Here is a 68,841-nt window from a genome sequence, read left to right as displayed (position 1 = left end):
TTCCCGGCTGAGGATGGTGGAGTTACTGTAGACAGAAAACATATGGAGGGTCATTGGGTCAAGATTTATATTCTGTTACAGTTTTATTTTACCTTGGGGACTGACATCTTTCATTCTCCAATACCATCATTGTGTCCCATCTGTTATCTTTGGAAAATTGTGGGGTATGACAGCATTTGCTGAATTTTCATATTGGTTGTTATGTTTACTCATTCTAGTATAACTGGAGGTTGAAGTTGCTTGTGATAATTTATTTGCTTGTTTTAAAAAAGAAAGTGTTTCCAACTCAAGTAAGTCAATATCTTTACAACTATGACTAATGAGTTAAACAGGATGCTTCCGATGTGGTATGTGATAACATGCAAATATCGGATTAGAGGTGGCACATAAAATACTTATGCTCAAGTTTATTTTGAAATCAGCATATATATCACCTGAAATACATTTATACTCCATCATTTTGTTCATTGAACTGTTCACTGTGGGAACATGATTTCAGTTTTAATGATTAAGGTTTTTGCTAATAGGGAAACACTGTCTGAATTGTATAAGCCATTGCAAGACTCACTAATTAAACGATGTGTTGAGATCATCGATTTGGACAAAAAACATGATTCTCAAAGCAGTGCAATACTAAAAGCAAAAAGTGTTTGGTCTAAAGTCTTTCCAAAGCCTCAAAGATGTTGGCTGCCAACTGGTTGCTTGGTGAGGAAATGTTTGGTAATTCATTTTATTTATTTTATTTTCTAACAAATTCGAGCAATAATGTTGCCTTTGAACATCCAGAAACTGCTTGAAGTTTTGCATGAGGTGCTACCAAAGATGTCTTTAATCGCTTCAGACTTTAGTTACCTACCTGACGTAAGAATACTTGGTGAAAGAGCTCCATTGGTTTCAACCAAGGTATAAAGACTGACTATTATCATTATTATTATGTTGTTTGACACTTTCACGTAACATTCTATATTATTTGGGTGCATCCAGTTTTTCCTTTGTGATTGGAAATTATACTTTGAGTATTTATATGTGTGCCTCTTTGGTGCAACACTCACCTAATTTTAGGTCCACACTCCCCAGCTCTGCAAAGGAACAGGGAAGGTCACTCTTGAAATGCCCTGTCATCCTTGAAACTATCAATTCTACTGTAATTTAGGCTACAGTAAAACATTCATGATCATTTCAAAATTCCAACTACTGCATTTGTAATGGTATGATTGACACAAAATTCCTAGTAAAAGAAATATAATAAACAGATCAGAATAGGAGCATAAAACACAGCATGTAGTCACCTAGGAACCTGATGAGCTAAATTATCTAGAAAGATGTTAGGATTCGTGCAGAGGCCGTTTTCTTTTAGTCTATATTCCAGGATTGTGTGAAATGCCCACCCATCCACCTGCTTTTACCACCCCTCACAAACTGTAGCAGCCCCAGTTTTCATGTTCTCCTCTTTTTTTATTTAATTTTTTTAAACTATAATGTTAACCATGTCATTTGAGGAAATTGTTGGAGGATAAACTTCTAATTAGCGCACACACACACACACACACATACAGTGGGAGGGCTTAGTATTTTGGGGGTGGCCATGGTGCTGCTCTGGTTGAAAATTCCTATTTCCGTGTTTCTCTTATTGTATGTGCTAGTTTAAATCTGGTAAACGACAGCCTTTCAAATGCATTTAGTAACAATTTGGTAATCCTGGTTTGATCCTTTCTATCTGCAGAAAGATGGCAGCAGCTCAGATTATAGCAGTTATCTAGATGCAAGGGTACGCTCTTGTTTTGATTTCATTTTAATATGACATGGTTGTGCGAATTTCCATAAATGGCCTCAGATATACTGCTTCTGTTTTGTGCTGATTTTTCTGCAATTTGATACATCACTAGAAGTATGGCAATGTGGCTAGGAATGTTGTATGGATGTATCTAGTTGTAGCACTTGTACAGAGAGATATATATATAACCCTATGAAATTTTTTTTCAACGATCCAAACCATCTATTTTTTAAATCTACATTCATAGATCATCCTTGCAAAAAGTCAGACAAATCGGAAACCGTTTCGACATCCAATTGTGTCCTACAAAATCAATGAACACGGTGCTTCAAAAAAGTACTAAAATTTCAATAACTCAATTGAGTGGTCAAATGATATCGGGTTCAAGAGATTTTTTGTAGAGACGATCTTTGAATGATTATCTAAAAAATAGATGGTTTGGATTAGTGAAATACAATGCGGAGTGGGCCCTACAAGGATGTCCCTCAAATAAGCTTATTTGAGGGATCCCTCAATAGAAGCTCTTTGTATGCATATATTTAAGAATTTGGATTGCTTGAAAGCATGACTTGCTTTGGTATTAGATTCAAGGCTTGGTTGTTTTGTCCCCTAGTTTGTTTCCCCTTGTTTTTCACAGCACATATGGTTAGAGGTTGGGTCAATGAGTGGTTGAACTTGATTACGTAATTCTCGTTCCATTTTGCTTAAAACCTGTAGACTTAAGGATGTATGACATTTAGTGGTGGACCTTGAAAATCCTCTGATTGTTTAGTATTTTGAAAGTAGGGCTGAATCTTTGTAGTGATATTCCTAATAACCCCCCTCGGCCCTTAATGCTATGACTGCTAGAATCAAAATCCTAAGAGCTTTTTGGTTTTTAAACTTACTTCCTTCACAGAATTAACTTCTCTTTTTTATGTCTGCCCTAGCAATTTTTATGGCATTAGGCTGGATCCTGAACAAGAATTGGTCAAGGCATTAGGTCATCATTTCTGTAGCATGTGGTTTGAAGCATTGTGCAATCATTTCTATTGCTATCTGATATCCAGATTGCTCAACCGTGCAAACCTGACAATGTAAACCTTCTTCCTCAGGGGAGAAGAAAGAAACGACAGTTTTGATGGGGGATATTACTGTAGAATGATCATTAGCCTGTGAGAGAATTTGGGTTTTTAAAAATTCCATTGTTTGTTATGACCACAATCAAGTTGTATTGTAAAAAATTCTGCTGATTGCTATAGTTCAGAATAACCTCCTTAAGTGCAATGTTTACGTAGTCACTGCTTCTTAGTGATAAACTCTCTGTATGGTCAACTTTCTTCTGCTTTCAAGGTCACTGTGTACTGTCTTTCAAAGTTATTGTTGTTGTTGTTGTTGTTGTTGTTGTTGTTGTTGTTGTTGTTGTTATTGTTGTTGTTGTTGTTAGAATTATTATTACTATCATTACTACTAGTACTGCTAAGTTTTAAAGGTGACCAGCTTTTTATGAAACTAAAGTTTATGATTTTGGTTTTTGGTTGTTATAATAGTTATAATCATTACTACTACTACTGCTAACTTTTAAAGGTGACCAGCTTTTTATGAAACTAAAGTTTATGATTTTGGTTTGTTTTCAGGGGGATGCTGACATATTTTTCCCCACTGAATTTTGGCTTTTGGAATGTATTGACCATTACTGTTCTGGATGGCTGAAACTGCAGAAAGATTTGTCGTCCAAGGAAGGGAAGAAGAGGCGAACAATTACAGTGAGTTCAATTCTATTGTCATGTAGCGGTTTTTGTTTCTGGAAGCTATAAGATAGATTACAATTCACGCGGACACAAATTCATTTGGTCCTAGGTAGCTTGCTTGAAAAATATATGGTTTAGATATCAGGGCAATCAAGTTGCCCTTCACATATCCATGTTCAATGTGGAGAAAGTGCATGCGGTTGCCTAAATCTTGGCAGGGGTTTTAGGTGGATGAGGTGGACACTGGGTAGACCTTAGGTCCAAACTTCCCTAATCATGTATGATAAAGAATAAAGATAAAGAGAAAGTACAGGAAAAGGATAACTACTTCTGAGGGATTGTGCTATGAATCCTACTGCTGGATTTATAGTTCCTCAGGGGGCCTTAAAAACTGTTGCCCAGGAGAGCAGTTCTCTGCGCACATAAACCTCAACAATCACACTATTTTTCTTAATCAAATTTATATAATGATGTAGCTTGATACGTCGTCATTCATGGACGAGTTTGGCTTGCCCTCGAAGACAAGAACCAAGGACGGATACAATCCACTTTTGGACGATTTCAAGAATACGAAATTTTATCTAAGTGTTCCAACACATAATACTGTATAGATGGAACTGGCAGCGATTTTGTTTCCAAGAAAGCATATGGCTCCGAATATCTGGAGTTGGTATTGTTGTTGAAGTGATTTGTGGGCTTCTGAGCAGTATGGTAAGTGAACCAGCAGTTCCTTTTTAACAAGCTTGAACTCAGATTTGATGCTGTATCAAACAATAAAGTTGAATGGCTGTCTGTAATGCTCATAATAGAGATACATATATCTTTGGGAACATTGGGTAAAACGATGATATTGCTAACTCTGAAGATGGATGAAATGCAACGTGGCTTTGCTATGAATGCTCAAGATCAGAAGAAATTCAAAGATTAGGACCCAGCGAATAAGAGGTTGCCATGAAAGCTGAACCATTCCCTTCCCAGTTTTGTCCTGTTTTTACTTTTCTTTTCCTGTTTATTCGTTTTAATCATTTGTTTCAGTTCTGAGAGGAAGAGCTCATATGGTTATGTCTCACCATGCATTTGAAGTTTTAAACAGCTTATGAAAAAAATTTGTTACTAGAATCAATCCAAAATTGTCAGCTTTCAGATTATGAAATAACTTATTACTCCAAAGTTACCACATTTGTTCTATTATTAGTTGACAGACTGCTGTCAAAACAACAGCATTATAAGAAGGAAATGACCAACTATTTATTTACGTTTTAATTTCGTAATATTGTATGGCTATTATTGCATGAATCCTTCGAGAATTACAGAAATATTTTCTTTTTAACTTTTCTAACGGAATTTTTATTAGTATATAAGACTATTTGTTTTGAAAATATATGAGTGATAGGTTTGGGTTGTAACAAGAGCAAGTCATCTTAAATTTCCTTCTTCCTTTTTTTGTTTTGTTTTGTTTTGAGACGAGATATTGGGGAAATGAAGATTTGAACATAGGACCTCGGGTGCAAGGATAGCTACTCTTAACCACTTAAGCTCTTAAATTTCTAGTTTACAAGTATATGTGGCTGGATCCAAACGCAGCAAAGTTACTAAACAGATGGAGTTAGTGTGAAATCACTTGACATGATTATGTGTTAAACTAAGTGCCAATTTGACGAAAAGATTCCAAATTTGTGAATTTACTGACATTAAGAGGTGAAATTGTGTGTTTATACTACTGCAATAATTTATGCCAAGATTTGAATGAAAATGATATAAAGAAAACAAATGAATTTCACATTACGTTCAATCTAATGCAGTGTGCACTTCACTGGCATCTACGGCTGAGAAATGGACGAGGCACCCGTGTTAAGTACTTCTCAAACATATTTGTTCAAGTTCAATATGAAAAAGGCGAGTGAAACTTATATTTCCGTAATCAGATTAAACAAATCACTTCTAAATTGGGTAAAGTGAAAATTCTTTGGACGTTACAAATTCATGAGTTAATATCTTGCAGAAGTAATGTAATGGGGAAGTGAAAAAGTATCACAAGATTTGCAGAACAACTGCTTGAAATGAATGGAAGTTAATAAAATAATTAGAAAGGCTGGTCATTGAGCCATCCATCAGTATCAATAAAATTCAAGCTAGTCAACTCCCGCACCGTATCAGCATTAAGCTTCTTTTCCCATTCCACACGCTTGACAGTGTCGGCTCCTGGCCCATAGCAACCATGCTCTGCATACGTTAATTGGTGCCTGCATTATATCACAACATTTATTTTCATTTAGGGTCCAAATCAAGTGTTACATATGAATTCCATAAAACAGAAACAAAAATGTTATGTCAATTTCTCTCTACAAACTTTGTTAAATGCCACACACCCAACAAAGCGTTTGATTTCTTCATTTTGTACTCACTTTACACTTTATTTATTTCTAGGAAATCGAACACCCATTTAATCTCTGTCACATCATTAACGAACTAAAATTTGAGAAAAAGTTCGGTAACTCTTGAAATGATTGTGAATTAGAAAATAAAAAGGATTATATTCTTCGTTGTCATAGTATTTGGCGACTAAAAGTTGGAAAAATAGCCAAAATGAAAAGGAAAAGGAAATCATTGTGGATATGGGAAATTGGTAACACCTATCACATTATTGACAGACTAAAATTCAAGAAAAAGTTAGGTAACTCTTGAAATTATGGTCTAGAAAAGGAAAATTATTGTATTTTAGTTGATATATTATTTGGGGACTAAAAGTTACAAAACTAGCCAAAATGAAAAGGAAAATGAAATTGTTATGGATATGGGAAATTGGTAACACCTAAGGATAGTATTTTTGAAAAGGAAAAAAGGGTTGGTGCAATATTAAGTTTAATTAAGATTAGTGTGTTAATTATAATTAGGAGTGAGAGATCTTACTCATTGCCTTGGAAATGCCAAGCATCCCAGCCTTGAGGCACAACAATTTTTGAAAAATTGGAGTTGTAGAAAATGACTCTAGAGTAACCTCTCCATGCCCTGCCCAAGTAGGTGGAACCTGTTCCAGACACCTTGCAATCCTTGAACACAAACCCACTTGCATCATTTGGATTGTCTCTTCCCTGTGCTGTGATGTAACCAGCCGACCCAGGATCCAGAGCTCCTCCAAGAACTTGTATCGAACATTTCTGCAAATATATATATATATGGCAAAAAAATTAAAACATCATCATTCCTTTTTATGATATTTGTTTTGAGAATTTGTAATGTATATCAATAAAATATCAACAATGTAAAATGTATTACAAATTGGTACCCGATAACAACCAATCACTGTCAATATAAATTTTCAGAAGAAGATGCTACGCAACCCAATTTCTTTCCACCACTACCAAAAAAAACCTACACTGTTCACAGATCATCTGTCTTTGCAGGTGGTTTCCATGGGGTGTTTTCCGTGACCGTGGTCATTGATACTAGTAATTTCATTTTGTTATTTAGATAATTTCAAGTTTTTTTTAATCAATAAATATCATTCATAAGATTTGAACTCATGACCGATCCTCTAATAAAATAGAGACACAGCTAGTCATGACCTAGAGGTTGATTGATGGATTAAGTTCAAATATGTAAAGGAATTGAAGATGAAATGGAAACAAGAAGAAACCTCAAAAATAGACTGGGCACTGCCGAAGATGAAATCAACGGCACCCTGGATGGTGCAAAGGTGATAGTAGTGCCGTCCTTGACCATCCCACAAAGTGTCTTGCAAACCAAAGAAACCGCATCGATGGAATGAAGATTTGTCCCCGTAAATCATTGCCGCCACTGCTGCCACTCTTGGATTTTTGTTATTCACAGGGTTGTTGTATGAATTCTGCATAACATTCATAAATTAAAAGAAGCATATAATATTAATAAATGGAAGAAATTGAAGAGTATTTGAACCAAAAGTTTTTTTTATTTAAACACAAACGATAGTCTAAATTACTCTAAATTAATCTAATCGTACGGAAAGAAGAATTCAAACTTGGGTGGAAGGGGGGTGGCACTGTCCTGACCAACTGGTGTAACACGTATCCTATATGAACCAAAAGTTAATAATGATTGTTGCAATTACCACAAAGCTGATGGATTTGACAATGATACTGTCCGCATAAGAGGCAAAAGTAGGGCTTTGTGCAACTGAGTCGTGATCATCCCAAACAATCAGTGTTTTATGCCTATTTTCTCCTTTGAGAATTATGTATGGCTTGTCAATGGGGATGATCACCTTTTCCCTGCAATATTCACGCAGAAAAGGAAAAAAAACACAAAAACAAGTATTAATAATTCATTTTCCCATAAGAAATTAAATAGATTCATGATTTATACAATCACAACACAAAGATCAAGCTTACTTATAGGTGCCTGCCTTGATCTTGATAGAAACCCAGTTCCTGTTGTTTATAGGAACAGCATCAATGGCTGATTGAATGGAGGTGAAATTGCCATGGCCAGATTGATCAACAGTGATGGTGTAATATGCCAGCTTCTTATTATTGCTATCAACTCTATACATTTGGGCATTGGCTTGCCCTAATAATCCAAAGGCCTAGTAAGATTAAAGCTACACATGAATAATAACAATGAGCATCAAGATGAAGAAATGATGACATCTTTGAGCCTAAAGAAAATTATTGCAGAGAGAGAGAGAGAGAGAGAGAGAGAGAGAGAGTATGAAGCTTTGCTTTACTACAAGGTATGAGGATTGGAGCAGAAGAGAGGAGGGGAGAAGCACAGAAATAATTTTATTTTTAATTTAATTCATTGCTGCTCTGTGTGTGTATTTAAAGCATGCCAATGAGACTCTGGGATTTGGAGGGAAATTGGGAAAGTCAAAGGTCTACCTAAAAGAATGTCTTGTAATAATAAACTCATTGATTTTTTTAAAAGGGGTATCAATTTTTTATTTGTTGTTGTTTTCTTTATTTATATTTTTTCAATTTTGAGCCTTGATTTATTTCCTTTCCTATATATTTTTCTTTTCCAAACCTGTAAAAATAATTTAAAAGGAAAAAAAATGTAGGTGCAGTTGACAAGTTAAGTGTACGGAAGTAGGAACAGCTCTTATTGCAAAAAATGAGAAGATAGAGTAGATCGACAGAAAAAGGAAAAACTGTGAAAACAAATATTACAAAATATAAAATAATCAGAAAAATCTACAAAATTGAGAAGAAATTGAAAACTAAAGTCGGCTATATACAGAAAGACAATATAAATTTACAGACATTCAGGAGGGAAAAGGAAAATTATTTCATGATTTTCGAGATTCAATTGATTCCAAATATGTTCAGTGTGATCAAGCCTCGTCTGAACCTCACTACAAGGTGCTGATTATAGGAAGCTTTTTTGGATGGTGATGTCTGTCACCAAATTTATTTATTAAAAAAAAAATAGTATATACATAATTGACACAGATTTTAGTAGCTAGCCTTCTAACCATAGCATATTGTGTTCCCCTAAATTGCTCAACTTGATTATATTCTCTACCCCTAATTCAAAAAAAATTATTGTCAATAACAAATTCATCTTGTGGTATATCGAATACTCTCCATTTTATTGGAAGATGCCGTGAATTATTCAAATTCGGTGCAACAATTGAATATTTTTTATAAAAATATGGTAAGACCAGTATATATGCAAGAGAAAAATTTCTATTGACTTCAAAAAATAATTAATGAAAGACTTAATTGCTTAAAACCTTCATAAATTAATTATCAAATTAGAGATTGACTACGTTTTATTTTTTATTATTTTATTATTTCTTTGTTCATTCTTTTCTCTTGCACATTCAGAGGGATTTGCTAACCCCAATTTTTTAGTACTAAAAAAGTCTTTGTGGACATCAAACTTTGGGTGAAATCAATTTGCCGCTAATTGAGCACAAGACATTTGTTAAGCAAAAACATCTGAAGGAATTTGGCCACAATCCAATTTGGGAAAGTTTCTTCCTCAAGCAGTCAAAATAATTAGAGAGGAAGAATGGACATATTTTGTAGGAGGAAACCGCACTATCAAAGTTAGGTTTTGAAGAAATTTACTGACAATCACAAACGTGAGAATAATTAAACCTTTAAATGCCGCCTTTGTGGCCATGAAATGAACGCCAACCTTTGACCTCGTAATTATAGACTCTGTAACGTTACCTACTCTCCGTGCTTAATCGATTTGCTAACTTTCTAGAAGAAAAAACAAAATGGTACCTTGTGCCATGACACATGCTAAAATACTAGTGTTGTTTAAAATTGAGCACTGCTGCAATGTACTTGTAGTTTATGTGGTTAAGAACAGCTACTTCCGTATCTGAAATTTGTGTTTGAATCCGCCCAAACTTAGCTTTCCCCCGAAACCTTTTGTTTGACTTTTTCTAAATGAGATAAAATATTATTGTTTTTGGTAAACCACATTCTGTTATTTATCCACAAAAGATGACTTGAAAATTGTCAACCGTTGCCCTTCACGTATTTAGGCCTCCAAACACATGTTATAAAACTAAATTAATAAATCATTTATTTGTGAAGAGACTTTGTTATAACTCCTTCTCAAAGCTTTACTTCATTCGCACCGCCTGCTCCACTTGGGTGTTGTTATATATTTGTTTAGGAAAACCCAAGAAATCAGATGTGTCCGTACTAATTTTATGCTCTAATAATTAGGGGTTAAACCAAAGTTTCCCAACAAACCACAACAACGTTTATGAGAGAGAGAGAGAGAGAGAGAGAGAAAGAGAGATATTATTGTCCTGTTAATTGATTTTAAGACTAATCATAAGGCATCAAGTTGTTTGCTTATGGTTCGAGTGGACTTGTGATGACAACCGAATGTCGTTCTCTCTCTCATTACAAGCTTCTGCTTCTACTCTCTTAATTCCTTCAACCTGTGGTGATTTTGGTAGGGCAGAAAGAGACCATATACATAAACACACTAATATATATTATAAATTAATTACTAACTTAACAACCTTTTGTCATCCTTAGAGATCATTACAAATACATGGGAGGTGGTCTTCTCCCAATCTTTAGATGATCTTCTCAACCTTCCTAATCCTAATGGCTAGATTCCATGTAGAAGAGTGTTTCATATAAGACGAGAGTCCTCCATGTTCGATTTCTCTGGAGAGTAATTTAGACTATCAATTCAATTGTACTAGAAGAAAAAAATCGCTATTGTAGCTCTTTTAAGCAAATTTAACGTTGTTTCAAGTCCAAACCTCCTGGAATTTTGGTTCTCACCTGATATGGCTCAGGGGCAAAAATAGATAATCATTCCTCAAATTGAATTTATCATCTAGAAAAAGCAATCGAACTGAATTGAGAAAACAGTGATTTAGCTCATTCGTAAATACCAAACAGCATACAAGTGTACGACTATCTATCAGAAATAACTACTGCCAAAATACTTAAAACCATCATCACAAGGAACAACCAAGTATCTTAAACACAAAACAAAATTTAATTCTCAGCTCAATCCTCAACAACATTTTCTTCTTTAAAGGCAAATCTCTACTGATCAATATTTAATTGGAGCAATGATCTCTAGCTGAGGACCTAGTTTCTCCTCAGCAACCTTTTCTGCCTTCACCCTCAGCTTGTTCAACTGTTTCTTCCTCTCATATGCAAGCTGGGCCCTCTCCTTCCTCTTGTTCTCAAGCTCCTGCACAGCCACAGATAAATTCATTAGTGACTATTTGTAAGGACAGTTATCAATGGCAACAAACTAATTCCAAGAAGGAAATAGAATCCACATGCCTCAAGCTCAAAACTCACAACAAAATTAAATATAGATGTCGAAAGCAAAGTTGTAAACTGATTGACACGAGGGCACGTATGAATTGTCATCCATGTAACTCAATGTTAACTAGCCAACGAGTGTAAGTACTTTTAGGTAAAAGTACAAAGCAAACTAATGTGATGATTTTTAAGAACATAGTTCTTAGCTGTTAGTCATTTGTGCCATACTATGCAGAATTCCAGGCATTTATGCACTTACAGGGGATGCACTAATGCAAGCTCCAAAAGTTCTAGACACTGACATACAAATGCATACCCAATCTACTGTAAAAGACTAATGTGCTAACATGCAGAGTTAGACACCATTTAAAGCCAGGTACGCACACACAAAAATAAAGTCTTGCAACCAGCTTTTGCAAATAAAAATAAAAATTATCAAATCCACCACTGTAACACGGATGAAGCATTGTTCAAAACATGCCATCACAACCACTAAATTCACTATGCATTTAAGTGTGAGAACACCCCTATAACATGTACACAACCACATTGTGGAAACTAAAATCCAATGCAACCTGATCCAATTGAAAACAACCATAAAATGGGTGTATTACTCTGAACTAAAAAGAGAAAATAATATGCTTTACTCAAACACAAGGACACAAAAAACTCAGTAAGCGCAAACAAGAAAAGCATGTGATTATCACCTTGATGGTCTCATAGTGATTCCATCCAACCTCAGATGAAAGCTTGCCCAACAAGCAGTACTTGTGTCCTGCTTGAAGCCTCAAGACCCTGATAATTTCCAAAAACAATAACCTTTCAGTTCACGAAAACAGAACCAAACAAAAATAACAAAACTACGTAATCAAAATCAACAAACTAATGTGAAAAGCTCACTTGAGAGCATCAGGAATGACCATCCTCTTTATCTTATCATAAGGAGGTGGAACACCCTCGTATGCCTTCAAACGGGCAAGTGCGGCTGCACCACGCTTGGTCTTGTGAGGAATCATTCTGCAAACCAAAGACACAAGTACAAAATCACTGTAAAATAATTTATACAAAGAAATCCCCTATTGAGTGAAATAAAGCAGAGAACGCAACTACCGTTCCAACTAAAAACATAGATCACCTTTTGAATCAATAAAATAAACATAAAATAACAAAATAGGTCTATAACATATAATGAGTTGGAGATCATTTTCTTCAAAATCAGCAAATTTACCAGAAAAATAAAAAAGTCCAATACTTTTCAACTCCTATTCTATTCCGACATTCAACATATTAGAATAAAAAACACAAATTAATAGAATCAATCTCGTCCAGTTCCCAGATTAAACTAAATAATGGGCACCAGGCATTCTGTTCGGTTACTAAGAAACTGAAACAAAATCCAGCAAACCCAGAAAACCCTAGCTCAAACTGAAGAAAACGTACATAAATCTAGAAATCAGCAATGAAAGAGAGTGAGAGTGAAACGACGACGTACCCACGGATGGTGCGCCAGAGGATCTTAGCTGGGGCACGGAAGTGAATGGGACCATGAGAGGGCTTGGTGTTCATGCGCTTGCGCAAGAACCTCATGTACTTCATCTTCTGCCTGACGAGCCCACCGGAGATGCAGATCTCCTCGCATCGAACCACCACGACCTTCTGCCCATTGAGAAGCTCTTTGGCGAGTATCGACGCCAGGCGACCCAGCATGTGGTGGCGGGCATCCACCACGACGCGCTTAGCGCAGATTCCTGAGCCAGACACCATTGTTTTCAAGCTCTCTAACCCTAAGCGGCTGTGAAGTGAAAAATGGGTGCGTAAGGGTTAGGGTTTTGGAATGCCGTGGTTTATAAAGAAGGCGTTTATAAGGTTGGAAGATTTGGTTGGCTGCTGGCTGGTGTAGCTTTGTATGTGGTGGGGATTGATGGGTTGTGTGGCATCTGGGCTTAGATGGTGGCCACGTAGCCCACAGGTATGCCAGGTCAAAGGCCCAAATAAAATATATGGGCTGGGAGGGTTAGTTTTCTTTCTTGGGTTTAAAGAAAAACAAAACAATTAGCCCATAGGGCCCCTTACAAACGTCTCTAGGCTGCGCACTAGCCAAGGCCCAAAGTGAGGAGCTAACGTTAATCTTTTAGAAACGGAAAAGTTCTAACATACCTCATGAAAAAAAATGTTACCAAAAGGAGGAAGACCTCATAGTGACAAAGAAGATGGCAGGGTCGGACCGGCTTTGTCCGAAACCCTTGCCACCAAATGTGATCGAAGAGAGAGAAAAGATGGAGCCCTAGACTTTTTTTTTTATTGTGGATCACCAAATATTTTACTTGTAATTCTTGGTTACAAACTTTTTTTTTCATATATATATATATATACAAATGATATTCTATTTTAATCTAATTTAAATTATAGAAAGAAGGATTCGAACTACTGGTGCAAAGTTTGGAAAGACATCCGCTTCTAAAACTAAGACTATGGCAGCAAGTTACAAACTTATTTAACAATGAGTGGTAACAAAATTAAATTGAGCAACTCTTCTTCGAAAGTGAGCAATAATAGTGTTATGTGGTGCCAGAATCTTTACCCATTATTTGGAAAAAAAAAGAAAATATCATATCCATTGACTTTTGATTGGAGCGATTATATATACATCATATCTGCACAAGTACAATCGCCCCAGTTAATTGATGAGAAAGGGTCTCCCAATCGTTTTCAGTGATAAGTTCGAAATTTCAAGCTGTAAGATAGTGGAAGAAAGAGAATAAAGCCAATTGAAGCCACATGGGTCAACTCTTTTAAGACAAATGCGACCAAGCAAGCATGATTGAACGTAACACACAACAAAAGTGAGGTGGTGATGGATGAACCTTCACATTTAAATCCAAATGCTTAAGGGACCCTCTGAGAATGGCAACGTCTCAGGGCAGTCGAATAAAACCAAAAGAGTCATTTCTGGCAAGTCAACGACCCACGGCAACAAGGTACGGGACCCGTTGACTTTCTAACTCATATATGACCAAAATCATTTTCATTCAATCAAAGTAAACAACATATATGACAGAAGTTGTCTCCACACTCCCTCTGCTGCCATAACAGATACTATTCTCCTTCCCCACAAGATAGAGAGAGAGAGAGAGAGCATGTGGGGGTGAGCAGCTTCATCAGTATCTATTTTAAATATACATATGGGGAGAGATATTTGATACTACTATGTAATTATCAATTAATCACATCTTTTGTAAGATGTTACATATATGATATTAAGATTTCGAAATGACGGATGAGTGAACCACTATAATACTAACATCGATACTTTCAACGACTTAAACACAAATATCCTAGTAAATATGTAGTTTTATCGCAAAGCGTATTTGTTAGGTAATGAAACCACACACTTGGATTTTTTTGTATCTTATTTTCTTAGGTAACAATTAATAGCTAAGTTGTTCCACTTCTATAAACTAGACATTCAAACAAGAAACTGAAAAGGCATTCGTATACAAACAACTTCATCAATTTTGTAGAGAGATGACCACTATATATAAGAATTAATTTGTTCAATGATGAGAATTTGAAGAGATTTCAGAACCACTACATGCCTTTAATATCAATCTGGAAGAGGAAATACATGTAATGTTACTTATTTAGGACAAAGGAATCTAGCTAGTAATCTGCAGGTTCAACTGCTGTTATACCAGAGACCACACTGCTAGCTCATTAATTTCTTTTTCTCTTTTTCATAAACAATAAATATAAATAGATCAGAATCCAAAAGAAAAGGCTGTGGTCATAAGATTCAAGTTCCACCATCATCGTCACATGCTGGCGGTGTTTGCATGAATGAAACTGAATATCTGCTGAACTGAGGTTGCTATATCTTCAGCCGTGAACCTCGATTCACTCTCAACCTGCCCATCATTTATATATATATATATATATATATATATATATATATATAAAACCCAGATTAATTAATTGCATATGCTAAAATAATGTTTTATATTCTCAACTATATGTATACGTACCTTGACATTAAAGGAATATAGAACAGTTTGTTCGATGGTGGTGATGTTAGTGTGAAGAATGTTAAGCTGCAAATCCTCAAGCGCAGCAATGGCCTTAATGAGCTGCCCTGGTCTCCTTTGAGACAAAATCTTGATCATCGCATCAAACCCTAAAACCTTCACCTCAACATCAGCAAAGCACGACTTGTTCTCAGCCGTTTCTTCTCGAAGCCCCGTTTCGAAGTCCACGAACTTGATTGGATCATTTGGATTCACGGGGAGATTAGCAGCCGGAAAGATCAATGGTCCCCCGCTGCCGCCTTGAGCTGCCTGCACTGCAGGCATCACCGCCATAGCCATCGCTCCGGCAGATTCTCCCACCTCATGTCTTGGAGCTTCGCCTAACAGCCTTCTCCGCTTTTGTGATTCCAAGCACTGAAGCAACTGCTCTAATTCTCTCACAAACTCTATGGCTCCTCCAATGATAGAAGCTTGATCCCCCTGCATACATTCAATTAAAAAATATTTCAGTGGTGATGGAGGTCGTGAGTTCAAATTTCATGGACGAAAGTTGTTGAATTGAAAGAAAACAGTTAAACAATATATACTTACTCGTTGTACATATGAGCCAGGCATGAGGGACCGGAGCACACGAAGATGCTCATTCATTTGCTTCCTGCGGTTTCTTTCCACGGCGATGTGAGTCATCCGCTGGCTTTCGACTTCTTGAGTCGTCTTGGTAGTTCTTGGTCTTTTTCTTTTGTTCTTGGCTGCAGGCTCCGGTTCTACTCCTCCTCTAGGGTTGTTTTCAAGATCTTCTCCAAGAAATTGGAGCTGCTGCACCGAATTACTACCCGAAACCCGAGCCTCCTCATCTTGATCTTCTTCCATTGACTTTGTCTTGCCTTCTTCACCCAACCCTGTAAATCTCTCTTCAGCTTGTGGAACCATGACATCGTTGTCGAACTTGTCGTTCAACACCGGAAACTTGAGGAAGTAAACAGGGTCCACTCCGGAGGGTTCTTCTTCTGAAATCTTGGTTTGGTTTAAGCCCAACTTGGGTCCAAAATCCGCAAACTGCATCACGTCGGCGAAGCTCAGCTTATCAAAAGAAGTACTTGTTGAACCACAAAACCCAGCTGGAGCTAGTTGTGTGCTCATTTGTTGTTGCTGTTGTTGTAGTTGATGGTGATTGTTCATCAAGTAATTGACCATTCCGTTGTTGTTCTCACTTGGAGTCTCGTCGACGCGAGACTTCATCATCTGCTGATCTTCATCATGATGATGATCTAGGGTGTAATCCAGGTTGTTAAAGTTACCAGGCGGCATAAAAGCCTGCAATATTTCATAATCAGAGCAAAAGAACAACATGGTGATTGATGACAATATTTGTCAACAGAAAATAAACAAAAAGTAAAAGGGAAGTGAAATAAGCAGTGTGAGATGGAGAGAAAGCTGAATTTTGTACCGAGTAGTTGTTCTCTTCCTTCTCCATATGTACAGAATATATAGTATATGATGAAGAGGAGGACAACGAGTACAACTTTAGTGGAAAACCCTAGGCCCGGGGGTGGAGCTAAATTGAAGCAAGGACAAATTACCCTAGTGGAAACTAGGACAGCTTTGGTCCTATACCTGAAACAATGTTAAAATGCATGAAATTACGGACTGTAGATAAATTAATTTCTTGAAGATTGATAAAACAGAAAATATAGACAAGTTAGGTAACAATAATCATCAAGGTTAGAAACAATACAAATTTATCTAAGACAAAGGCCAACAGAAACTGCACCAAACCCCACCTTTTGTTAGAGATTGGAGGAAAGGATCTTGCAATTTTAGAAGAGATTTGGCTACGTGGTTCAGTTATGTCTATATATCTGTAATGGGCCAGCCAGAGTTGCCGTGAGAGAGAGAGAGAGAGAGAGAGAGAGAGAGAGAGAGAGAGGAGCCTGTGGGATTAATTTGGTTGTCACAGTTTCACCTCACTGTCACGGCCTCCTTTAATTTATGTGTGTCACAGGACAAAAGAGCGCCACAAATACTCTCCCCCATGACCATTATTAAGGCTTAGCCGCTTGTGAACATTTTATAATTTCCACTTTCAACTTTTCAACTTTTCAAAGAGATTACCTACCAACAAGATTCATGACCTTATTCTTCTTTTTCTAACTTTTCTCTTCTTTTTTCTTCTAAAAATTACAAATCAATCGGGAAGCTAGATAACTCAACTGCATGTGATTCCTTAATAATTCGTGGCATAGATAAGATCTATCTACCTAGCTTGATGAATTTTCAACAATTGACTCAATTTCGTAACGCATTTCTTTTGTTACATTAATCGAAAGGCAGCCGAAGTGGGTTTTCCAAATCAAACGTTGGCACATGGCCATTGATCCCGAATAGTTACGGATGGTAATGGCCGGGTTTGGGAATGGTGATCACAATACCATTATTTATGTACTTGATCTTCATTTCCACTCATGTCTTTGTCTTATCCTCTTAAAGGATTTTCAGAAAATTTCTATAGTCAGAGGCGGAGCTAGAATTGTAAGTTTATGAGAGATAAAATATAAAGAACAAGCTATAATTAGATTATTTTTACACAAGTTTAATAAATTTAACTTCCATATACAACTTAGGAAAAAACAAAAACAAACACACACACATGAATTGAAATCAACTCAATCCAATTTCAAAACTTCATAATCCTACTCAATCACCATTAAAAGATAAAAACTTCATCATTCGAGTCTTGCAAAACAAACAAGTCCACTGCACAAACCAATAATTTAAGTCCAACTACAAAACTAACCACGAACTACAAAGTTCATCAAATAAGACTCAAAAACTTCAATAAAACATTTGCTTCCTCATGCATATATATTTCCAAACGTTCACAACTGACTTGCTAAACTACACAAGGAAATAAGACAAATGAAATTCCATGCACACTGACACACACTTGCCAATATTTGAATATAGTTGGCCTACTCATGATTCCTCGTATGTTTAATTTTATAGTTAGAATTCCATCCCCATTATATACATTTGCTTAAAAAGTCATATATATGTTGAATTAGAAAATTGAGCAGGGGCAAGATACTATTTTCATTACCCAAAAAGAAGGGAGAAAAAGGTTAGCAAATTTGAGGGATAAAGACCATGTTTTGTTTCTTGTGGCTTCACTTTGTGAGAAGGAATATATTACGTTACCCAATGTAGCCATCTATGATTCTATGACTATGAGGCATAGAGGTTGCATTAATCCCCTGTTGAAACATTATTTGCTGACGGGGCTCAAATCTAACATCCCAGTATCACCAGAGATGACAATTGAATTGAAACTCATCAAAAATAAAATTGTATACAAGAAATTGAAATTTAACAATTTCACCGTAAGTAAAACAAGCAAGTCAACAATATCCACGGCATACTCAGCGCGAATTTCTGACTGTCAGAAGAGAACGAAAATGATAACTAAACTGAAAATCACGAAGTGTATTCAAACGCCTGAGGAGGCTGCGGTTCCTCGTCAACTGCCATGGCTGAAGCAGACGCCGGCTGTCCCGTTGCTGATCCACCAGCAGCTGATGTTGTAGAAGAGGGTGTGTCTGTAAGCGAAAGCACCTCGGGTTCAGTCGGTTTCAGATCTCTCAAGAGAACAAACCCGGATGGTGCTAACTTGATGGGCTCATATCTGCTTCCTTCCAGAAATTTAATGTATTGCTCCTGAGCAGGAACCACCCTAGCTGGGTTGGTCAAAATCTCAAACGAAGGCTCCGGCTCTGATTTCTTCTCGACTGAGCTATCAACCTGCCAAAGGGAAGAAGGGGAGTTGGATTCAGAACAATTATGATATCATAAACTAAGCATTGCAAAGTAAATAGATCCCATCATATTATCTCTTCCAATTGTTACTACTAGTTTGGATCATGGCTGTGTATGCAGCTCAAGCAATCTTTTATAAGAAAAATAAAATTTAAACACTAAACTTATATCATTCTCTTAAGTTTAAATGCAAAAATGGAACAGAGGAAGAAGAACAAAAGGTGGGATGGGCCCATTATGCCCATACTGCTCACCTGCATTGAATCCCCATCTTTCTCACTAGATGATTTTCCTTTTCCAGAATGTGCATATGAACTCTCTGCCCCAGATAACTTTTCAGCGTTTGCCTTTTGATCTGCTTCTTTCTTGGCCCTAGCTTTGGTGGCCTTTGCTGATGTTGAAAGTACAGCAGTGGGGAGCTTTACAGCCGATGTAGTGGTTGGCACAGTGGTCGGTTTAGGATATTCAAACAGCGAAGGTTTTGCATGTGACAGGAACTCAAACTTTGGAACTTTCAGGTCAGAGTTCAGTCCTATCAAAGCTGTTGGTGAGAATGACAAGCTTAGGAAGTATATAAGGGGATACCAATACCAAAATTGGCTAAAAACAGCAAGGCCAACAACTGCAGTAACTTTATCATGTTTTGTCTTAGAAAGCAGTCTTATCGTCACATTCCTTCCACCAGCATCAAGAATTCCAGAGGCCAAGATTGCTCCCATTTTGCTCATGGTGTCCTCATGCTTATCAAGAATTATTTTCTCCAATTGCCGCCTATAAGATTAGTACACAAATTGTTGCAAAATGAGAGAGAGAGTTGGAAAACTTTGGAATTTTATGATGACAGTACCTGAAAGCTCCAACACGAGAATCACTGGCTTCACTAATCTGGACCATGACCATTGCCATTGCAATGAGGGCACCTTGGCGCACAAAGTCAACAACATCTGAAGTCAGAGGCTCTAACAAAGATATGGCCTCACTCAAGCCAGTACCAGCACAGGAAATGCCTACGGCAAGAGCAGCACCATATCGAACATGAGGATTGTAAGACTCAGATAGCAAGGAGACAATTCGAGGCGTCTGCAATTTACCAGTGCAATTTTGGAGACAAGGTATTTATCAGACCAACAGAAAAACAAAAAGGGTATCAAGCAACAAAAAATTGCTTTGGGAAACAACAGAAGATGGACGATCAGAGACAGAAATACACAAATAAGAAAACACCAACCTGCTCTGGCTCGGAGTACAAGACAAAACCAAGTGCTAGAACAGCAGTCCTCCTAACATCATCACTCACATCTGATACAGCAAAATGCAGCAGCTGACGAATGGCCTTGTTGTTTGCTGTCCCACTGTAGGCCAATGCCAATGCATACATACCACCATAACGTAGAATAGGATCTTGGTCTCTTGTCATCTGCTCAATTAGAGTGTCTGCTTCTTCTTCTCTTCCATATACAGTCAGGGCAATCCCCAATGCTAACCCTCTGTACACAGAATACACAGTTAGCAAAGACCATAGCCAAAATGTGCCATTCCTCCCACAGATCACTTTTCTCAATAAATGATTTTTTTTACCAAAAGAAATCCAAGTACAAACTAGGTCACGCAGCTATCTATACCTGATGATCTTTTCATGTTGTGTCTCATGTGCATAAGCAAGCATCTCACTAGCCTTCTCACTTGCAGTTCCAACCATGAGCAAACCCATACTAATCCCAGCAGCTTCGCCAGCAACAGCACTGTCAGTGTAGAGCACACTTTTACAGTCATCGTAGATCTCTTCATCAGCAGTTCCTAAAGCTGACAAGCCAAGACCTAAGCATGCACCATGTTGAATAACCTGCATCAAAGGTCCCATTAGAAAATTTTGGCGATAAACTAATGTGCACAAAAAGATGCAATCACTAATATATATATAGTGCACACCTCCACATTAGTACTGCGTAGGCTATCACGAAGGAATTGTTTGATGCCCTCGCCATGGTTGGCATGAATGAGACCCAGAGCATACAGGGCACCACCTTCTGAGTATGGACTTCCACCACCACCTGCCCCACCCTGAGGCAAGTAAGGTGCCATCAAAGATCTTCCCTGCTGCAGGTGGCCTCTGTGAATAACACCTAGCCCTGCTGTGGCACTGAATTTAGCCCAATTTGTGGCTCTACTTAACCAGTCCTGAGAATTTAAAGAACTGAAGTGGTCAATATTCTTAGCAAAGAAAATAGAATATAACATTGCAAAAGGTGCAAAAGGAAATAGTAAGATATCTGCTTCACCAGATTCTCCCTCAGAAACGTGTCAACAGTTGTTCCCGCATGCATAATTGCATTAGCATAAATAGTAGCACTGTGGCATACACTATTTCTCATCTCAACGGACTGCTTAATTGTCTTCAGAATAAGAAGATCAGACCTATATAAAATTAACAGAAAACAGTCAAAACACTTCTCAACCAATGATTTCCAAAAGAAATTTATAAGTTAATGAAATAAAATATATGGGAAGAATTTAGCAGCCTCACTTGTTATGACTGTACAAAAATTGTAAAGTTAACTGTATCGATGTCTCTCCAGACAAAATTCCTTTAATTTTCGTCAGCCTCTCAGAATAGATCACTTCTTTAGGATCTTCATGCACGGTTGCATTTGAAGTAGAACTTCCATCTGTCATTTGAACATCCTCCACAGAACTTTCATTTTGAGCAGCATTACTTTCACTTTGAGCAGCATTACTTTCACCTTGAGCAGCATTACTTTCACTTTGAGCGGCTTCACTAGATTGTGGTTGTGCAGATTCTGGCTGTGCAGATTCTGAAGGTTGAATCTTGGGAGGTGAAAGGCGATTTCTAACATTTAAGAGAAAAGCTTGGTGCTCATTCTCTATTAGATCAAATGCTATTTGAAATGCCAAAAGTGCATCGTCCTTGTTTTCAGAGCGCAGAAGATTTTCCAATATGCTTGCTACACCTTCTGGTTCATCCAAGAACATGAGACACTGACAAATGCTCAAGTAATCTGGAGATGGCAGCTTTTGATACACTTTGACAAGAAGACGAAGTACCTGTACAAAAACCAAACGAGGACAAATCCTGTCAATCTCCTCAATAAAGAATATTTGCACAACGCATGACTTGATTTAATCAACCAACATAAACAAAAAGCATTAATAGAATGTGAGAAATTACAAAACATGATGTTTCTGGAAACATGATGCAAGAAAAGGAGACACAAAAGGACAGCCACATGGACTACGTATAACATTTTCCAATCACATTGTCTGATTGTTTTTGGTCTTAGTTCCAAACTTATTGTATGCCCTTCTTAGTTTAACATCAAGATTTAACATATAGAAAGTAACCAGAAAAACATATATAAGAAGAAACAACGGGAGAGCACCTCTAAAGTTTATAACAGTGTTATCCAATATTAAAGCCAACTTAATCTGTGTGAGGCAAAAAATCAGAACACCTTCCTATTAACTCCACAGCCTCAAATAATTCTATGCAATCAAACATTAAATTGCTATGAAAGAGAAACCTAAATTACGTTGTGAAAGTATAAAAACATATTGAAGCTATGTACTGTATTGCACCATCATACTTCTACAGAAGCAACCAACAAAGAAAATGCCTTTATTTTTTTCTGTATCACTGCATATTTATAGAGAGTATCATGGCTACAAACAATGCAAAAACAGAAACATCATATTAACAATAATATGTTCGCAAAAGAAAGAGCAAAGTCTTACCTCATGTCTATATTCCCTAAGATTAACAAAGGAATGCGAGACATTAATGCAATATGACAAAGTTCCTTGAACGTTATCACTTTTTGTGATTGCCTCCTCAAGTTTATCCAGTCTTCGACATTCAATTGCAATCCCCATAGCTTGTTGGTATCTTCCATCCATGATACACCTAAAGATAAAAAATAGTAAGAGAACTAGAGGTACTTATGTACTGCATACAAAAACATTAGAGGCCTGCATACTTATTCAGCATTCTCTCCACAATTGCCTCCAACCTAGGATCCACATTTGCTGCCTCAACATTTGATTCTGCTGCCTTAGACTTAAGACTGGCATATTCATCTATGGCTTTAGCTGAGAAGAGGAGCAAACAACCAGAAATGTCATGTGAGTACAGTCCGGTTAAACCTTCCCAAAGTTTCATATATCTAGTCCACTTCTAACAATATCAAATTTAAAAAATGATGGTATCATTGTTAATAAAACAGAGTTGATTATTAAGTTTGCATAACCCCCTTTCATAGTTTCTTCCTTTGATGTACATCCCAACTTCTCACAGTCATAGCTATGAGAAGTACAATTGTAAGCTCTAACGCCTAAGAGTGATTACACTCTATCTTTTGTACAAGTAAAGAAGAACACAAAAACATTCTTACCAAGAAGAGTATGAACATAATAAGAATCCTCTGACACATCGAATAAGGAACCAGCTCCAAGGGCATAAGAAAGTGAATCATTAAGTTCACCCAAATAATAGAAAACCTGGGGTGAGAAAGAACACAAGTCATGTAAAGAAAACACAGAAGTAGCAAACTCTACATATTCAAAAGAAAAAAAAACAGGGAATGTATTTCCACAAATGATGAAGAGAGACAAAATCTTCAAACCCTACCTACCAAATTTGAATGAAAGTATTTTGCATTGCTAGTTTACTAATATTTCTAATTATTTATTTGCAACCAAATTGATATTGATTGATCAAAAAACCACTTAGGATGCAAGTACATTCAGAGTGTAATAACGAATCTTGTTTGTAACACAATAGTTTGAAACAAAAAGAAAATATAAAAAATAAAAGGCACCAGAGCAGTGATTTTACCTTTGACACAAGCAAAGCGGCCAATTGCCTTTGATGCTGATCAAACTCTTCATCTTCATATAAACTTTCACTGAGCAACAAAACAATTTAGAAAAGAAAATTAATAAACACTAAATTTAAGCTAAAAATATTTTGGTTGCTTCAAAATATATGCAAAATCACATAATTTGAAAATCAGCATGACTAAGGTTATAGAAGCGCTCTAGCATAACCAACTTATTGACAAGAAGCGGAACCAAACGTTGACAGGGCATAAGCATAGCCCAGGTACTTTGACAGTCAATGTTTGGAAGGAAAAAAACAGCAAAACTTGCATTTCTCCTAAGTTTGTATTATCAGGGTTTACAAATACCAAGACCCCATCTGCATCGTATGTCTCATCTCTACTAATGAAATACAATATTTGCAAACCCTGTAAAAATATATGGAACTCCAATATTTTCTTTCTTATTGCATTATATACTAGCCACCTTCGCCAACACACCAATCACTACAACCTAGACACCAATCACTTCCATCACCGCCCAGAAAATATTCGCAAATCTCCAACAGAATCTCTTCTCAGAAAAACGCCTAATTCTCTTAACTGACCAAAATAATGAACCATCTTTCAATGAGAACAAAGAAACAAGAAGTATCCAAAGTACATAAATTTCAACAACAAAAATGTACAATCTCACACATTTGATAGTTGAATTCTACAAAATACACAAAAACAATTCTTTAAGAAAACTAGCACAAGCAATTAGCTTAGTTGGTCTTAAATCTTCCTCAAATTTCGACTTGAGTTTCAAAAATTGTTTCCCGAAGTTTCTCGCCTATCGAAAAGATGAAGGACAACCAAATGCAAACCCTAATCCCAAAAGTGCAACAGAAAATTAAAAAGAAAAAGAAAAAAAGAGAGAGTGAGCGAGAGAAAGTACATGATGGGTACGCTGGTGGAGATCTCGGGCCAAAAGCCGTCAACCAATTTGTTGAGGTTGGATAAAGCGTGGAGCTTGAGCAAAGGATGGGTCTCGTTGAGCATGGCTAATAGCCCACCGGCCGAGCTCACCAAGGTCGCCATAGCTGCACGAACAGGGACCGACTACACGAGCCCTAGGGTTCGAATTGGGTTCAGGAGAATTGGGATTCCGATTTGGGAGAGGTGGATTCGAAACCCTAGGAGCACAAGCAGAATAATATTATAATAGTAAAAAAAGACAAGACAGAAATAGAGTAGTAGCAGTGACGGTAGAATGCGCTACTGTTCTGGTTTTGTGTTCTTTAGAGCATACTTACCCAACAAGTCAAAAAAAATTAAAAATATAAATACAAATTAAAAAGGTGGAGGAGTGGACAGTTGTACCAGGAGGATTCCAAACAATTTTCATATTTTATAACTTTTAAAAATAAAAATAAAAATTCAATGGGAGGAGGGTGTCAATCCAAACCTATTTTTGAGCATCCTAACCTAATCCAATTCAAGAATAGTTGGATTTTCCGTATTTGAATTCAACTCAATACAATAGGTATGCAAGTCCAATCCCAATTATAAATAGATTGAATGGGTTGAATTTAACATAAAACATGTATGGAAAAAAAAAAATTGTATAAGAAAATAAAGTAAGCAATAAAATTCGTACTTCTTCTTGAAAAGAAATATAAATTCATATTGGATTTGAACTTAAATATATTTCATACAACACTCTTCTTCTATCTTAGAGACACCTTATAGAGTCCCTTATAAATTTTATTTCAACGATATGGAATGTATATCTTTCAATGCTTCATTCATAGATCTTCTTGAAAATAATTAGACAAATTTAAAACAAATGGTTGTTTGTTTGTTTCCAATAAAATAAATTAATTCCTTGTTATGGCTACCTTTTGCAAATGCATGGTCAGCCTAAGAGCATAGCCAACATCTATATTCATTCGGGAACTTCTATAATGAGGGGCTATGTTGAAGGATTACAATGAGGGGGTTCAATTCAATAGTCCAATAATAACTTTGCACTAGATTGAACGACTATTAAGAACCTTTTCATTATAACCCCTCACTAGCCTTGACAGTCTCATAGTGTTGGAGCGGGATTTCTTTCAAGATAAAATGACTCCACATGTTCTTGATTGAAAAGAACTTCATATCGCTTCTTAAAAAACGAATGGCACAAAAAAAAAGGGAGTACCTCAAGTCAGTGCTTATGCAATGAACTCTCAATGCTCAATTAAATTTTTCGTACTTTTGGCTGAGGTTCCGTTGGGCTTTTATAGCATTTCAAGCCCTTAGATTTAGCCTCACCTCATTGACTGCACGCATCCCATCCCCCATTTCATAATCGTGGGGAGTTGTTGGTTGGGTTATGCCCCCTACCTCATACTTCTCTAGTAGTAGGGAAGTCCAACTAACCCACGTCTTCATTTGCTCTTAATCGTGACGGGTTTGGCCTTAATATGTGGGATTTGATTTTTGGTTCCCACACATAGACTTCATTATAACTTATAACTTCCATTAATGAGCATGAGAATTGGCCAAAGGACACACAACCTTCAAGAATGTGCTATTTCAAGTCAATCACTCATCGTTATGTATTTGAATTTTTCGACATGGCAATGCAACTATAGTTGAATTTACATGATTTGGGCAATACATACATACTACGAAATGGGCTTTATAGTTGACCTGTTTGAAAAACTGATATTGGGTTGTTGGGAAAAAAATAAAGGGCTAACATCATTTTACCCTCTTAAGGTTTGGGAGCATTTTTGAAATGAGCCATGAGGTTTTAATTTTGTCAATTTACGCCCTAACATTTTAAAATTAGACAAATTTACATGTTCCGTCAGTTTGACCATTTAGTCTTCAATTAAGTGATGACGTGGCAAACATAGGGTACATTTTTTTAGTTTAGGTGTAATTAAATATTAAGAAATCATTTTTAAAAATTAATTTTTTTTTACAGATATTTATAATAAGTAAATAAAAACTATATCTCATTTCTCTCTCTTTCTCTCCTATCTCACTTCGTCAGCATTTGGCAACCTCTCCTCCTCCCCCATCAGTTCCTCTCTCTCTCTCTCTCTCTCTCTCTCTCTCTCGGCAACCTCATCCTCCATATCCACCCTCACACCATCTTGCCTAACACAACACATAAAACCCAGCCACCACACCTCGTTCTCAGCCTTCAAAATCATCCTTGCCCTTCTCACAATCACCCAATTCTCACGGCTTCGTTGCTGGTCGTTGATGTACGGTTGGGCTCGACTGTGCCAATGTAAAGGAAGCTTGAGGGTGGGAATCTTGAGTCGAGTCGTCTGCAAATCTCTAGAAACCGGGTCCTCCGACATTTACAAGTTTCTCAAACTCAGACTGGTGATTGACTCGGGGGAGGTAGAGGAAAAGGCAAGGGCCGAGAGTGACAATTCCTACAAAAGTTGTGATGCCGGTAGGGTCGAGAACGATGACGTTTGATAGTGGCGGAGGGGATTGGGGCTGATCTGTGGTCGACCCAAATGGCAATTCATGACAGAAAGGTTGGTCGGTTGGAACACTCGAGACATTCGGCGGTGAGGGCGATGGAATCGGTAGCGACTCGGTCTTACTTTCATGGTTAAGAAGAGGGTTGAGAGATGCTGATGATGATGAGGAGCTCTCAATTTCATAGTCAATTTGAATGCGCAAGATGGTGTGTGGGTGGGTATAGAGGATAGGGCTACCGAGAGAAAGATTGAAAAAAAAAATGAACTGATGGGGAGGGGGAAAGAGCTGCCAAATTCCAACGAAGTGAGAAAGGAGAAAGATAAATGGGACATAAGTTTTTTTTTTAAAAAAAAAATTTTGTTTCTGTCAAAATTTTTAATTTTTAAATATTTAATTACACCTAAACTAAAAAAGTGAACCCATATTTGCCACTTCATCACTTAACAGAAGACCAAACGGTCAAACTAACGGAATGTGTAAATTGGTCGAATTTTAAAATGTTAAGGTGTAAATAGACAAATTAAAATCACGTGACCCATTTCAAGAATGACCCCAAACCTTAAGGGAGTAAAATGATGTTAGCCCAAAAATAAACCAATAATCAGCTTTTGGAAGAAAAACACTTGATATTGAGCTAAAAAAATTGATATTAGAACTCAAGCTCAAACCGACCAAACTTGCAAAATCAAACCGAATCCAATCAGGTCAGCCCAACTTCAGATTTTAGTATCCACTCAAATCAACCCAAGAGCCGTTGTCTTTTCCGGTTCGGCCTCTAAATCAGGCCACAAAAACGACCTAACCCCTAAAATCACCCGTTTACTTTCAATACCAACCAAACTAATACACTCTCAAACCTTGAACAACTAGCCTACCAAGGACCGGCCTAAATCCACCTACCAAACTCTATTTCATTCAAATAACCTAACCCGTTCCCTTGATATCATCTCTCTCTCTCTCTCTCTCTCTCTCTCTCACACTATTTACTGTCTGTATTGTCTCTTGGCCTGGTAGCCCGCATCGTTAACCGATCTGCATTTGTTTTTAAGCAAACCAACTTCATCAATTTTCACGCAGTAGTTTCTTTTGCCTAAGTACACAGCGGAGATACCAAGAAAAGCAAATGGGTGTTGATGGAAAGCTCTTCACTTTGGCTCAAGTCTCTGAGCACAACACCCCCAAGGACTGTTGGCTGATCATCAATGGCAAGGTTCTCTCTTTTCCCATTTTTTACCATATGATATGAAGCTTTGATTATCTTGCTTCTTGGATTATATTCTGTCTTTATATTTATTGACCCCGCTATTTTTTTTTTCTTTCTCTGAGGAGTATTGACCCAAGTAAATTGGAAGGCTTTCATTTATAAAGGAAATGAGGATGGGAATTTGAATCCTTTGCATGCGAGTTTAGTCATGCATATGATCAAAATAGATAATTAGTTTCCTTGTGACATTATGGATCTTGTTTTCTTTTGATTTTTTGCTGCTAAAGGTTTTTGGTTTTCTTTTTAGGGAACCAACCTGGTGATTCTGTTGTTATACATGTTGATGTTCATACCCATAATTTTCTGTACAGCAACCTCTCCTGAGCCTCACTTCTATTTCAGAAACTACAGAAACTCCCTTATCATAATAAGTTTTAGAGTAGTTGTTAGTACTGGATTTGCTGTTTCTAAGATGGATTTTACTAATTTCCATGTTTAAAGTTTACTTTTCAACATGGTAATTGTATTTAAGAAGACTGATGTGTATGTATGGTAAAATTTTTGAGCTTATTTACTCATTTAAGAGATATAGGAAGCATGGAAGAATATGAAGTGAGATCAAAAATCTTTTTTAAAACATATCAAGAGATAGGAGATTGGTGTAATTTGTGTAAAGAAAAGAAGTTTCCGCAATTCTCATAATCTCAGGGAGGTTTGTTTATTATACCCTTCTGTTAAGTGCTAACCATATTCATTAGAGGTAACGTATTCTAAAATGTTCATGAGGCCTTGAACAACTGCGATAACAGCCTGAAGTATGCTTGATGTGATTTAACGTTGCAATATGTATTGGTTGGATCGAACTTCAAACTTAGCTTTAGTATTCATAATTTGTGTCTTGATAGTGTTTAGTTTCTATGGTGTGAATTGCAGATTTTTAGAATACTATTGTGTTCCTCTTATGTCTTTATAGTTTACTCCATTAGTAATATCTATGTCTTTACTGTCATTTTAGTAGTTTATTTGGTAATCTTGTTCTGTCTTCCAAAGCTTTATGATTTGGCTAGAAATGTTGACCCCCACTTCTTGAACCCTTTAAGTATATGTTTTGAAATGCTTTAATTGGATGTGTTGCACTTTGCCCACGCTAAGAGATTAGATTCTCTTCCGGGCCAGGATTACATTAAATGATAAGATTCCCTGTATTTCTCACCAAAGAGAGTCAAATCAGTAGAGCACTGTGACCTTAGTTTTTTGGACCATCCAATTAGATTAGGTAATGAGATTCACTTCATAGTACTGGACTCACTAAAGAGTTTACCAAATCAATAGAGCACTATAATCATAGTTTTTCAGATCATCCCATTAAAAAATTATACCATCTTTTATAAATCTTCTGTTGCTTGATTTAAATGGAAAAAAAATTTAATTTCAAAAATTTTGTTACCATCCTTCTATTATTTGTGGTTTGGGGTGCCAGACTCATTAACTTTGTAAAATGTAGTCCAGATAGCACTCTAATGTTTTGTGGAATTTTTTTATAAAAGAATTTAACAGATGTCTATCTATATTTTAAGGTCATGTTTTGGCACTCCAAAATGATCTTTAAATTACCTAATGCACTCCTCATATGTGAGTGATACAGTGAGGGAGGTGAGTTTTGGGGTGCCAAAATCATCCCGCATATTTGTTGTATAACTAATGTTCATTATCTTCTTTCCAATTATTTGTTGTAGAAGTTAATTTGTTCTGAATGTTATGAAGATTCCTTAGAAATATTTTGCTTCCTGTCATCGACAAAATCATGGTCTCGTCAAACTATGTTTAGTATAGAACCACATTTGTTTCCACATCTAAGACAATATTATTGTATCATATGCTCTTCTGTTTAAAGGTGCATTGCTAGGAACTAAGGGTGTACTTGAATTATTGACAGTTGCTAAACTAGTGTCTAGACCGTAAGGTTGTTGGGTAGTGTCTTCTTATATCTAGCGAAAAACAGTTATCTTGCTTGCTTGTTTCCCCTCAATTATATCATCTATTTATTTATTTTTTATCAGGTTTATGATGTGACCAAGTTTTTGGAGGACCATCCAGGTGGTGATGATGTTTTGTTGTCTGCAACAGGTGTGAAGTTAACTGAAATATCTTTAAGAATCAAGTTTTAAATCTATCATGATTTGGCAAGAAATATACAGTTTCAGTAAACATTTGAGTTATGGATTCACTCACATAATCCTACCTAATTGAACTTTTAGTAAGCTTATTTAAGGGACGCATTTTATGCCACACTATGCAATGTGGTTTAACAATATGAACCGTCCATCTTTTTAAGTCTTTTTTCAATTCCTTGAAGACATTGCCCCAATTAGAACCATTCAGACATCTGATTGCTATCAAATTAGTTTGAACTTGGTGTGTCAATTAATGCTGAAGGATGATAATCAAATGATTAAATAGTTTTTTATCTGGTTGTTTTCTCACAAAGAAGATACTTGAATGGAGACTTGAAACAATGGACTGTTTGATCGTCAAACCACTTTGAGGGATCGAATTCAGTGTGTACGTGTCCCTTGATAAGTTCATTGAGGGATCCCTCAATAGGAGGGCTCTGTACTAGATACATGATATTTTGCATGTATATAATGTATTCTCATATAAGGCCCTTAGATGAGGACCTAGTTTTAAATAGTTTGATTAATGTGAATGATTGGGATGTATTTGATCCACTTTTCAGTCGTCCATAGTTTATCGAATGGTTGAGAAGCAAATCCCACATGTTGTAGATCATGTTGACTTGTCTGTACCAACAACATGATCATCAGCTTGAAGATATGTTGTTAATTGTCTCTTTATAAGTTTCTTTGTGTATAAGACAGAACTTGACGTTGCCATGTACTTTTCCAGGGAAGGATGCAACTGATGATTTTGAGGACGTGGGTCATAGTGATAATGCCAGAGACATGTTGAAGGACATGTGCGTCGGAGACATCGATGCCTCTACTATCCCCAGCAGTACCACATATACTCCTCCGAAGCAGCCTCATTACAATCAGGACAAGACTTCTGAATTTATCGTCAAACTTCTGCAGTTCCTTGTTCCCATTGCAATCTTGGGTTTGGCTTTTGGCATCCGCCTTTACACCAAGTCAACTTAAGTTGTTCTATGTTATGTTATTGTGACACATGATTGCTAGTCGTATAATATTGTGATAAACGATTACTACTCGATTGGTTTGGAAAATCCAAGACTCCCTTTCTCGTCTCTCTTTGTTGTCCTTGCATTTGGATGATGTTTACTGATGTTTTGTGCTTGCCCCTTCATCTCCCGAATTTAAATAACTTAAAGCCTCAATGCATCACTTTTTAGTTAGAACATATATATTTTCTTATTTTTTATTTTTTATTTCTAGATTAAATCCGTGTAGTTGGATTTTATTCCTTCCTTATGAATTTGATTTACCTTTTTATACCTAGGTTTTTTAAGAAGAAGTTATGCTCTGTTTTGATGGAGGGGTAAAATGGACATTTAGAAAAGTCAAACAAAGCAACTCAAAAAATCAGCTATCTTATCAATATTGAAAGTTTTGATACAAACCCAAAAAATGTGCCTAAATTGATTGTAGAAAACACATGTTTTCCCAAACGAATGCTTGAAATTTTGGGTTTACATTACTTTTCTGTTGACATAACTAGATGTAGTATAATTGAAAGCAAATCTATGTGGTTTCTCTTCTTCTTCTTTTTTTCCAAATCTTGACATACATAAATTGTACTCGTCTAAATAAACAAGTGTACCTTATAATGTCATGTAATAAGTTCATAATGTTGAATCCCTCCATCCAAATGAAGTCTTATAGGATATGATATGTTGTGAGATAGTATGGTTAAGACCTTGGTGATATGTTACATTGTTTGCATTGCATGTGGTCTTGGATGAAAATCTGTTGACTTGAGATTATTAACTCGAGTTATAAGAGCAATATCATGGTGTATGGTGGGTCAAATTTGTCATTCCGATCTTCACTCCCCTTCTCTAAATGGGGCCCCCATTAGTATGGGCGAGTATTGCCCGAACCCATCCCCACAACTCAACCCAAATTTTATTTTCTGCAAGGCCCATATGTCAAAATCAACTAAAAAATTGTGTATCTTTTACAATTTGAAAAGAATATGCTAAAGTTTATCCCTGGTCTAACTTGGTGGCTCATTCCTTTTATTAGATTAATATTGATAGGATACGCAACATTCTGATCCTGGAAGCATTTGCATTTATTTCTCCACTTTGTTAAACCCTTTTTTTTTTTCTTCCTTCTTCTAGTCCTGCGAAGTTGCATCACTGCACCAACATGGATCCACCTTGTCCTCGAAGAAATTTTTTAAGGTAAATGAGGCTTTGGTAGGTAGAGGTGTGACAACCCACATAATGATAGAATACCAGAGTAATTAACGTGAGTATTGCAGAACAGTAGGAGGTTGACCTATAGTACATTAATATTGTCTCAAATTTAATGCTTAAACGATGTATGAAACAGTTTCTTTCCACAAAAAAAAAAAAAGATATGTGAAACTAGGGGTGGTTGCGGTTCGGTAAGCGAATTTTTATTCAAACCGCAAACCGATCTGTTAGTATGAAATTTGTATTGTCATTTCCTAGACTCTAGCATAGGTTGGGAGTTAGTGTGTGAATATCGTTTACTAGACGTTTTGGCGCAACACATTCAATCTCAGGTTTCCAAAGCATGACTTGACCGATATGAGGAATCTGATTTCAGGTAAATCATGACATAATCATGCATTCATTATAGGATTCCTAGTTTGAGTTATTTTCACTCAAAGTATTTTTATCTTAATCTTATTTTTAATAAGATTAGATTTTATCTCTTGAGATTACTTTCCTAGTTCAACTCTATTTTAATTAAAGTTAAAATATTATCTTTTCCTATTGTGACTTTGCTTGTTGCTCACCTCTTAGTTAATTTGGTTTAAAGAGAGGCGTCATTACTTTGAGTCCAATGTGAATCAAATCTCTTATTGATGATAGGTTGTGGTGCAATAGGAAATTGAAGATTCGTGGCCTATTAGGTTTCTCTCTCTTGAGAGATAACAAGCCTTGTATAAAAGATCATGTGCCATTCTTTTATTTGTATAGCTTTTGAGATATTTGTGTTGAGCATATAGAATTCTAAGAAAAGCTGTTGTGCGTATATTTGAGATAAATCATCAAGTGTTCAATGTTTACTTGGTGATTTATCAAACACTTTAATCATTCATATTGCATTCATATGCATGTCGGTGACTCATACGGTTGAGGGCACCAAGACCGTGGTGGCGGTTTTCCTCCGGTGAGCTTGAAGCAATCGTGGCCGATATGCGTTCAACATAAGGAGTGTCGAAGATCATCCCGTGATGAAGTTGAGTTACGAAGAAGTCGGTAAACATTATCTAGAATGTGTCTAGGATAAGTGTGTGAGTACTTCTTGTAATCATCGTTCTATAGTGGATTTGTGTTGGACTGAGGAGTCCCGTGGATTTTCCCTGAGGTGGGGTTTTACCACGTAAAATAATTCTCTGTGTGTTCTTTTATTTTATGCCCAGACGTTACAGGATTGATAAGCCATATCAATCCTGCTACCAAGTTTATTTTTATTTATTTGATTAGAATCTTAAATTGGCATATTCACCCTCCTCTAGGCATTTTGAGTCATCCTGCAGGTATTTTCAATTGGTATCAGAGCAGGTTGCTGGACATACTCAGCAAGATCTAACATACCTTAGGATGGATCGTGCCTCGTGCTCAATTGCACATCCACCATATTTCGATGGCAACAACTATGGCGCTTGGAAGGCCAAAATGAAGTCGTTTCTTTGGTCCTTAGATGAACGTGTATGGAGCACAGTGGTTCATGGATTTCCTAAACCCACAAAGACGATCGGAAAAGGAGATGAAGAAATCACATCCTCAAAACTAGAGAGAGTGGACCATGCAAGTCACACACATCACTAATAATCAAAAGGGTTAAATGCTTTATTTACTACTGTCTCTTCCGATCAATTTGAATATATATGTGCTTATGATACTTCTAAGGAAGCTTGGGATATTTTGCAGGTTACTCATGAAGGAACAGAATCATCAAGGAGCCAAGCTTCAAATGCACACTTTCTGCTTTGAGACACTTATGATGGATGAGAATGAAACTTTTCTGAATTTTATGCTAAACTTTGTGTAATTGTGAATGCTTGTTCAGGTTTAGGTGAAAAATCCCAGAAGATAGAGTTGTGAAAAGATTTTGAGATCCTTGCCTCAACGGTTTCAACCAAAGATCACGGCTATTGAAGAGATCCGTGACTTGAACACCTTGAAAGTTCAAGAACTCATAGGGTCCATACAAACCTATGAGATGAAACATCTACCTCTTAAAAAGAGCAAAAATGTTGCGTTCAAGGTTGTGAATGAAGAAGATGATGAGCATTCAAATGAAGATTGCAGTGATGAGGAATTAACGATTTTCACAAGACGATTCATGAACTTTCTCAAGAATCAGGATCCACAGTCGAGATTCAAAAGGTATAAATTCTAAAAATAGGTTTGTTAACTATACTGATGATGGATCTAAATTTCGCAGGTTAAATGAGCGAAAGAATTCAAGAGAAAAGGTCAAATGTTTGAATGTGAAGGCTATGGACACATATCTTCGGAATGTGCCAACACCTTAAAGAAACAAAAGGATGGCAAGAATAAGGCAATGCATACTACTTGGAGTGATAGTGAATCGAATGCGAGAATGATGAAAAGACGGTTGCACTTATAACCACGTTAGCTTGGATGAATCACATGAGGATGATGATTGTAAAGGTATAAATATTGAGTTTATCATGAACAAATATGATGATTTGTTGGCTGCATCTCTAAGCTCGAGTAAACAAAATAGTGAGCTCGCCAAAGAAGTTGCTGTGCTGAAGCTGGAAAATTGCAGGATTGCAAACGAGTTTCAATCCTCGATGTAGATTCCAAAAGGTAAGTGCAGGTATGAACGAAAAATTGATGTTTTTGCAGAAAAATTGACTGATCATAATAAATTAATTGCTTCTCTAACTTCTGACAACAAAGCCCTTGAACTTGAACTTAAAAATTCAAAAGAAAGGATTGTTTCTTTAACCATTGGTGCAGAAAAAATTGACAAGATGATTAGCATGGGACGAAGAGATGGTGACAAACGAGGCTTGGGATTTGAACCAAGTAATAAGTCTTCCGCTGTGTCTAAAACAAAGTTTGTCAAATCCACTTCACCTATTGAACCTTCTGCCTCTCATGAAGTCAAGAAATTTATTCCAATTTGTCACTTTTGTGGAACTCGTGGGCACATAAGACCGAGATGCAATAAGCTTCAAACGAATTTGTTCGTTCAAATTCTCATGGCATGGGTGGAAAAGTAAGTATCCAACATAAGATTTCAAATCTTATGAAAGAGGTAAACCGCTTATCCAAACTATCTTCTTTTCATTGTTTGCCGTCAACTAAGACAAAGTTAGTTTGGAGGAAAAGGAAAATCATAATTGTATGTCTTCCTCCACTAATGTTGTGCATGAACCCGTTGCTTTAGAAAGTTTGGATCTTAAATGTATTGCTGCAAAACCCTTGGATAATCTTCGATTTGACACTCTTAGAAAGTCTTTAGGTATATGTGCTCTAGATTAATTTGGAGTCTATTGCATGCCAAAGCCTCTTTCATGTTTTTTGTTATTTCAATTAATTTCTGTGTTTATAAATCTGTCCAGCTCGTGCAAGGATTGTTAAGGTGTATCAATCCTGTAACTGTCTGAACGTATTTGTTGATCTTAGATTGGGCTCTAACATTGCACTATATTAAGAACTTACACTCTCAGCTTCACACAAAGGTTTCCATTGTCTTGGTGCATTATAAACTTCATTAAATGATCTATCCATCTATTTATTTTTATTTTTCACACCACACTCTTTTCCTTGAAGTCCTTTGAATATCTCTTATCATGCACTTGTCTCTCTTTGGATTGCCATAACACTACTGTGCGTAAGCTCTTGATCTGTTTATAAAAATAAAATTATAATAATAAAAAAAAAGGGTGTCAACCACTCATTGCTCAGTAACCGGGCCTCTTGTCTAACCAACGTCGAGGTTCGAGTCAACGAGGTTGTGATGGTTTGCTATCCTTGCTTATCTTTGAGCCTTCATGATTCGGATCAGTATTTCAGGGTGCTTCATCACCCTGCCTCCAGTCATCTGACGTAAGCACACGATTGACCATCCGTTACATGGATCATGTCGAAAGCTAGATAAAGTGAGCCACAAAATTCGTATTAAAAAATATATATATAAATTGATCTTCTTATACTTACTATGCACTTAGTGTTTGTGCAATCTTTGGTGGGATTCGCCTTGTGTGGACATATTTTTTGTGCTTAATTGAAAAAGAGTTCATTTAACACATTTGCTCCTTGATGGTAGACTCATTTGATGCCTTTTTATCTTTCACCATGACTGTGGTATGCCTCTACTGTTCTCTGTGAGTTTGTGAGTCTTGTGTGCTGTCGTGTGTTTGTCCCTGACATGCTTTGCTTCACATGCGCTCAAGACAACAAAGGGTTTGTTGCTTTTTCATTCTTTACCCGTAAACTTGGCATGTTTATGAATGGAAAATAATTATATCTTCAAGAGAACTTTGGGTCCGTGATCTACAGTATGTTTTATGTCTTGATTGTTTTGAGCTTTCTGTCTTGAGTGTATTGCTTTTGTTTTTGTATGTTTTGGTTCTTAGCAACTTCTCATTATTTCTCTATTTTCCTGTCGCTTATCCCAAAAAAAAAAAAAAAAAAATTCTGTTTGTTTTCAAGATAAAGCCTCTTACATGCTTTATTGGTTATTCTCTATGTCTTTATATGTTGGGAATGCAATCTGATTTTTTTTATTTTTTATTCCCTCTTATATATGCTCCCTTATGTTCATTATTTGCCCTTTGGATTTCCTGACAAAAAGGGGGAGAGATTGTGTTGTGGAATTAAGGGGGAGAGATTGTGTTATGGAATTAAGGGGGAGAGATTGTGTTATGGAATTAAGGGGGAGTTGTGTTGTAATTTGCTTTGAATTACATTTCTTCTCCCACATGCTTCACTGGTTTTGTTGTTTCATAATGTGCAGGGATTCAGGGCTTCAAGCTTAGAATAAGAATTCATTTGTTAAATCCCATGTAATTTCTTTTGAGTTGTAATAGGTGTTTTGTCTAGGAAATGCCAAAGGGGGAGATTGTTAGTATGAAATTTGTATTGTCATTTCCTAGACTCTAGCATAGGTTGGGAGTTAGTGTGTGAATATCGTTTACTAGACGTTTTGGCGCAACACATTCAATCTCAGGTTTCCAAAGCATGACTTGACCGATATGAGGAATCTGATTTCAGGTAAATCATGACATAATCATGCATTCATTATAGGATTCCTAGTTTGAGTTATTTTCACTCAAAGTATTTTTATCTTAATCTTATTTTTAATAAGATTAGATCGACTATTTGCGGTTTGGTGATTTTTGAAACCGCAAACCGACCGCTTTGTTACATCAGCATTGCGTAAAGCAAAATGCGGTCGGTTACCGCGAGTTCTCAAGCATTCACAAAAATATAAATTCACAACCTAAATAAATAAATACACAACCTCAATTTCTCAAACATATATAAATTCACAATCTTATCAACTTCTCAAGCATTCACAACCTAAGAAAATTAAAGTTACAATTCCAAGCATTCCAATTAAAGTTAAACTTCTCAAGCATTCCAATTCCAAATCCTTTAAAGTTATAAACCAAAAGGAAAATGCAAAGCAAAATGAATTAAAGTTACAACAAAAAAGAAAAATTCAATTGAAAGTTAATTAAAGTTACAAACTAAAAGGAAAATGCAATGCACCAATGGTACAAACTAAAGTTACAAACTCAAGTGTTGGTGGTGAGTGGATTTGAAGAATCCCGTTGTGTTGTTTGAGCACCAATGTTATTTACAAATAAAACAACATAGTGTAGTACATTTTATTATAAGAAGAAGCATAAATAACATTAGTATAAATAAACTAATTACTTACAAGTTGTCATATGTTCCATTTCCTTGTAAAATTCAACTTCACTTTGCGGTTTGCGATAACAAGTTTTGAAAATCAAATATCAAGAATCAACCGCAAATGCGGTTTCATTGATAAATTGTCGGTTGATTTTTGCGGTTTTTTGATTTTTCGGTTTAAAATGCCACCCCTATGTGAAACTGTATTCACACAACTTTTAGCAAACACAAACATGGTGCTTGAACTTATTAAAGATTAGGCATCATCATGGGGGAGCAATTACCAAAATTTCCACTGAATTTTCTATTTGACTTGGCGTCATATTATAATCAATTCAAACACATTGTCGATTGTAGATCGAAGAATTCTTGCCCTCCTCTAATGTCCAATGCGGCCTATGTTTTTATATCGTTCAAGAGCAAGCTATCAAGAGAGAGAGAGAGAGAGAGAGAGAGCTAGCTATGATGGAATGCCATAATAAATAATCAGCGCAAAGCAAAGGTACCATTTATTTACTGAATCGGGCATCCAGTTTTTGCAAATGGCAGACACCGTCAAAGCAACCTTGAGATGCTTAAAGGGGCCCAAAAGACACCACCTGTGTTGTTGACTGTTCTCAGTTTACAGTTAATAGTTATGCACAAATGTCCAAAACCAAACAGTGACTTCTCAGGCGCCAAAACACACAATGTAACAAACAGTCAACCTGTCTCCTCCTGCTTCTTCAAACTTCAAACCGACACCAGGCTCCACCTCCACCTCCACCCTCCACCCTCCACCGTCACTACTATAAACATTTAAAATCACCTACTCTACTAAAAAAGAGAACCCTAGTGTCCCACAAGAATATTGGGATTTTGGACTCAATACTTACGCTCAATTTCAATATTTTCAATTATTACTCTCATTACATTATTATATACACACGGACATCTATCGTTATTACATAAAAATAATGATGAATGACAGAATAATTCAATTAGAAATGATTGTTCTACCACTATTACGTGATATGTGAAACAACGACAACAAATACGATTTGGTCGGTTTAATACTATTCAAACACTTACCAGTTGGATTATCATCTTTCAACTTTTGGATCAAAATTCAATTGTCATTGAATAAACCATGACTTTAAACTTTGACAAATATCATTCCCCTTTATTCTCACAAGCGCGAAATGAAAATAGTCAATTCAAGTTTTGGATTTTCACAAATGACAGCAAAAGGGCATGGTGGTGCATGTGGGGGACAGTTTCTTCGTTTTGGTCTTGGATTGGCAAGCAAAGCAATGAGTGCACACTTGAATACTTGAGTAATAATTAATTGTCCTAAAAGATGAGAAAACTAGAAAACCTTCATTGGAAATTGAAGATTCCGCAGCTTCAGCCTTCATCCAATGCCAACCATTGGAAGCATGCAATACCAACTTCCACTATAACCACCATTGCTTAATATTTAAAGTTCTGGATGCCTCCTGCTTTATAATGAAGTCTCCAACTTCATGAAAATCATGAAGAAAGAAGTATCGGAATGTGAAAATTCAGCAAGGCTGCCTCATAGAAATTTGGATTTTCCTTTCGTCATTCTGCTGTTCATGCAATTGTTGTTAATGGCTTTTTACTCACTCTGTATCTGGAGTTCTGGAATGAAATTTTAGGACCGAACAAGATTGAAGAAACAAGAACTCAAGTTCCTAATTCTTGAGCTAATGAATATTAGGATATTACGATAACCAAATTTCTTTCTTAGGGCTGAAAGTTTTCAAAAAAATTTCTCATATTCCCAAATTGTCACTGCCTGTCAAATTACATTTCTTCTCTCTCTATTTATTATTTATTTTATACACGACTTCACTTTAGTCTTTATATCCAAAATAAATAGGGTAAAATACCGTTTGGCCCCTGAACTATCACACTAATGGTAGGATAGCATTTATGGTTTTGTATTTATATTGGAAGAATATTTTCTTCTCTATTATCATATTTATTTGGATTTTTAGCTGTTTTACCCCTGAAATATGATAATGGAGAAGAAAAGATTCTTCCAATATAAACATAAAGCATGAAAGCTACCCTACCATTACCGTCAAAACCAGTAGTCGTTATCAGCTCACACTATGAGATAAAAATATAATTAAATAGAAAAATAAAAATAAAATTTGGTACAAAATCACAGTGGGGGGTAGCATCATCTAAAGTTAGTGAGAGATCTTGCATTGTCTCATGGCAATATAAGGACAAAATTAAATCGGCCAGAACATAGCAGCAGATGGTAGAGGCAAAGCCAAAAACATGAAGAGGGGGAAAAAGGGTCATTTATTCCAAGAGTTTCCTAAAGTTGCATCAGTACAAGTATAGACAAAGAAGGGGAGGAAAATACAGAATACAAGACAAAAAGAAAATCAATCTAAGTAACTTTCTGTACTACTTAGACTGACCTAATTCACTGAAACCTAACCCTAACCCTACATCTCGCACCCTCTTTCCCTTCCTCTCTTCTCTTACATGATCTGTTAGACAAAGGACTTTGATTTGTATTTGTTGTGTACTCATAACATCTGTTATGTTACAGACCATTAGTCTACACATCTTTGCCAGTCACTACTTCTTTACAAGTAAAAGAAGGGTGATGGAAAATAGAAATAACAACCATCACCTCAACTACTAAAAACTAAACCCTGCTAGTTTAAGTTTCCTAAGCCCAAGATCAACCAAGAATGTGCAGGAAAGGAACTCCTGAAGCAATGCTAATTATATCTTCTAAGGATCCACTTTCTCCCATTCATAACGTCCCGGGAGCGGTTTATCATTCACAGGGTCAAAGTTGTATCTGCACATAAACCCACAACGGAAATATTACATCAACTTGTGAGGATATAAATGAAATTTGTATTCAAAATATATGACGAGCAACATAGAGTCTATCCAAAACTTTTAACTAAAGAGTAATGAGTAACATACTTCGCAATGAATTGTCTTTGCTGCTCTCCTTCAGCACCAGCGAAGAACTCATCCATATCATGTGCTGTTGGTATGGGCCTCTGCGATGAGCTCTGTATTCTCCGATTTGCTTCAGCTGAATTAGTAGGCTTGGTAGTAGAACCAGGGGTTCTGATGGTGTCTGGATCCCTTATCAAGCTACAAGGCGTTGACTCCCTTGTGGTCCTGCAATAAAGAAAATCAATCCCATTAGATATAACAAGCAGACACATGTAACCCAAGCTAAACTTAGGACTAACACATAAATTTATTGAGGGGAAAAAAATATACAAGCTTTGCATTTCAAATGGTGTTAACTATAGGTATGGTTTACTGCAAATAACACCATTAACAAAAATAACAGACCATGAAGTAACACTGTTATCCGTTCATTTATCTTCTGACTCAATCATGCAGGACTTGGCCAATCATTCAGGACTTGACCATGAAGTAACCAAAGTGCAGGATGCATTCATGGTACTAAATTCAGTGAGAATTTTTTCACTGGGCATGTTTTCTTTTCTTTTGTCGGATTCTGGATATGCCTCAATTGCCAAATTTTTTTAGTGGACTCTAACACTATGGTTCCCCTCCCTGCCACCAACCTTCTAATGCTTCACTCACAAATAAATCAATCCTTCCATATCCTCCAACCTTCTTATACTGTTTCCCTTTGTAAAACAAGTACACAAACAATAAACTGTATCTGACCATTGCCTGTTCAATGTACCAAAGACCAGCATACTTAGTGGCCGAAAAAAAAAAACACTTCAAAAAACGATTGCTATCATATGAAACAAAGAATCATAGGTCTTCTAGATGCAAAGCTGCGGGCATAGATTTGCCGCATTGGGCATATTTATTTTCAATAACGGAGTTGAAAGGATTAAATCCTATGTTTCAAGTACAGAGTCAGAATTATGTCAGTTGTCTTAGCCATTAGAACTTTTAACACCCAAAAAACAGAGAGATGATACTAGTCAGTAATTGTTGCAGAAGCATGGGAGAGAATCCATGTTTCCCAAACTTGAAAACTTAAGTTATCAATATATACATGAAAACTTAAGTGTTAGAAAGAAGTAGAAACTCCAAATTGAAGGACAAAACACTCAGTAATCAATCATGTATAAGAATTAAAGGAGAAAGACGTAGCCAAAACTGTGAAATAGGAAAAGAAAAGAACTCTGGGTTTGTACATGTCACATATATCTGAAAACAATCTGGCACCATTGTGACAAAAACACTGCTGGAATAAAGGAAATCTTGTTTACCCTCATAGGCAAATCAGAAAAAGAAATTACAGAACTTTTTCCTTTTGCAGCAGAAATGTTTTACAACCAAAATATTTACAGTGGAAAAAGACGGTTTCAAAAAGAAAAACGGAGAGAGAGAGAGAGAAATAAAAAGCTCAGAATTTATTGATAGATTTTCTTCTTCTTTTCTTCCAAGAAAGTTTTAGGAAATATAAAAGTTGCCCATCTGGGGAAAATATATTAAAGAGTTTCAAATATAATTTTTTTTTTCAAAGAAGAAAGGAGAAAAAGAAATTAGTTTTGGTTTCCTGAAAGAGAACAATAACCTGAACCTGGACAAGTAATTCTATTAAGCCCAGTTTTGTGGAAGTCCTGCTGTACGGTTCCTAATTGGGATAAACACGAATTTGTGGGTATGAATTTCTTTTTCTATTTCTTATAATTTCAAAGCAACCAAACAGTGCATGCAAGATAACCCCACAAGAAAGCAGAAAATCCCAACTTTTCAAGCGAATTTCATCTTAATTTTCTTAGAACCCAAACCAAAGTACAGTGATTTAAAGAAGGAAAAGAAAAGGAATTATGTATAAAAACAATCCCAAAATAAGCTTTTGAAGGAAAAAGAAAATTCCACAATCAATAGAAAGCACAGATTTTCTGGCTGTAAGCAAGAAAATAAAACGCAAAATCAAATATAAAAGTGTGATTTTTTATTTGTTTTTTTATATAGTCCGCTTTTCCCAAATTTGAAAAACTAGCAATTAATCTTTAAGACAGGCAATTATCATTTCCCCAACTGAAAAAATTTAAAACCCTAAAAAGTAGTGTTCGAAAAGAAAATAAAGAACAGTAATTCGTTGCAGACATTTTCAATTGAATAAAAATTCTCCAAAACCCAAAATCTCCCTTTCAATTTTCCTTCATTTTCTCGGAAACCAAACAGATACCTAAATCTTTTTCTTTTTCCGGACACATCCCAAGAACCCCCACCGAAGAGGTTGCACACAAAATTAAAATAAAAGAAAACCCAGAAAACCCACCTCTCTCTACCTTCAAGCTCGAGCACATTCTCTCCAAAGGAAGCTTCTTCGACACCCAAATCGCCATTATCTTTGTTGTTGGTGTTATTGTGCTCATTCTTTTCTTGACCCTCTTCCTCTTTCGGCGCCATTTCGTCAGCCTCCTCAGCCTTCTGGCCCTGAGCCTTGGCCACCGAACCATGGACTCCAAGCCTCGAAGTCGCCCTAGAATTAGAACTAGCCTTGGGTTTCTGCCTCTTGGGCTCGAGCCGTTTGGGCAGGAGAATCGGAGGCTTCTCGAGGCGGCGGCTCCGGAGCTGGAGATAGGAGCCGGAGGTGACAGGTGAAGCCGACGACCTCTGGAGAGCTAGGGTTTTGGCTCGGGTGCAAACTCCGAGAGAGGCTTGTGACTGTGGGTGTGGGTGTGAAACCTCCATGACTGCCATTTCCCCTGCGGACTTGGACTTCCTCATGTACTTGCCCATTTGGTGCTCCTCTTATTTTTTCTTCTGTTCTGTGTAATCTCTCTATTCTCTAGTAGTTGGTATTTGTCTGTTAAAACTCTCGCCAGTCTCAACTCATTGAGAGAGAGAGAGAGAGAGAGAGAGAGAGAGAGAGAGAGAGAGAATGGAAAATGGGGAAAATTGGAAAGGAAGAGAAGAAAGGGAGAGTAGGAGGGTATTTGTAATTTTGTAGTAAGTGGCAGCCTAAGAGCCTGCCTTGCCTAGTCGACTGGAAAGAAGAAGGAAAGGGAAAGAAATATGGGGGGGGGGGTAGGGTTGGAAAAGACTTGGAGAATTTCATTTTCTCTCTCTCTCTTTTTCAATTTCATTTTCTCTCCAATCTCTAATGCTACTTCAATTTTTTTTTTTTTTAGAAAAACAAAACCCAAAGGGAAACAATGCATTTTGCTTACCCAAAAAAAATGCATTTTGGATAATATCAGTGAGATATTTTATTTTTATTTTTTTATATGGAATGGGAGAATTATTAGTTATTTGCAAGGTATTTATTGTTTAGATTAGTTTATTAATTTATTGTTAGTTTTTTTGGAAGGTGTTGGTGATTAATTAATGATTGAGCATTAAAATAAGTATGATGGGTTAGATTTATTTGGAAGAGTTGTTTAAATTTGTAACTCTATGAACCAAAACCAATGAGGGTAGAGAGAATCACTCTGAAAACAACAATTAGAAGAACTCTGATTCTGCCTTTGACCTTGAGCTTTACTTTGATATTCTAACATTGATTCTTCTAAATACTGAGTCCAAGACTTATGTAGCTTACATACATTAAAAACATCATATACAATTCAAATTAATTTGTAAAAGATATTAACTATTATTATTTTTAAACTAGGTTTTTCGTCTCTAATTAAACTACATCCACATCTGCCCTAGTTTTCCTAATTTGAGTGATCAAATAGTTTTAAGTGGCTCACTCGTATGAGAGATAAGTAGTAGCATTTATTCAAGTACTATAACAAGTTGATTCAGAGATTTGTTTGATAGAACCTCGATGGTATGACGGAAGATTTATTAAATACTAGAAGAAATACCGGGGATGGGGTAAAGGGGAGACAAATAACCTAACTCCGACTCATAGAATCAAACAATAGGACATCATGAAGAAAATTAGGGGAACCTCAAAGTCAAACCACATAAAAGAGTTATCTTTTCCTAAATTAAATCTAGCTAGTAACTAGCTGCTGTCGGTGTGCAACATCATTGACTTCTCAGGAACAAAAAACCTGAGATTTGTTGCAACTAGCTTTGAACATCATCTATAAGTTGATTGAGAGATATAAGTTTAAAACTTAAGATCTTTAAGGAACTTTATTCTTTTTCCACAAAGATTTAACATGGTATGTAAGAGAGAAATATAATAAGAGCCACGATTTATTCACAATCATACATTACATAGTGTATATATATATATATATCACGATTAGAACCACTTTTAACTGATAGACAAATTAAAATAAATCCAAGGATCCGGCTAGTGCATGGCTAATGTAGGATAAAGTTACTACTATTATCTTGTTATGAATAGAAGAAAACAAACAAATGTCGGCCTTGATCTTCAAGACAAAAGGAGCATTCTCCTTTGTATTTCCTCTTCTGCCTTTCATACTAACGTAGTACTTTTCATGAAGTTTATGTTTCTCTTTACTTATGTTGTACTACAATTTTCTGCCACATGCATGGTGCAGGATGCTAAAAGCCATATATAAATTAGATTAGATGATGAGTTGCATAGAGATAGCACATAGCAAGGCAGGGCTGACAATAAAGGAGCAAAAGATGACAACATTTGTGCAAAGGGAGAAGAACTTACTTACACCGAGAATGTCATTGTGGCGATATCTCCACTCAATCACAAATGTTAATGCGTAATTGGTTTGGAATTTCGCTATAATGGCATTCATGATCCATGTAAGTTCTTCTCGTGCTTAAGAGACACAAAATAGAGAGACTACCATGGTGGCATATTTCCGTTGCATATAAGTTGTTCTTGTGCTTAGGACACATAAGTTCTTCTCATGTACTTAAAGGACTTCATTTTAATTTCTGGCCTCGGGCCACTGAAAAGTCAGGACCAATGCTGCTAATAAAGAGATCATCAACGAATTAACCTCTCTCTAATTGTTAACAAAACCATGTTTAGCAAGAGTTTCTTGTTACATAATTTATAAGTAATCCAACATGCACGAAAGTTTTTATAATAAAAAAATCCTAGAAGTAGTACTCATCTTTTATTTCATTTCCAGCAACAACAAAAATAAAATAAAAATTATTTGCGTGAGAGTGAAAGAGAGTCTTATTATATCGCGATAAGAGTTGAAGAGAAGATATTATGAGTTAAGAGCTGAGATGCCCAAGTCATTGGATACCTTCCGTCAGTGGCCAGGTGGAAAGTTCAATTTATGTTTATTTTATTTTTATTTCTACTTTCAAAGTTTTCTCTATTACGATAAGGATAGGCCTTCCTCACTTCTCTTCACAGGAAACTGTTCGTCACGCGCCTGCACACATTGTCATTGACGCTCATTGGTTTGGCTTTGTCTGCCGTCTGGAGAGTGCTGTCCACTTTCTTTAGGAGAGTGGTTTTGATATCTTTTAGACACTTGCACTCAGTTTTTCTGAACGACCCTGGTGGCAGTTCATCAATTTGGAAAGTCACTAAAAAATTTGTTGCAGCAACAAACTTAACTGCCTTGCAAGCACAAACCTACCTATAGCATCTACTCAGATTAGAATATAATCATGATTCATTACCTCATGAATACTAGATTGAGTCGGATTCGAGGGTCATCAAATTAGGTATGTGGGTCATCATCGTGTTAAGTATGTCGGTCACCAATTTGGGTTCAATAGTCCGAACGAGCATCAAGAAGAGAGCATGTATGTTACCAAGTTTGTTCGGCAGACACTTGTTTAGGATTACGGTCATTGAAGTAACACCTACTTATGTGAATTTTAGAATGTAATTTTTCTTAATGTCAAATTGTGAATTTAAGGCCATAGAATATAAGCTCATGTTTCAAGTTGTTTGTAAACAAATTTTGGTGAATTTTTTGGAATTAAGAAGGAAAAGGGTCTCGGAACTGGGTTCCATAGCCAAACATGAGATTCGAGGGTTCCAGTCCAAGTGTGGCGATTCCAGATACTAAATTTTGAGATTGGAGTGCGATGAATGTGTGGTGATGTGGAAATAGTGAATAAGAAATGAATGCAGAAAAAAAAACTAAAACTAAAAAATGAAAACCTTCGATGGTTGTTTTGAAAAGTCACCCTTAATTCAAAAGCTCGGATATGATTTTAACCAATTCAACATCTTCATGAATATTTCCTCTTTGCTACTTCTTTCCCAGCCCCCTTTTGTCTTTTCCAATAGTAATATTTTGAACTTCTTTTTATTTTCTTGGGCATGCATTCTTCCTCATGTCATCTAATACTAACATACGCCATAGATTCTATCTGCAGTATTCCATTCCATTTGTGGTTGGCCTGCAATAATGCAGGCGTCTCGCCCAAAACACATCGGCTTTAATGGTATATTTTAGCCCACTTGTAAACATACTAAGTTGTTGGTCTTGGGTTGGCTCTTGGGAGAGAGAAGAGAACCATAACCAACCTTTCCCAAATTGGTTTTAATGGTCACCACCAAATTCAATCTGTTGCATTTAGCCAACTCTCCAAACAAAGATGGAATTTACTACATAAGATAAAAAATTATAACTACAATTTGGGCACTCATTTTGATGGTGTTTAAGTAATAAATACAATTTCATCATACTCTTGAATTTAACACCTCGTTTTCACCGATGGGCCGTACAAACGCACACGTTTGAATGGAAAAGCAGCCAATGATGGCGCTTCCCTCGCTTTCACGGACCCCCTCGCGCCCTGCCTTGTCCCCACCAACCCACAATTCACGCGCTTTTTAACTTTTTTTATTCCCAAAATATGAACTCACACCGCCACCGTGACTTCATCGGCACTACAAGTCTACAGCCACCTCAGGAGCGTGTATCTCCGCAATTTCAGTCAAATTATCAGAATAATATTTTACTTTTTTTTTTTTTTTTTAAACCGAAGAAGGGGAAGGAAGATTTTCTCACAAACTCTACTAAGGTGTAATAAAGATTTAAACATGAGATTATTAGTCTGTATATCAAAACGCTTTTTCATTGAGTTAGATTCTATCGATGAAAAACATTTTATTCTTTTAATTAGAAGGAAACATTCATTTTCATTTTCATTATAACACACGAAAAATTTGTTTATTAAGCAATATTTCCGTCCTGAAATTCTTTCTTGGCAGAAAAAAGAAAAATTGCTAGTTGAATTGAAGTCAAAGTATTGGCGGGAAAGAGATCCCAATCTTTTGTTTTGAAAAAAATCGGCGAGGAAGAAGAACGGCGGAATCTCACATGAGAGCGTTGGGTAAGGCGCTCGCTGTCGCGGGCTTTCAGCGTTTGCAGCTTTTGCTTCTCCTAAAAGCTCATAATGAGTGGCGCCATTAAAAACTCATAATTCATATATTTTATTTCTAAATAACAAATCCCAACATTTTTGGACCTACTTATAATTATCATCATGTTATCTCAATCACATCATTCATGACCAAAAATTTTAAACTTAGAAAGTTTGATAATTATATTATTGTAATATAATTAGTTGATCAAATTTGTTCTCTTTTATAAAGTTCATTGTCGATTTAGTTTTCATCAAGGTTTTCTTGGGGTCTTATCATCGATTTTGTTCTTAGATGAACTCCTTTATTTTGCATTATGAGCTTTTCAACGAAAGTGATAGATTCAAACTTGAAACATCTTTTAAATTATAAGTTTTTAGTGTCAAATGATGTAACGAGGAGAATAAATAGATTTTATATCAGTCTTTTTCTAAACCTTGCATCATTTGTAATAATTATGTTACTGATGGTAGCGTACGCCAATGATTCAATTTGATTCTTCTGTTTTTAATATTCCCAATAGCAAGTCACACGTGAACAGTCACATGCTCTTTGGAATCTTTCACTGATCCCGAGTCGACTCACATATATAATTTCCTTTCATAAAACCTAAATTACAAATTAATTATTTAAAATCTAAAACAAACAAATTAGATGAGACCATTTACATCAGGACATAAACAGAATCAGTCCAAACCCTAACCATTAAAGCGAAAAAAGAAAAGGAAAAAAAATACAGCAAGAAAGATTTACATCAGGACATAAAGTACGTCAACAAGTCAATCATTGAAACCAAGGGAAATTAATGTCAAACAAATCACCATGAAGCAAGCCAAAATGAACTGACAAACAACTGTAATGGAGTCGGTAATTGAAGCCACAACATTCTGATGTGTACAAGTTACAACTTGGTTACAAATCTCTTGCCAAAAGTTACATCAGATATTATCACTCATAAACTTGCACAGTATAGAACTTCCTTGCATTGCAAGTATATGGCAATGACATGATCAACCGAAAAAATATAATGCAGGGAATTTAATCAAATACAATCAATTGATATGACAAAGTACCTTTGAGATCTACAAAGTTCACCTCTTTATTTTGCAACAATGGTGAACATGAAAGAATAATACAACTGTTCTTGACCCAAAAGAAAAAAAAAAGCCAAAGTGTTGGCTATTGGTATCTCTAATCTATTTGCTGAATATTGATAGGAGTGAAAAGCCTCATCCTCACAGGAAGAGTACCCTAAATTCTTCATGCATTTCTCATTCAACAAAATCAAACCATAAAAATTTGACACACGATTTGTTGTTTTGGGTAAATGTATCTAACAAGAATTTGAAAATAGTCAGTTTTTAGGCTGGTTAGTACCTTCACATTCTTGAATCACATCCGGTGAAGCACCATCATCAGAATCATCATCTGGATCTAAGTTATCAACTGACATTACAAAGGCAGGACAAACATTTGGCACATTGTTAGGGCCATTTTCTGGATCTTGCGGAATGGGAGCAGCAGGAATATTTTCTAGGTCTTCCTGAAATTCGGCACCATCTTCATCTGACTGGTAGGAAAGCATAGCCATTATCTCTGGTGGTACAAGCTCAAGATCTTGTGGAATGGGAGCAGCGGGGATATTTTCTAGGTCTTCCTGAAATTCGGCACCATCTTCATCTGACTGGTAGTGAAGCACAGGTATTATCTGTGGTGGTACAAGCTCAAGCACGTGCTCTGGTTTATGTTGCTGATTGAATCGTCCAGGGATCTTAAAAGGAGCATTATAGCATGCTCCACATAGGTCAAAACCCATTTTCTCCACGCAGTCTTTACATTTGTACCTCTCCCCAATAATTGGAGACATCTGCAAAGAGCATAGCGGTATAACAGTCACTAATAAAAAAATAACACAAGCAGTTCTTAGCTTACTCTATGATTTGTAGGGCAATTCCTATTATGATTTGCAAGGCACTTCCATTAGTTTATTATTATATTATTTATGGCGAACACTTTATCAATACAACGGTTGCGTCCACTGGTGTCCCATGCTCTGATACTCATTTAAATCTTTAAAGAATTTGCCTCCATTCACTTAGGAAAAGGAGTGCAGATCTAGTAAGTAGAAGTGTGGGATACAGGTGAAATTAGAAGAGTGGATCTAATAAAATAAAGCCAAAAAAAACCATGGTAGTTTTATTAATTTAATTATCAATAAATTTATTCCAAAATTCTTTATGCAAATTGAGTTAGTCCACTGTCTTTTTAGAGAAAGCTCATCACCAATTAAGCAACCTTGGCCCTTATTCTTAAATGGAAATTTGATAAGTAGACAGGGACAAAGGACATTACCCCACAGCAATCACAACCAATTGCAAAATGAACTTTCTGCCCAATCCCAGACCAGCCGGATAAGTAATCATCAGAAAGCGTTGACACTGGCTGGCCAGCACGTTGATGAGCATGCACTGAATGTGAAATCAAGTTAATCTCATATGAGCACCAGAAACAAGACAGCGAAAAACAACTAAAATAAGAAATGCATAAAAAATAGAACAAGAAAAAAAGTACTGGAAACATCAGTAGTACAAAACCAAAATATCCACAGTATGACTAATTATGTCTCGCATAACTGAAGTACAACATAAGAAAAGCCAAAGAAGTGGGTTACGACTTCGACACAAACTAGTGAACAAAGCCTGAAGTAAGTAAGGAAAAATCAGATCCTAATATTACAATCAAATATATTCAAAGATAGCAGAGGAAGAACTGGAGAAAAAGGAAAAATGGCACAAACAATAGGGTTTAGTTTTAGAATACAATAGATAAGGAAAAAGTAAGATGGCTGTATAACCAAGAAATTCGAATCTTTGAACTGATACAATCAGAGGTTTTTTAGGACAAAATAGTGGACATGAATGATGTTCAATCTGAATTCTGAATCCCAAAGAAGATATTTTACAATTTCTTTTCCAGTTATGTAGCTTAGGCAAGGCAAGTTCTGAAGATAAATGATCATTAAAACAATATTAATTTCCGAGGCATAATACATGATCCAATCCTAGATAATGATACAAATATTAGAAAAATCTGAAGCAGAATAAAAGCACCAAAATCATAAAAGTTCTTAAGACTCTCATACTCACAATCAGCTTGTTTTATTGAAGATGATTGTCTCTGTGCATATATTTCAGGATATTGCTCCTCCAAGAAATGTTCTAAAATTAAGCAAACACTAGGGAATCCATTCGGATGCATGCTTTGACAAATATGACACCTGGAAACTCCATCAACTGGGATGTTGATACAGGATTTACAATATACTGCACAAAAGAGATTTTGAATTAGTTTATATTGACATGAGCATTCCTCTGACTTTTATGTTCAACATAACAGTTTAAGTGATGTAGGTTACCATGGCCACAATTGAGAACAACAGGTTGAAAGAGCAGGTTCTTGCATGCAGCACACAGTAGATCAGAAACAGAAACCTTATTGTGAGTTCCATTTTCAGGACCACTATCATGCAAACAGTCTTCTTTGATGGCCGCATTTCCAGTAGCTTCAACATTCTTTAAAGATGTTGTAGGCCTTTTACTATTAGCTTCATCATCTAACGTAGTTTCTGGTGAATTTACAAGTGAAGGAGATCCTCCTACCCCAGACGAACAACTTTCAGAGTTCTTTGACTGAACATTGTCCAGAATATTTGACTCCTCAGTAGGATGTGATCCAGATATTGGATTATCAAATTGAGGTGAGAAGTAACCAAATTCCTTTTCCTCTTCTGGAACAGCCAAGGAAGACGAGACAGTGAATTATTTATGAGGAAACACTATGTCATATATCATGAGATTGCAACTGCCATACAAGTCACTCACACAAGCTTCCGAAAAAACTGAGAACATTGAGAATGTCGAATTAATATGACATCAACCAAAACATCAGTGTTTTAAGCGTTACCTCAAAACAAAGGAACCAAATAATACAGAAAAAGGTGAGGCAAAGTAACACTTTAAAATCCACACTCCACCTAGACCTCAGATTAGCAAACACAACCATTCTTTGACGGTCACCTAACAATTCTTAAACTCTTATTGTGAATTTATTCATAATACTCTGAAATTCGTTAAAGGTTATCTAACCATTCTTGCATTCCAACAAAATCTAGAGACATTTCGTCTTACTGGATAGAGTCATATCAATTTCCGGAAAAAAAGATTACTTACAAACACATCTATGGCAGTACAGTCTAAAAGGAGCCAAAAGAGGCATACTTGCACAATTTTGATTTAAAAAAGAAAAACTGCTTTGCGCTTGCAAAGTATCATATTCCATAAAATCTAGTCGATCTCATGCAATATGGCTTCCACTCTCCAAGGCATAGAGGTAATTCTATTGGTTGGAATCGTGATTTTTTCAGAGTGTTGGTGCAAAACAAATTTATTGCTTTCTTTTTTCTGACCACATATATTCGCTGTAGGTTCATAGAAAAACATTAAGCTCATGACATCTGACTAAGGAGTCCTATCTGGTGCCATTAGACATGCAGGATGGGGCTATTTTCAAGGTATCACAAGAACTCCTTACAAGTCATTAGCTACACTCTGAAGAACCAATGAAGATGCTAATGTAAGAGTACTCATGTAACCACTCATATACATGTGCACCATATGTCAAAGAAATCTTGAACTTCATTGTTTAATCACATTGTCTTTACATTGGAAAAAGGATGTGTGCACATGGAAACACTAGTTTCTAGGAAGACATAAGTTTTCAAAAGGAGAGTGAGTTTATCGGTGGAAATAACTAAGTTGTAAGCATAGATAACTCATTTAAAGTGGTAAGCAAATCAACCCAATAAATGTTAAAGCAGTTCAGTAAAGCTCACCTCTCACTTGTTTTTCCCGTTGCTTATATGCTTCGGGATACAACTTCTGGAGTAAGAAATGCAGCAACTGACAGATACTAGGAAAATGATTATATGGGCGCTGACAAACTGCACAATAGGACTCACGAACAGCATTCATGGCATTGAAGACACACCAGAAACATGAAATGTCGCCGCAGCCTGCAAACATCATAAAGTCTTCAGAAAGGGATAACTAGATATTCATTGCTGCTAATAGCCAAGTGAGTGAAACATATATTTCAAAATACAACGGCACGATTTATCACCTAATACAACTGGCTTGTAAAGAAGATCCCTGCAAAGTAAAAGAATCGCCTTTAGACATGTAGTTACCAGAAATAAAAGGTAAAAAAGTTAATTCAACGGAAAAATAAATCAGCAGGTGGAACAATTGAACCTCATTTTATACTAATATGTGTATTGATGCTAGTTCAATATATGCACAACAATAAGAATCATATCGAGTCATGGCTATTAGATGTGAACAATAATCTTTGTTTGATTAGTACACATGCCCTTCTGTTTTGAAATAAATTTCTTAGCTTTTTCTTATTATTTAGTTAATTCTGCTAAAGAATTAATACGTACATTGAAATTGCCTATAGTTCTTCATGAGATTGTAATAAAAGCATGGAGAATTGTTCATAACGTGCTAAACCAAACAACAAAAATTCAATTCTCAGAAAAGAAAGTGAGACAGAGAGAACCAGCAAACCCAAATTTCAAGCTCCAACAATTGTAATCCAAACAGCAAGCAGTGAATTAAATAAACAAATTATGCAACTCGAGAAAAAAAGAAGGCTAGATGGATTTTGATGTTGCAGAAATTGAAGAAATAGATATATAAAAAGGAAAAAAGAAAAGAAAGAAACCACTGACAGGCAAACACAGCATTTGAACTCTTCTCGGAATTCGTCGGCTTCAAGCTCTGGTTGTGGTTGTTGTTTTATTAGGGTTTTATTGTCTTCCATTTCGAATAAATCTCAGACGGGAGAAGGATGATTCTTTTAACAAAAATTTCAGTGGCGGTTTATGGAGCGCCTCGACCCATAAATAGAAATTATCCATCTAATTATTATTATTATTTATTACTATTATTACATTTCTTCTTTTTCAATATTATTATCAGTAAAATAACATTTTGGTCACTATAATTAGGGTCGAAGATGATTTTGATCACCATGATTTCAATTTTCCAAATTTCGTCCTTATAATTGTAGTTGTTATCAAATCAAGTCGAATACATCAATCCTGTCAATTAAGTCCAAATAAATAAATAAAATACAAATAATTAAAAAAATAAAAACAAAATAAGAATTTATATATCCAACAAAAATTCTATAAGGCACCAATTATGATGTACAAAATGAAAATATATAATGCATTATGCATAAGAGGTCTCAACTTGGAGATAAAAATGAAGAATTGCAAGCAATTGGACAATTAAGAATGGAGGGAATAATTTTATGTTATTGTGGAGTGACAGCTCCTTTGAAGTTCATGTGCTTGTGGGCCTGTCACGTGGCCAACTATGGTCCTTAAATTCCATCACATGTGCTAAGGACTATGCAACTTGCATCATATGGTTTAAGAATGTATCAGAAATCTCAATATAGCACTATTAAAACAAAAAACAAAAAACAAGTTGGTTAAAAAGAAATATTGAAACTTTTTAAAGACAAATAAAAGTTGGAGAGCTCAAATAATCATTCTTATAGTTTAAAAAGAAATGAAGTAATTCTACCTGTGAAGTTGCTGGCATGGGATGATTAAATATGAATGGTTAAAAAATGATAAAGTGATTATAAATATAAACTCGATGTCAAGTAGTTAAGAGTATTTGTATATGCATTGGAAGTGACGTGTTTAATTATTCTTTTATCGATATGACTTTTACGTGTCAAAGTTGAATTAGCCTGAAAATGTTATTGTCCTGCAGTGATTAGTATCTTTATTAAATGATGATGAGTCAGTCGTTTGAAATATGTGGTGGCTCAAAGATATATAGTATTGAGGTTTATATTAATGCAAGGAAAGTTTTCTTGTGCTGTTGGGTTTTCATAGTCAAACAGATAATGTTGTTCAGCAAACAAAGAAAACTGTTTAGATTAGACAAGTTTATGAAACCAGACGCTGACAATTCAATAATTATTTATAATTTGCAGAAAAAGACATTGAATAACAAGACTGATTCTACTTGAAGAAGAATTGGAAGGTGTTCATTTCTTTGTGTTTCTTCTTCGCTTTTCTGTTTTTCCACTTGATTTTGAGTTCACAATGATCAGTGAGTCGAACAAGTCTTGTTTAAGGGGCAAGTAGACTTGCAAGCTGCAATACTTGCGCAGGAAAGACATGTGGTTGATTTCTTGCTCTTGTAATGTGTAAAAAGAGTGTAAAGTACAATTGTTCAATTGAAAAAGCTTAATCCTTTTGGCAAAGGGCATATCAAAATCTTTAATCTATGAAGATATAAGGAATCAAACAATCTCGGGTGCAAAGTAACTGCGAAATCAAAACATTAAGAAAGAAACAATGTGATGTGCTCAATTATTTATCTCTACGTGTAACAGAGTAAAGTTGTAAATACACTCTTTCTTGATATAGGGTAGGTAAATTTTGTCTAATATATATGCCCAATTATTTACCTCTATCTGATAAATTTTTAAATTTTTAATTTTTTTGAGAAAACCTCCATGTGCTTAATTAATTACTCCTTGATACGGGTTGACGTTTCACTGTGTTCCTTATTCAGCATATCGCACGGACCCAAAACCCCGCTGCTAGGGTTTTAGAATGACCAGTAGAACTAATAATTGATCATCATCAACATCCACGCAGGGAAGGGTCAAACATGGTGGTACCTCCTTACAGCTTCAACATCCTCAGATTGGGTTATTCAATAGTTTCTTGTACATTTGCTTCCACAACTAAAAGATTTTTAGTTGGAGATCTAAAACCCTCGCACATTTCTCTTAAAAATCATTTACTTCACAGACCCATCACCTCAAAAATCTCAGCAGACCAACACAATTTCACAGTCGCTTACCTCATAAACTCATGTGGGTTGTCCCCAGAAGACGCAATTTCATCATCCAAATGGGTAGAGTTGCAATCCTCACAAGGAGCAGACTCTGTTTTGGCCCTTTTGAGCAACCATGGACTCTCTAAAACCCAGATCTCAAAGGTTGTCAGGTTACGCCCTGCTATTCTTGTAGCTGATCCTGAGAAAACCCTTTTGCCCAAGCTTGAGTTTTTCAGCTCTGTTGTAGTTTCAAGGCAAGACCTTGCAAGAATTCTGTGTTTTAATCCCCACCTTTTGGCAAGAAGCTTGGAGAATCAGATTATACCAGCTTATAAATTTCTCAGGAGTCTGATTTCCGAGGAAAATGTAGTTGCTGTTTTGAAGCGCAGCTCATGGATTTTCCTGGAAAATTGCAGAAAGAGTGTGGTGCCCAATATTGAGCTTTTGAGAGAATTGGGTATGCCCGAATCATGCATTGCTCTGTTGCTAGCTCACAACACTCAGGTCTTGATGCACAAGCATGAAAATTTTGCTGCAGCTGTGGAAGAGGTTAAAGCAATGGGATTTGATATGAAGAAATCAACTTGTGTGATGGCACTAAAAGCATTGTGTGGGGAGAGCAGTAAGTTCATATGGAATCGAAGTTGCGAAATTTACAAGCGGAGTTGGGGTTGGTCTGATGATGATGTGATCTCTGCTTTCAGGAAGATTCCAGGGTGCATGATTCTGTCTGAGAAGAAAATAATGCAGGTAATGGATTTTTTAGTGAACAAGATGGGATGGCCTTCAAGAGTGATTGCCACATATCCTGTGATTTTGTGTTTCAGTTTGGAGAAGAGAATTATTCCAAGGTGTTCAGTTGTTAAAGTTTTGCTGTTGAAGGGGTTGATAGATGAAAACTTCAGTTTTTCCTCTGTGCTGTTGCCTACAGAGCAGCACTTCTTGGAGAGGTTTGTGACCAGATATATCAACCAATTACCTATGTTGTCGGATGTGTATCATGGAAAATTGGATGTCAAGGATGTGTGATTTTTTGCACTATACTAATAGTTTTGCAGGCTTAATGTTTCATTTACTTGACAAAGATGATCAAAAGAAATCCCATGAACAAAATATCTTTCATCATTCTTAGCATTTTCAATCGTTCCACATTTTCTTTCATATCGGTTTCCCTATGTAGGGTAAATAAGTTACATTTTCATCCACTAATGTGACATGAATATAAATTAGACCATATTGAAACCTCATCAACATGTGAATTGGAACTGTAAGCGATAGATACAGAACCATGGTCGCGACATTTTTTATAGTAAGTGATTGATACAGAAGTGTAGGATTAACAACAGGAGATGAAGTTGCAGAGTGAGAATCAGAGGAAGAATCCGCCGTTGATGAGCAAAAGACACGAAGAATAGGAAGTAAAGACTGTTTGGGAGGTTAGAAAATGAGAGAGAAAGAAAATCACAGAATCAACCAGTCGTAAGACAATTGGCTCTGATACCATGAAGAACACTGTAAAACTTCTGAATATTCTCATTCATTATTGAATAATGATTACAATACACAGATAGCTTAGCTAACCAAGCTGTACAAGCTTAACAGATACTCTAACTAAACTTAACCACAACTGGTATTGATTAACAGAAAAGAGGGAAGCATCTGCTAGCTGTGAGGTGCATGGTAGCATTGTATAGCTGCAGAATCAGTTGCATTTGATGATCTCTCTACATGTTGAACAAGTCTTGTTTAACAGGCAATTAAATTTTTGTATGAAACTTGAAAGCTGCAATATTTGCACAGGAAACACATGTGATTGATCGGTTTGCTCTTGTAATGTGTAAAAGGAGTGTAAAGAACAATTGTTCAGTTGAAAACATGCCTTGAGTTTGAGGATTTCAACCCTTTTGGCAAAGGGCATGGGAGGCATAGAGCCCTTTTGTTTGTTCTGTAAACAATCATAATGTTTAGTTTTTGCATAAAATCTCATTTACAAATATTAGTGTTGAAGAATGTAAAAATAAGTGAGTATAGCACTAATAACCCAAGCCAGTATTTTTTTTTTCTTCCCGGGAAACATAAGCAAGTTATTTTAGTGGTTTATTTGGCACATTAGATGTAATCTGTAGTTTCTGTTTGGGTTAAACACCTTTTTGGTCACTAGGTTTTACACAAAAATTCAATTTGGTCATTGAGAAATTTTTTTAGCCAAATTGGTCACTGTGTTTCCCAAAGTTTACAATTTATAGACATTCAGTTATCTTCCAATAAATGCAGTTTTTATTTAATTTTTTTAGGAAGCACATTCAATCTTCTTTCTCTAACTAAACGAGTTAGGGTATATTGTGCTATTAGGGTTTAACAAATTGCGGGAAATCTTGGATTGAAATCAAGATTATGAATTATAAGGTTGCTATATTGAAGTATGAATTGATTCAGTGAGAATCTTATTGTGACTTTGGATGACAATCAAGGTGATAGAGCACCAAAATATGTTGGTAAGTTGTTGATTTCATTTTAATTTGGTTTGGCATTTTGATTTTCCTTATACCTCACAATTTCAATTTCAACCTAAGATTTCCTCCAATTTGTTAAACCCTAATATCCCAATATACCCTAACTCGTTGAGCTAGAGGAAGAAGACTAAAAAAATAACAATAAAAACTACACTTAACGTAGGAGAGCGGAATGTCTCTATAAATTGTAAACTTTGAGAAACACAGTGACCAATTTGACTAATTTTTTTTTCTCGATGACCAAATTGGATTTTTGTGTCAAATCCCAAAAAAGTTTTTGTTTTTTAATCTCTACCTCTATTTTCTTTTAATTATCAATTTTTTTTTTGGGGTGGTGAGGAGAGGAGGAATCAAACTATCTTGAGTGGAATTGTAATTGCAAAACCAAAACATTCAAAAAGAAACTGTGGTCAACTTTTCACATGTGCTCATTTATTTACCTCTCTACGGGTAACTTAGTGTAGGGGCTTTTTTGTTCCAGCAACTACAGATGGGCCTGAGCTGCTATAAAAAGCAAATGGCTGGAGTTGCCCCTACGTCTGAGTTTAAGAATCAGGCCCCAAGAGTGCTTCGACAGGTTCGTGGACCCTTAGGGAGCACTTTGGTTTCTTTTACCAACAAAACCAATAGCTTCTTATAGACCAATATTTTGGCTTGGCTTGAGAAGCTTGCGACATAGAACTTGAGCATACATGAGTTTAGTATTAGAGAAAGAAAGCTTGGATTTCCTATGAGAAATAGGGGTTCAAAGCATGGAGAGAGGGAATTTTGAGAAGATTTTTTTAAGGGAAAAGAGGAAAAGATGAGGGTGGAAGAATGGGTGACTTGAGCAAATTTCCAGCCACTTGATGAAAGCTTCGTCACGTTCTTGGAGGGTTTGCTAGAGGAGAAAAAGGAAGGAGATGGTAGAAAATAGCTCGAATTTGAAGGGTTCCAGCAGTAAGGGAGGGTGCTTGCTTGCTCTGGTGTGGTTGGTTTTGCTGGGTAGGAGATGCCTATTTTTTATAAGCGCTAGAAGCCCCCAATTTTATCAAGTCTTCTCCTTCATTTTTCTTCACTTTCTTCCATACAATCCTCTTTGGTGAAACTTTCCCAGAGCGCATAGGCACGAAGCCTTTTGGAGTTTCAAGATTGTCACGCGGTGGGGCTCCTTCATGTGGGTGAGGTGTTGCTTACTTTTCTTCCTAGTTTTCCTATTAGAGTGGCTTGGTGCTGTTGAGGCCCAAAAAATCCATGGTTGTGCCCGAATAAATTATCAACCTAAAACGACACTCCATTAAGGAAAAGCGTAAAGCGGAGTACACGAAAACCCGCAACATGTGAGTTATAGTTCACGTGCTATGCTAAATAAATTTGCCATGCTAGGGGTTGAGATAAACTATACCGGCTCTACAAGCCTATGCCGAAATTAAACATCGCAGTCCTTCCCAAGGACGATAAAAGCCTTGAGCTTCAAAAACTCTGATATGGTGCAAATAGATAGAAGAGATTTCATCAAAATGGGAAAAACCAAAGAAGGAGATGAGAAAGGAGGGAAAAGCTTGGCCAAAATAGGTAGAAGCCATTAGGGTTTCTTGAAAAACGGTGGTTTCTAGCGGCTATAGATTGAGGCTTCTCCTACCTAACAAATCCAACCCAGATTTAGAGAGTAAGCTTTCTCTTTAACTTGCAAAACCTAGCAATCTCGTGCACTCGCTCACCTTCTTCTCCGTTTTTCTCTTACTGGCAGACAGAGTATCTGTCAAGTTTCGGAAGAGTATTGTTCTTCATTTCTCTCTTCCTAGTCAAATCTCCTACAAGCTTCTTCTTTCTTACCTTAACACTCCCTTTTTTCCCCTAAGAAAGCCTAAAGTTCCCCTCAGTGCTAAACTCATGTTGATTTTGTTCCATACCACATGCCTTTCATGCCAAGCTCAAAATTTTATCTGTAAGCATGCATAAATTATCTGTAAGCTGCTATCGTTTTAGTCGGTGAAGGTAACCAAAATGCTTCCTAAGACTCTATTGCCCTTTTGAAGCATTTTTGGGGCTTAATTTTCGATCTCGATACGGGACGATTTCTTGATTTGCTCCTTACGGCCACCCATTTGTAGTTGTCGGAAGAAAAAGCCCTACATAAATTGGCGACTCACTGGGGACCAGACCAGGCTGTTATTTTCACTAATGCCTTCAAGAAAGAAGAGCATAAGTAATTCCATGGCTTCCCAAGACGAGCTGGACTACGGTGACTCAGGATCAAGGCAAAATGCCTCTCATAGAGAGAAAGAATATGCAAGTGAGAGAGCTTTCACCCTCATAGACCTCGTTGCAGCCATCCATGCTATGGGGGAAACCTAAAGGGAAATGATGGACACCACCAAAGAACTGAAAAGTTCTGTCTTTAAGCCAAGCGAAGAAAATAACAAACACCCACAAGGAGTCTGCTGTCCGAAAGGGTTCTGAACTAAAGGAGCCATCTTTTGTCACTCATGAAGATGTGATTGCCATGCTGGAGAAGAAACTAAGCCGAAGCCAGGAGGATTGGAAGTATATTCCTCAGCCACCATATCCATCAAGCCTACTCCAGCAGCTATACCCCAATGGATATAAAGCACAAAGTTTTGTCCTTTTCGACGGAAGGAATGGAAGCCCGAAGGAGCATGTCAACCACTTCATTGATGCTTTGGGACCACACGCTAGTGATCATAATCTCTGTCTCTGGGAGTTTTCAAAAAGTCTTACCGATCGTGGTTATACGTGGTACACAACATTAGCACCAGGCTCTATTTGCTCTTGGGAGGATTTGGCAAGCAAGTTCTATAAGAAATACTTCCAGCATTTGGAAAGAGTTACTACCACTCAACTCAACAACACCCGCTAAAAAAAAAAAAAAGCGAGGATCTCGTGGACTTCATGCGTAGGTTCCGGGACCTGGCTCTAGACTGCTATGATGAGAAGGATGAGGAAGTGCTTGTTGAAATTTGTATCAGCAACATCGTGGCAGATTATAGAGTTTATTTGGAGAATATTGGCATCAACCAATTTTCTCGGCTGCAGAAGCGAGTGAGAAAAACAAGCAGGTCGGTCAAGCTAATCAGTGCAAGAAGCTTGGAAGAGCGAAGAGGAAGAACGCCACTTGGGGGCTTCATTTGGTCAGCAAGATTATCGAGAGATAGCTGCCATAACCTGTCATAAGAGTTGCAAATCAATCTCTGATTAATTGGGTTATGAGCAACATGCAAGTAAAGCAGTAGCTGTGGCTGTGTTAAATATTTCTACAGAGCATGGCAGCCTAGTACAACACATGCAAATACATGCCAACGTAAGCCACAAGCTTTCATGCTATTGCAAGTCATGCACGCTCCTTGGCCCTTTCATACTTGGGGGCTTGATTTGATTGGAGTATTCATCAATGCAAAGTGGCTCAAGCTTTACTACTGCTAAGTTAATCTTATGTCAAACACTTTTTATTATTGCATTTCCTTTTGCTTTAGACATGAACTCCTTCTGTTTTATCTTTATATTTTGAAAAAAGACTCTTTTGCATGGTGCACCATCATGGTAGTAAGAGCTGTGCAATGAGATTGAAGGATTATTTTGAATATATATATATATGTCTCTGGAATTTTATTTTTATACATTTTAAACCTCATTTACATAAAACGAAACAAAAAAAAAAGCACGTGCAACTTAGCAGTAAGACATGCCAAGCAAAGTCACTTGGATAGTGTTTGGGGCCATCAACAAGCAGCATGCCTAGGCAAAATAATATGGGGCATGCATTCTTGAGCTGTTGGAACAACGAAACCATTGTCCCCTTTTGATAAGCAACCATAATATGCAAAACATATGAGAATTTTACAAAGACCATGCATATATTAGTCTGACCCTTTTTAGGTATGACAAGAGGGTGTTTTTCAGGCCTAGTGGTCAGACAAAATTTTGTAGCATATATCTTGTTTTTAAGGATATCCAACCTGTCTGAGAATCTCCAGCAGTTCATAAAAACAAATTTTGCCAACCAAGCATATATATATATATATATATATATATATATAAGACATGCAGATTACAACATGGTTCAAGCATTCAAAAATTAATACAAGCTCCAGTGATTCAACACTACATTACAAAGTCATAACGACATGGTCGTTAGAGTGTCCAAAAGAAAAAGAAAAAAAAAACTACAGTCAAAGCAAGATAAAACTACACATGCTAAAGACCCATGCAGCCTATGGTCTCCAAGGAAACAGAACCATGCGCCAAGATAATCGATCACCAAGCCAAGAAGAGACAACTTGCAAGAAGAAGATGTGTGTCAAGACCAAGTGATGCTGGAAGTAGTAGCCCTATAAAACAAAAAAGAAGAAGAGGAATTATATACCTTGAAGCTATGAAAAATGCCTAAAAGGAACGGAAGAATCCCTAGGAGATGATCTGGCTGCTGCCTCCGTCACACACTCAAGCATTGTCGGCAGAAATGCCCTTAGCAAGGAGAAGGGCATGCACTTCTCGGCGCTGGCTCTCCAATTCCTACTGCTTAATATTCAAGGCATCGACAACAGCTTTTACCTCATCAGAACCATGCGATAATTTCATGCTATGAATGTCTTGCGCTCCAAAGATGGCACGTGCTAGGTTCCTCACGAGGTTGAGGAGGAAATCCACATGAAAACCCAGAGTTATGGCCTCACACATTGCGTCTCGCCAACAAAGTAGTCTGTGATCGGTGATGTCAATGAGCTCCATGATATCTATCCCATGAAGCACCAAGCCAAGAGCCAGGAAGGCGGCACTTCTCGAGAAAGAGGAGGTGACCCCCGTGACCGCCATGAAACTCTCATATTGATCCATAAATTTCTTCAAAATTGCAATTGTCTCCGGATACACAAAGGCACCTTGAAAGAGTGCGTAACCATCGAACTTGTAACAAAGCGGAAGCAGCTCATCGATAGATTGGAGGATCTTAGCACTACCATCAAAGAAGGCTTTGAACGCCATGAAGGAATTCTCCCAATCTTGCCAAGACATGTTTTTCTCCTATAAATGCCCCATGGAGGTGGAAACATCACCGTCCTTATGGCTGCCATCAATAATCTCACCACGAGGCAGCGCTGCTGGAAGCTGTGGAGAGGTGCTGGTAGCTGTGTCGGATGTGACTAGGAAATGAAGAGTATGAGGCAGCACTGTGTCGGATATGCTTAGGAAAGGAGGAGTAGGAGGCTGCGCTGCTAGAAGGCGCATGGCAGTGTCGGCAGCTACGCTGGACGTCCCAAGAGGAGGAGTAGGAAGTGTATCCTCCGTGACTTGTGAGATGCTCTCAACCTGAAAAAAAAAAAAAAAAAGGAAGGTCATGCTATGAAGGAAAATCAACCCAGCCCTTGAAATATTTAAAGATATTGTATGTGTTGGGGTGCTGTGAAAGAAAAATCAGATCACATAAGGAAGGCCTTGTGGAAGTAGAAAAAAAAAACGTAGAGGCAATGGGGCAAACACTTTTGTGATCTTGTAAAAAAATTGGCAGCATGTACCTTGCACCTACCACAACCCAACATGTTAAAATCTCAAGCAACTCATGCATTTCAACCAAGCAAAGTGTACATAACAAGCTGGAAATCGTTATCTCAATGCATTCCAAACCTCAACAATTCATGCATTTCATTATTTCCAACCAAACAAAGAGTACAAAATAGGATGAAGCTTAATATCTCAAGCATTCTACATCAAAAGTTCTGACAGAAAGTATGCAACAATGTTGTGTTTCAAGTTTCCAACAACATGAGATTTAGGCTCTCCAAAAAAAAAAAGAAGGTACAACTCAAACCCAAATGCAGCCAATTGTGCTACAGATTAATACACCCTGCAGTTTCAAAAGGAAAAGCTACTACGCACTGAGCCAGCCAGCCCCTACAACAAAGAAATGCAATCTGCAAAGTGAAATAAGGACAAGTGTTAAAGAAAGATGGTGCTGGAAGATATGTCTTTTCTATTAAAAGAAATATATATATATATATATATTACAATGCGAAGAAGGAGAATCGGGTGCCTCAACTAGATCACGGTGCATGACTAAAATAGAATAGAAGAAACGCTATGAGATAATCCTTTCAATGTTTCCACTATGCACCAAGGGCCATTCTCAGTCGGTCATTTGTTAAGGAGAAGGTCTCGTAGCTTACGGCACTGACTCTCCAATTCGTGTTCCTGAAGGCTTAACAACTCTTGCTTAAGGGGATCATGCATATATCTTCATGCTAAAAGCAGCTCGTGCTCTAAAAACAGTGTATGCTATAACTTTTTTTAAGTATCCAGCAGGAAGTCCATGCAAGGTCCTAATAAGACATATGCTCAAGCACTTCCAGCATGCTGTTGTAAGGTAAAAAAATGATGCTTCCTTTGCGACCTTCAATCATCCGCAAAACATCTTTGGTAGTTGGGTCTGTCAACTCGCGTTCGAACCACTCTGGCCAGCCATTAGTAATGCTGCAAGGGTAGCCGCCGAAAACATGCATTTTCTTTATACAGCACCTGGAAATGAGAGTAGCCTACAAAGCTTACATAGTCCCTAAGATCAAGTTTTGGCAAGTGTTTCTAAGCGATAAAGGTAGGCATCTCTTCTTCAATCTATCGTGCAAGGGAAAATAGGCCATCACTCATCACAAAGGACATTGGGACTTATTATGTGAATCCCCGCAAGAATTGCCAACAAAGAATATGCTGCAAAAGAGCAAAGCATCTCTGTGTTAAAGCCAAGTAATTTCCACACTAGCGTGCAACCAATATGAACTTCACAAGCCAAGCCAAGCAAGCTATCTCACGCCAAGCGGAATGCATAAACAAAAATGTTTTCGAAGCATCATGCAATCTATTACTCGAGTTCATGACAAGCAAAGTTCCCATTCTATGCTCAATCAATCATTCCAGCGGACCCTTTCACAAAGCAAGTGGTACAAACTGAACACCACTTACCTCCGAGTAACCTTTTTCACAAAAAAAAATAAATAAATAAAAAATTCCCTATGAGTTACACGGCATTCTTGTAGACCCATCATGCACATGTTTATATCTATCCCTATAAAGCCAAAAAATAAATAGTTATCCATGTCCAAGCTCTGAAAAAGAAAACCAATGGTGCTTTCCTGAAGCTTTCAACAGCCTCTAACCCTATCTATTAATCATGCGGTTACAAGCATACGCTCGTGATGCATATAGTTCAATAAAAAGGAGTTCAAGCAAATATGCAATTTATGACCCAAGTTCGGGACAAACAAAGTTCTCATCTTATGAATCAATAAGCATGCCAAGCAAATTCTCCCTCAAAACAAAAATCAAGCATTGCAAGATATGCATCCTGTCAACTTCTACTTCTCACGGCCAAGAACAAACTCTATAATTAATCAAGCATATGTTCGCAAGGGGAGTAAGCCTAGGCCAAGCACTAGTTTATCCTTATTCCTCAAATACTCAAATTGGCAGAGTCACTTACCGAAAGGCTAAAACAGAAGCCCAAAAAAATACAAGTTAGAAGGATGGAAGATTTGAAGGCTCCAGCAGCAAAAACGTCAAAGCTTCCAGCACTCACTTTCCCTACTTGTGCCAGAGACATATACACCTACATAGAAAAAACGCATCATGCAAAGTTCAGCCTTTTCACCAGCGCAAAAAAAGGCCACCACATGATAAAAAGGGGGAAGAAAAATGGAGAAAATAGAAGGATGCAGTCTACACCAACGATTTCTTCTCACAACGTACGCACTCTTCCAGCTTGCTGAAAAGAAATCAAAAAGGGATAACCACAAAAACTGATGCAAACCCTTCATTGCTAACGATTACTCCGACAAAAGATGGATGGATCAAAAGGAGTAGGCACTTGGTTGCCAAAACAAAGAGCAAAACCCAGGAGTATGAAGAACCCAACAAACCCCTTAATAGATTCAAGAAATTGCAGGAGAAAAGGGCATATGTTGTTAATCCCTCAAAGGATAGCCTCATATGCACCAATAAAGAAGGAATTGGGAATTTCGGAAGAAAACTCTGCACATAAACAATCTCTTCTAGCAACGACAAGCGGGTTTCTTCGTACAGGGGGACGGTGGAGTCGAACTCAACTCAGGCTTCTTCTCAACAGTTGAAGGCACACGATTTCTGCCCGGTCTCACATTCTCACTTCGTCTGAGTCTGTTGGAGAAAGGGAAGAGAACGAAGAAAAGAAAGATGGAAGGAAGTTTGGGTCTGGTACGAAAAAAAGAGAAAGAAAAGGAAGAAAAGAAGAAAATAATAAAAAAGAAAAGAAGAAGGCGGTTGGCGTTGGGAAACTGCAAATAACTGCTGGAACCAATCATGATGCGCCGTCACTTTGCATGCGGGAAGAGGAGAAGTTCTCTACAAATACAAATCTGATTTTTTTGGGCTGGGTTTAATTATTCGGCCCATTCCAGCACCTGTCTATGGCCTTTATAATTAAGGGGGCTAATGTTGAGGCCCAAAAAATCTATGGTTGGACCAGAATAAATTATCAGCCCAAAATGACACTCCATTAAGGAAAAGCGTAAAGCAGAGTACACGAAAACTCCCCACATGTGAGTTATAGTTCACGTGCCATGCTAAATAAATTCGCCATGCTGGGGGTTGAGATAAAATATACCGGCTCTACAAGCCCATGCAGAAATTAAACATCGCAATCCTTTCCAAGGACGATAAAATTAAAACATGCCAAGCAACATGCCACGTCAAGCACAAAATCGTTATCTCACACCCAACCACGCTACAAGCCTAAGTGGGCACAAGCCACTCAAATGCCTGGGGCTTGCTTGAGTGGTTTGTGGTATGAATGGTAATAAATCAACATGAGGCCCATTGATGGGCCTAGAAATGGAAAGTCTCAAGTTGCTTGGGAGCCTTAGGACACAAGTCCATTTCTTAGGCCCAAACATGTGGGTGAGCACAAGAGAAAAATAGCCCAATAGCCCAAGCAAAAGATAGCCTATTGACTCAACCAAAGAGCCCAATGTTTAACAAAAATAGTCCACTTGCTTAAGGAACCACCTTAGCCCATACAAAACTCCAAAATAAGCCACAAAAGCCTCAGCCCTTTGTTGAAAAAATAAAAGTCAAGTAGAGAAGGTCCGTAGGTTTATTACACAGAGCTGCCAGCACATGGAGGGAGCAAGTTTCAAAGCCAAAACATTCAAGGAACCAAGGGGTATTAGCGTGTAGGATGTCAGAGAGAGAAACACCCTTCGAACCAGCGTATATATCCCAACTCTTTTTCCCATCAGACTTAGCCATAGAAAAAAGGGAAGAAAGCAATAAAAGAGATGGCCGGGAATAGAAGTTTGCCATTGAGACAGCTGTGGGAAAATAGGGCCTTGAGCTTTAAAAACTCTGATCTGGTGCAAATAGATAGAAGAGATTTCATCAAAATGGGAAAAGCCAAAGAAGGAGATGAGAAATGAGGGAAAAGCTTGGCCAAAATAGGTAGAAGCCATTAGGGTTTCTTGAAAAAT

General features: G+C 36.8%; 9 protein-coding genes across 13 annotated transcripts in view; 3 read left to right on the top strand and 6 right to left on the bottom strand.

The window, feature by feature from the left end:
• Nucleotides 1–4,690, top strand: part of LOC103324236 (NADH dehydrogenase ubiquinone complex I, assembly factor-like protein (DUF185)) — a 9,706-nt gene extending 5,016 nt beyond the window's left edge. For 2 of the 3 annotated variants that reach the window (XM_089046436.1, XM_008226274.2), the window contains 5 exons: nt 528–705; nt 787–903; nt 1,724–1,768; nt 3,391–3,519; nt 3,981–4,690. In XM_089046436.1, coding sequence (XP_088902562.1) covers nt 528–705; nt 787–903; nt 1,724–1,768; nt 3,391–3,519; nt 3,981–4,115 — 604 coding nt within the window. In that variant the 3' untranslated portion in view covers nt 4,116–4,690. The remainder of the gene's footprint in view (nt 1–527; nt 706–786; nt 904–1,723; nt 1,769–3,390; nt 3,520–3,980) is intronic. The other variant, XR_001677260.2, reaches the window with a different exon arrangement.
• A 726-nt stretch (nt 4,691–5,416) lies between these two features.
• LOC103324280 (Pectin lyase-like superfamily protein) lies at nt 5,417–8,212 on the bottom strand. Its single transcript, XM_008226320.2, has 5 exons — nt 7,875–8,212; nt 7,595–7,754; nt 7,142–7,351; nt 6,415–6,662; nt 5,417–5,747 (listed from the first exon to the last, which is right to left on the bottom strand). Exons 1-5 carry the CDS (start codon nt 8,033–8,035, stop codon nt 5,588–5,590), a joined length of 939 nt encoding a protein of 312 aa, XP_008224542.2. The 5' UTR covers nt 8,036–8,212; the 3' UTR covers nt 5,417–5,587.
• Nucleotides 8,213–10,826: 2,614 nt separating this feature from the next.
• Nucleotides 10,827–13,088, bottom strand: LOC103324235 (large ribosomal subunit protein uL13w). Its single transcript, XM_008226273.3, has 4 exons — nt 12,739–13,088; nt 12,147–12,263; nt 11,954–12,041; nt 10,827–11,169 (listed from the first exon to the last, which is right to left on the bottom strand). The coding sequence occupies exons 1-4, from the start codon at nt 13,008–13,010 to the stop codon at nt 11,026–11,028; spliced, it is 621 nt and encodes a 206-aa protein (XP_008224495.1). The 5' UTR covers nt 13,011–13,088; the 3' UTR covers nt 10,827–11,025.
• A 1,733-nt stretch (nt 13,089–14,821) lies between these two features.
• On the bottom strand, nt 14,822–17,153 carry FMA (basic helix-loop-helix (bHLH) DNA-binding superfamily protein). Of its 3 annotated transcripts, XM_008226272.3 has the most exons (5): nt 17,050–17,153; nt 16,716–16,882; nt 15,860–16,582; nt 15,269–15,748; nt 14,822–15,151 (listed from the first exon to the last, which is right to left on the bottom strand). In XM_008226272.3, the coding sequence occupies exons 2-5, from the start codon at nt 16,740–16,742 to the stop codon at nt 15,059–15,061; spliced, it is 1,323 nt and encodes a 440-aa protein (XP_008224494.1). In that variant the 5' UTR covers nt 16,743–16,882; nt 17,050–17,153; the 3' UTR covers nt 14,822–15,058. The 3 variants fall into 3 exon arrangements, with proteins under 3 accessions (XP_008224494.1, XP_088900884.1, XP_008224493.1); XM_089044758.1 differs by lacking the exon at nt 17,050–17,153 and having other exon boundaries at nt 16,716–16,976; XM_008226271.3 differs by lacking the exons at nt 16,716–16,882; nt 17,050–17,153 and having other exon boundaries at nt 15,860–16,706.
• Nucleotides 17,154–18,554: 1,401 nt separating this feature from the next.
• On the bottom strand, nt 18,555–25,177 carry LOC103324233 (26S proteasome regulatory complex, non-ATPase subcomplex, Rpn2/Psmd1 subunit). The gene is made up of 13 exons (XM_008226269.2): nt 24,851–25,177; nt 23,928–23,997; nt 23,485–23,590; nt 23,071–23,182; nt 22,829–22,997; nt 21,603–22,141; nt 21,358–21,493; nt 21,008–21,256; nt 20,701–20,921; nt 20,307–20,565; nt 19,926–20,158; nt 19,333–19,849; nt 18,555–19,063 (listed from the first exon to the last, which is right to left on the bottom strand). Exons 1-13 carry the CDS (start codon nt 24,991–24,993, stop codon nt 18,740–18,742), a joined length of 3,078 nt encoding a protein of 1,025 aa, XP_008224491.1. The 5' UTR covers nt 24,994–25,177; the 3' UTR covers nt 18,555–18,739.
• A 3,156-nt stretch (nt 25,178–28,333) lies between these two features.
• Nucleotides 28,334–31,859, top strand: LOC103324232 (cytochrome b5). Its single transcript, XM_008226268.3, has 3 exons — nt 28,334–28,600; nt 30,655–30,721; nt 31,502–31,859. Exons 1-3 carry the CDS (start codon nt 28,514–28,516, stop codon nt 31,750–31,752), a joined length of 405 nt encoding a protein of 134 aa, XP_008224490.1. The 5' UTR covers nt 28,334–28,513; the 3' UTR covers nt 31,753–31,859.
• Nucleotides 31,860–40,971: 9,112 nt separating this feature from the next.
• On the bottom strand, nt 40,972–44,582 carry LOC103324231 (cyclin-dependent kinase inhibitor 4). The gene is made up of 3 exons (XM_008226267.3): nt 43,951–44,582; nt 41,640–41,843; nt 40,972–41,508 (listed from the first exon to the last, which is right to left on the bottom strand). Exons 1-3 carry the CDS (start codon nt 44,412–44,414, stop codon nt 41,439–41,441), a joined length of 738 nt encoding a protein of 245 aa, XP_008224489.2. The 5' UTR covers nt 44,415–44,582; the 3' UTR covers nt 40,972–41,438.
• A 5,364-nt stretch (nt 44,583–49,946) lies between these two features.
• On the bottom strand, nt 49,947–54,866 carry LOC103324279 (E3 ubiquitin-protein ligase PRT1-like). Its single transcript, XM_089045789.1, has 7 exons — nt 54,701–54,866; nt 54,088–54,116; nt 53,801–53,980; nt 52,325–52,696; nt 52,056–52,232; nt 51,262–51,377; nt 49,947–50,776 (listed from the first exon to the last, which is right to left on the bottom strand). The coding sequence occupies exons 1-7, from the start codon at nt 54,790–54,792 to the stop codon at nt 50,264–50,266; spliced, it is 1,479 nt and encodes a 492-aa protein (XP_088901915.1). The 5' UTR covers nt 54,793–54,866; the 3' UTR covers nt 49,947–50,263.
• A 1,691-nt stretch (nt 54,867–56,557) lies between these two features.
• On the top strand, nt 56,558–58,114 carry LOC107880134 (transcription termination factor MTEF18, mitochondrial-like). Its single transcript, XM_089044319.1, has one exon. It carries the CDS (start codon nt 56,673–56,675, stop codon nt 57,870–57,872), a length of 1,200 nt encoding a protein of 399 aa, XP_088900445.1. The 5' UTR covers nt 56,558–56,672; the 3' UTR covers nt 57,873–58,114.
• The last annotated feature ends 10,727 nt before the right edge of the window (nt 58,115–68,841 follow it).

The sequence above is a fragment of the Prunus mume genome, linkage group LG2, assembly GCF_029339155.1.
Source record: "Prunus mume cultivar Tortuosa linkage group LG2, ASM2933915v1, whole genome shotgun sequence".
Lineage (NCBI taxonomy): Eukaryota > Viridiplantae > Streptophyta > Magnoliopsida > Rosales > Rosaceae > Prunus > Prunus mume.
This window is presented reverse-complemented; position numbering and strand designations above follow the sequence as displayed.

Excerpts from the sequence above, each read along its gene's own strand:
- LOC103324235 (XM_008226273.3), bottom strand. The coding sequence starts at position 13,010 with ATGGTGTCTGGCTCAGGAATCTGCGCTAAGCGCGTCGTGGTGGATGCC. Across the intron at positions 12,264-12,738 it reads CTCTGGCGCACCATCCGTGG|AATGATTCCTCACAAGACCA; the intron begins GTACGTCGTCGT and ends TTTGGTTTGCAG. Across the intron at positions 12,042-12,146 it reads GTCATTCCTGATGCTCTCAA|GGTCTTGAGGCTTCAAGCAG; the intron begins GTGAGCTTTTCA and ends GGAAATTATCAG.
- LOC103324233 (XM_008226269.2), bottom strand. The coding sequence starts at position 24,993 with ATGGCGACCTTGGTGAGCTCGGCCGGTGGGCTATTAGCCATGCTCAAC. Across the intron at positions 23,591-23,927 it reads CCGCTTTGCTTGTGTCAAAG|GTTTTCTATTATTTGGGTGA; the intron begins GTAAAATCACTG and ends TTCTCACCCCAG. Across the intron at positions 19,850-19,925 it reads TCTCGTGTTGGAGCTTTCAG|GCGGCAATTGGAGAAAATAA; the intron begins GTACTGTCATCA and ends CTAATCTTATAG.
- LOC103324279 (XM_089045789.1), bottom strand. The coding sequence starts at position 54,792 with ATGGAAGACAATAAAACCCTAATAAAACAACAACCACAACCAGAGCTT. Across the intron at positions 54,117-54,700 it reads TTCAAATGCTGTGTTTGCCT|GGATCTTCTTTACAAGCCAG; the intron begins GTCAGTGGTTTC and ends TTTACTTTGCAG. Across the intron at positions 52,233-52,324 it reads TGTTCTCAATTGTGGCCATG|TATATTGTAAATCCTGTATC; the intron begins GTAACCTACATC and ends TCTTTTGTGCAG.
- LOC103324232 (XM_008226268.3), top strand. The coding sequence starts at position 28,514 with ATGGGTGTTGATGGAAAGCTCTTCACTTTGGCTCAAGTCTCTGAGCAC. Across the intron at positions 28,601-30,654 it reads GGCTGATCATCAATGGCAAG|GTTTATGATGTGACCAAGTT; the intron begins GTTCTCTCTTTT and ends ATTTTTTATCAG. Across the intron at positions 30,722-31,501 it reads TGTTTTGTTGTCTGCAACAG|GGAAGGATGCAACTGATGAT; the intron begins GTGTGAAGTTAA and ends GTACTTTTCCAG.
- LOC103324231 (XM_008226267.3), bottom strand. The coding sequence starts at position 44,414 with ATGGGCAAGTACATGAGGAAGTCCAAGTCCGCAGGGGAAATGGCAGTC. Across the intron at positions 41,844-43,950 it reads GAGCTTGAAGGTAGAGAGAG|GACCACAAGGGAGTCAACGC; the intron begins GTGGGTTTTCTG and ends TCTTTATTGCAG. Across the intron at positions 41,509-41,639 it reads CAAAGACAATTCATTGCGAA|ATACAACTTTGACCCTGTGA; the intron begins GTATGTTACTCA and ends GTTTATGTGCAG.
- LOC107880134 (XM_089044319.1), top strand. The coding sequence starts at position 56,673 with ATGGTGGTACCTCCTTACAGCTTCAACATCCTCAGATTGGGTTATTCA.
- LOC103324280 (XM_008226320.2), bottom strand. The coding sequence starts at position 8,035 with ATGTATAGAGTTGATAGCAATAATAAGAAGCTGGCATATTACACCATC. Across the intron at positions 7,352-7,594 it reads TCAAATCCATCAGCTTTGTG|AATTCATACAACAACCCTGT; the intron begins GTAATTGCAACA and ends AATGTTATGCAG. Across the intron at positions 6,663-7,141 it reads GTGCCCAGTCTATTTTTGAG|AAATGTTCGATACAAGTTCT; the intron begins GTTTCTTCTTGT and ends ATATATTTGCAG.
- FMA (XM_008226271.3), bottom strand. The coding sequence starts at position 16,618 with ATGTTGTTCTTTTGCTCTGATTATGAAATATTGCAGGCTTTTATGCCG. Across the intron at positions 15,749-15,859 it reads CTGGCTCATATGTACAACGA|GGGGATCAAGCTTCTATCAT; the intron begins GTAAGTATATAT and ends GAATGTATGCAG. Across the intron at positions 15,152-15,268 it reads TATATTCCTTTAATGTCAAG|GTTGAGAGTGAATCGAGGTT; the intron begins GTACGTATACAT and ends AATGATGGGCAG.